The sequence below is a fragment of the Triticum aestivum genome, chromosome 5B, assembly GCF_018294505.1.
Source record: "Triticum aestivum cultivar Chinese Spring chromosome 5B, IWGSC CS RefSeq v2.1, whole genome shotgun sequence".
NCBI classification, from domain to species: domain Eukaryota; kingdom Viridiplantae; phylum Streptophyta; class Magnoliopsida; order Poales; family Poaceae; genus Triticum; species Triticum aestivum.
The window spans coordinates 92,347,085-92,419,173 of record NC_057807.1 but is presented as its reverse complement, the minus strand read 5'-3'; the positions used below and the strand labels follow the sequence as shown (position 1 = coordinate 92,419,173).

Below are 72,089 nucleotides of genomic sequence, written 5' to 3'. Positions count from 1 at the left end.
CCACGTACAGTCCACGTTCGATGGAAGTCATTCCTTGACCACGTTGACAACGCCGCGCCGAGAGCACTAGGGCGGTGGACAACGGCGAGGCCTGGGAAGGGGACGACGCGGAGCCGGGGAAGTCGCGACAGTGGATGCCCACGCGTAGAGGAGTATGAGGGTTCACTTGTTCGGCTGTGGTGTGAGGCTGTCGTCGCCGCAGAATAACAGGGGGTGTGGGTGCGTAGAGGGATGGCCTGGCCAGCGATGGGAGTAGTAGGGGGCGGTGAGGCCTCCGCGGCATCACAGCCGGCCACGGGCGGCAGGAGCAGGCGGCACGATCGGCGCTGCTTTGGGCGGCTGGAGCAAGAAGACCAGAGGTTGAAGAAGCACTACGGACGTTGGATGGACATCGTACGGTCACTGGAGCTAGAATCGTTCATATATTGACTAAAGTTGACAAAGGCCTCCGTCCCAGTCAACTTAGTAGGCCCACAAGTCAGCCTCCCACCAAGGTTGGTCCCAGCTAGCAGGGGGTATTCATTTTTTTGTGCATAATAAGGAGGCACTTCTGGTGGGTCCGAGCTGACAGCGGGGGAACGTTTTTTTCGTGAAATACGGTGGCCCGGCCTGTGGGTCCCAGCAGTCAGGGGGAAACGTTTTTTTCGCGAAATACTGGTGGTCCGTCCACTGGATCCCAGATGTCAGGTGGAGGAATAATTATTTTCCGCGTAATAAGGAGAAACTTCCTTGCGGCTACCGTGGACCCAGCTGTCAGCCTCTCCACATACAGTACTCTTCCAATGGAAGTCGGTCGTTGACCACATTGACCATGCTGCGCCGAGAGCACCACGGCGGTGGACGATGGCGAGGCCTAGGAAGGGGACGACGCGGAGCCGGGGAAGACGCGGCAGTGGAAGACCGTGCGGAGAGGAGTACGAGGGTTCACCGGTTCGGCTGCGGTGTGAGGCTGTGGTCGCCGCAGAATAACAGGGGGTGTGGGTGAGTAGAGGGATGCCCTGGCCAGCGGTGGGAGTAGTAGGGGGCGCTGAGGCCTGCGCGGCAGCACAGCCAGCCACGGGAGGTGGGAGCAGGCGGTCCCGCCGGCACTACTTTGGCGGCTGGAGCAAGAAGATCAGAGATTGAAGAAACACGACGACCGTTGGATTGACATCCAATGGTTACGTCTGCTAGAATCATTTGTTGACGTAGTATATAATAACTAAAAAAATCTTGCATACGCGTCAACTAAACAGGCCCACAAGTCAGACCACTCCCTCTTTTTTCAATAATTTATATATAGCTCATGGCAACTTCTTTTGCAATTTATTGCAGTCGTTTTTTTTTGGTTGGCCAGGGCCAATTTCGCATATTTCTGTGGGTTCCAAACTATTTTTCATACCGAAATGTCGAGCCAGATTTAAAGTACTTTGAAGATATATTTGAATTAGGTTAATGCCTAGTGAAATAGGAATCTGAAAATGTGAAAAAAAATTCAGAAATTATAAAGTAATTGCCAATTTGTCATCTGTTTTTATATTTACAACCCATTTCATATTACTTCAATTGCAGCCTTGAAAGTGCAGCCATCAGGGCTAAAAATAAGTAGGCCTGGATTGGGTATTCTTTAGAAAAAATAAACTGGGCTCATTTGCACAAAGAAAAAATAGCTGGGCTGGTCACATGGTGAACATAAAATATAAGCCTGGGCTAGACGGGCCACAGCCCAGTTCAAACCCTGCTCCGTCTCAACAATACCAAACAAAAAAATATTGCTCGAGTAGCTACGTCCTAGGTGTCAGCCGATCTTGTGATGTTCTCTTGTCTATTGACTATATACGCTCACAATGTCGTGGGTCCCAAATGTCAGGAAAACACTAGGAGGAAGCATTTTATTTTTCCATACGCTGACGTGGTGGGCCCCTACTGTCATCCTCTCCACGTACTTCTGCCTATTCCTGTTGTTTGTTGACCATGTTGACAACGCGAGAGGGCGGCACCGCGGCGAGCGCACCAAAGCACTCAGAGGACGTCGGCGTTAACGATTTAGGAGACGGTGGGGCGGCGATGCATGCACTGAGGCGCAGCCAGCCGTGGGAGGCGTAAGCAGGCGGCCCCGCCGGCGCTGGTTTGGTTTTGGCGGCTGGAGGAAGACAGGACTGAAGAAACACGACAGACTGTAAAAGCAGCAGGAGTACTTAACAACCTTAACTGAAACTAGCAGGGGCACTTAACAACCAAAGCTGAAAGCAGTATGAGTACTTATACAGGTTCAACCTTACAAAGCACGCCTGGAACAGTGCTATTTTGCCTACAGTTAACCAAGGGTGAGCCCGCCAAGCCCCAGGACAAGGCCCAGGCGCCACCCCGCGCATCCACAACCTTCTAAAAGCGGCTTCATCTCGCAGCGTGGTCAATAAATAGGATATTCGCTTTAGAGCCATGGAAAAGCATGAACATAATCTTCTGTCCTATTCTCCAAGATGGACGGCCCTTCATTATCTTAGACCACCCACGAATAAGTATCTTTTCGCCTCCAAGGGGAATTGAGTAGGTCGACATAAACATCATGTTGTGACCAAGCGCAAGTCTGACCCGACCATGGTCAGGCATCTGTATAGGAACAATAGAACTCGACAGTTCCTGTTTCAAGAAGATCACAGCTGTAAAACTGTGTATAAGCAATGGTTTATGAACAACATATATAACAAAAAACAGCTCGTACCATAAGTTTCTCGACACAGTTGGACCTGTTCAACGAGTGCAGCAGTGGCACACATATCCCACGTGGCCTTCCACCATTGAAACGCCCCACAAGGACCTCAAGACGATCAATAAAGTGTAGGAACATGTGGATGTCGATCCAGCCAACTTCAGTGCCATTAGTAACAGCCGAGTTATTACAGAGTAACAAACGAGCAGACTGCTTAACTCTGAAAAAACCTACACGTGCCACCAATTATAAGACAATATTAGTTAGAAGTAGCATCTTCGTGAGAGACTCGTTGCTACTTCTAAAGTTAAATTGTGATTAGTTAGACAGAATAGGTGGATTAAGAAGTAATCGAGGCAACAAGCAAGAACCAGATACAAAACTAACATGGATGAATAATTGGACCAACGTCGGGGTGGAAGATCGCAGTGAAGATGATACCAGGTTCTGCTATTTCCATCAACAATCGTGCGCCAGCTTTCAGTCCGTAACACTTGAGAAAGTTTATCCTAGTTCGGCCATAAAAAAAGCAGCGATCTTCTTGGTTCATAAACCCAACTCGGAAGCAATATCCATGGATTGTCTTCACTGTGACCATTAAACTAGTGTATTCAGTTATGGCAAGGCCGAGCATCTTGAGTACATGTGTTCTGGCAGAGCAAATAATACACTGCAAGAAAAATAATATGAGAACACAGCATGTTAAAAAAATCCACCCTCCCGGATAGAGAAGAGGATTCGAGGAACATACTGTGCGCGTTTCAAAATGCTGTGGTAGGATGAGAAGGAACAAGTGTGGCGTCTCGCCGTGGGCGCAGAAATCTATAGGGTACTCGCACTTTGGGCAATGTAACTGAAACACACTAGATTCAGTACGAAGAAAAATGCATCAACGGCGGCGGCTGCCATCCAAGGATTACCTGCGACCAAGGGACTTGGATTTATCGGGGATGGATGAAGAATTCATACCTGGTTCCTCATGAGAAAACCCTATGCAATCACCGAGCGGGGGTTTTCTCTGAACAAGCGGACAAGGGAGAAGGAGATTCAGGCCCAGTGAAATATTGCCACTTCGTCCGTCTAGCTTACTGCTAAAGCTGGAAAGGGGGTTGTGATTTGACGGCTCATTGGGCATTACTGCGGCGCTACGACCGGGGTGTGTCTACCGTGAAGTTGTGCACTCTAATTTGTGCATATGGCACGTGGACCCCGTTGCCGGTTGCCCCACATATCAGCGAAAGGAAGTAGAAAGACAGGAGTAACTAGTTACACATAAATATATTTTTTGACAGAGAGATACTCCCTCTGTAAAGAAATATACAAATCTTTTATATCACAGGCTCACCTTGCCACGAAATATACTCCCTCTGCAACGCACGGGCATTATGGGGGTTCAGCTTTTTTTATGGGGGTTCAGCTGAGAATATAATAGTCAGATAGGCTCACGGTTCTGGACTTTGGGCCGCAGGCTGACCCTGCATGTTTGGGGGCCCATGTGTTCTACCTCAGCGCTTTTCATATTGCAAGCGATCGGTACTGTGCTGGTTTTAGATGTTGTCGCAAGGCGAATACACAAAATTGAATAAAGCACGACAGCTGTTGGAATGAAATCGAATGACAGTTCCTAACCAGCAATCAGAGTTGCAATTCTATCAACGATATACCATGTGATAAATAATACTATCGTACTACTTATACACACAGGACACTTGTTTCACCATGTCAGATTATTACATCAAAATCTCTCGGAGGATAGATCAGTTCGGCAGTTGCGTGCTGCTACTGAAGAATTTCAAAGTTGATTTGGACCAACTCTCCTTGCCGAGAAAGTTCGATTTTGACATCATCCCCTACCGCAAGATATGATTTAGATTTGAACCTTGACCATCCTTTAGCATCAATCATCATGCGACCATCCTTTGTACTTACGGTATATTGAGCAGGTTCATTCACACCAAGGCTGCGCATGGTAAGAGAAACTTGGCCGCGGTCGCCCGGATTGTTGAACGACTCCCTCGTTGCTCTAGGAATTCTCTGTTTGGAAACAAGAAGACATACCCAAACAGTTAGATCAACACAGTGAATCATGTGAAACAACATGGAAAGAAAAAAGAACGAAGCACTTGGGCGGCCAATGCTTACCAAGAAGGTGGACATGTCGGTTTTTGTAAGGACTTTGGTATATGAAGTGCGAACTGCAGCCCAGTCTATTGCCGGTGCAACTGCACGGGCCGGACCAAATGCAAGTGCAAGTGTTGGTGCAGGTGCCGAAGCCGCTGATACGTCTCCAATGTATCTATAAATTTTTATTGCTCCATGCTACTTTATCTACTGTTTATGACTATATTGGGCTTTATTTTCCACTTTTATATTACTTTTGGGACTAACCTACTAACCGGAGGCCCAACCCAGAATTGCTGTTTTTTTGCCTTTTTCAATATTTCGAAGAAACATAATATCAAACGGAGTCCAAACGGAATGAAACCTTCGGGATCGTTATTTTCCAACCGAACATGATCCAGGAGACTTGGACCCTACTCCAAGTAGTGCCCGAGGAGGTCACGAGGGTGGAGGGCGCCCCCCTAGGTGTGCCCCCCTACCTCGTGGGTCCCTCGGAGCTCCACAGACATACTCCTTCCTCCTATATATACCTACGTATCCCCGAACGATCAGAACAGGAGCCAAAAACCTAATTCCACCGCCGCAACCTTCTGTATCCATGAGATCCCATCTTGGGGCCTGTTCCGGAGCTCCGCCGGAGGGGGCATCCACCATGGAGGGCTTCTACATCATCACCATAGCCCCTCCGATGAAGTGTGAGTTGTTTACTTCAGACCTTCGGGTCCATAGCTAGTAGCTAGATGGCTTCTTCTCTCTTTTTGGATCTCAATACAATGTTATCCCCCTCTCTCGTGGAGATCTATTCGATGTAATCTTCTCTTTGCGGTGTGTTTGTTGAGATCGATGAATTGTGGGTTTATGATCCAGTATTATCTATGGAAAATATTTGATTCTTCTCTGAATTCTTTTATGTATGATTGAGTTATCTTTGCAAGTCTCTTCGAATTATCCTTTTTGGTTTGGCCAACTAGATTGGTAGTTCTTGCAATGGGAGAAGTGATTAGCTTTGGGTTCAATCTTGCGGTGTCCTTACCCAGTGACAGAAGGGGCAGCAAGGCACGTATTGTATTGTTGCCATCGAGGATAACAAGATGGGGTTTTTATCATATTGCATGAATTTATCCCTCTACATCATGTCATCTTGCTTAAGGTGTTACTCTGTTTTTACTTAGTACTCTAGATGCATGCTGGATAGCGGTCGATGAGTGGAGTAATAGTAGTAGATGCAGAATCCTTTCGATCTACTTGTTTTGGACGTGATGCCTATATACATGATCATTGCCTAGATATACTCATAACTATGCTCAATTCTGTCAATTGCTCGACAGTAATTTGTTCACCCACCGTAGAATACTTATGCTCTTGAGAGAAGCCACTAGTGAAAGCTGGCTGCTGCTGCCATAGATGGTGCCGGTGTCGATGCCCGATCCTCCGGTAGATCAGACTGATCCGCTGACGCGGTCGTGCTCAATCCTCAGCTGGATCATACTGAGCTGTTGCCGCTGTCAGTGCTAGAGCAACTGCCGGTGCTCGATCTGTGCGAGACAGCGGCGATCGTGTCTGGTCTGCTATGGTCAGCTTTCTAACTTGACTAGGATCCGTGACCGTGATCCAGTTTTTTTCTTCATTTCTTTTAAACGTGAGAAGGACTAATTGTGGAGTTTTTGTTAAACCAAACTGCAGTTCATCATAGGGATTCAGCTTGTACTCACACAATAGACTGATCCAATTTTTTCCAGTAATATAAGTGATGGACAGTGCCTTCGTTACTGACACGACATAAGAAGTGAAACTTGCAAAAATAGCCATCATAGAGCAAACCAAATGGTTTATTCTGTGATGAATGTCACATGGCAAAACCTGCATCGTAAAATTGCAGGAAAAGAAAGAAAACATGACATTAAATCAATAAGATTTAGACAGTAAATCAATAAGATTTACTTGATGTGACATGAGTGAATCCTTACCAGGAAATCACTATGTTGAAGTACTAAACAGAAGATTGATCGTCCAACTACGCATGGCATGCAGGGGCCCTGCCTACTCCCACAAGCAGGACAGTCCAAAGGTCGTGACAAATCGTATGGACCGAACATCCATGGGACTGGAAATCCTGGTGGGTGCGATAAACCCTGCAATGCATACAGATATTGGAGTGTAACCATAATTGATAAACCGTCCTCACAAAAAATATGATCTGGATACTTCAAAATGTACAGACTGAATTAAGTGGACATACATTAACATAGACCGTTCTCAGGACTGACCACACACCAAAAGCGGCAATACTAATAAACAATATAGGGTTCACAAACACAAATCAAGTACTGAACAATAGTACTTACTACAGACAAGCAAAGTTGCACTAACTAAACTCTGCAGACTATTTCTTGCCACCGACCTACGGGATGAACCCCGCATAACTGACTAGGCCATGGACTTCGTGTGAGATGTCTACATGCACCATCACCATCTTGTCAACCTTGGAGAACCTAACAGAGTGGTCTTTCCACTCATAAACATGATTATGAAGACATGCCGCATCAGATTTGTTGGGAAGCTTTACAAGAACCACACCTTTCGTAATCGAAGGCACAACCAGAAAATTGTTGTGGTCAAGTACAGCCTCGAGAACACGCCTGACAACAATGCTACAGGAAAACACTAGTTCAGGACACGTGGCGACAAGGACACAGCAGCTGGATAGTTCAGCAGTAGAACTCATCATCAGGTCTTCCAGTTCACACAGCATGACTTTGAGAACTTCATCTCCACCGTGGACCTGGTTCTAATTCAAACAGAAACCATATTTCATTACTACCTCCATTCAGAAATATAAGATGATTTTCGATATTATACTCCATATATGACTACATATACGCACAGAAATGAGTGAACAAAGACACTAGAACATGTCTTCAAAGGCATGAGAGCAGAGGGATTACATGCAATATCCATAACACAAGTTACTGAGGCAAATATACCCTCTTAAAAGGTAGCATTGATGTTCATAAAGTACTCCCTCCGTCCCAAAATTCTTGTCTTAGATTTGTCTAGATACGGATGTATCAAGTCACATTTTAGTATTAGATACATCCGTATCTAGACAAATCTAAGACAAGAAATTAGGGACAGAGGGAGTAGTTGAAAGTAATCTATAGGAAACCAGTGTCAACCTCTCGCATGTTTTGGTCAAAAGAGGAATTTAGAACCGTCATTTGGCACACTAAAATCACATGCAAGATCACCTAGAAAGTTGTACTACCAGTACTAGTACTGCGTGTTAGATGAAAAAACACGATCAAGATCGAGGAAAAGATCGTCAACAAGAGACATTACCTGGACTTGCTTAATGAGGGATCCCGGAGAGGGGGGCTTGGACAGGGCGATGGCTTTGAGCTTGTGTCCGATAGTCTCGGCGGGGTGCTTGCGCTTCTTCATACCATGAGCCACGACGGTTTTGGCCAGAGCCATAGACATCACGTCGGCCGGTGCTCCGACGTCCATCCAAGAGAGGAAGCTGGGAGAGAAGAGTGAAAGGAGGAATGAGATGAGGGAGAAGCGAAGCAGGTGGGGGTTTTCTTCAAGAGAGGAAGCTGAGAGAGAAGAGTGAAATGATGGTTGCTTTGTCCGTCCAACTTACTGCTGGAAAGGAGGGGGCTTTGTGATTTGACGGCTCATTGGGCATTACTGCGGCGGTTCGATCGGGGCAGTCTACCGTCACTCTACTACCGAGTAATTTAGTGCATGGCTGGTGGACCCAGGTGCTGGCTGTCCTACACGCCGGTGAAAGTGAGTAATTTAGTGCATGGCTGGAGGAGGATCCACACGGTAGAGCGTGTCCACTGTTTTTCATTCTAAAGAAAAAATGATTATAACAAGTGTTTCCACTCTTACGACGGAGGAGTGCGAAACACGGCAGCCACTTGAACATACACAGTGCTCCTACTACTAGGCATGTGCAGTGGTTCATACGTTAGTACTACACAATCTTGTTGTTGTGTTGTGCGCATGTCAACTACTCCTATATGTAACATAGTACCGCTTTTTCGACTGTTCGGTCGAGAATGAACGGTGAGATTGATGTTAACAGAACTAGGTCCACAACGCACGGAGAGTACGGTGCTACAGTACTCCACGAAACATGAACCATATGAAGCACATCCTATAGTGTTAGACAGGGTGTATGAAGGGTGCACGGGATGGGAGCAAAAGTTCCCTTCTCGACCCACTTTTGGGTGTTTGGCAGAGTGCACGAAGGGTGCATGAGTCCATACTATTAGGTTGAAAAAAATACACGAAGAGGAAACAACTATATTGAGATGAGAATGCAACCAAACACACCCACACGCTTTGTGCTACAGTGACGGATCTGCATCGTCTGAGTTTGATCCAACGGTCATGTTGCACCGAGACATGGACATGCCCATGCAGAGGGCGCCTAAACACCACTGAAGTCCCTCTGCTTCTCGAGGTGCACGACGTTGGTGATGCAGGGTGCAACCGCCCGCAGAGCCCGCTCCCGGTTGACGGGAGCCAGCTCGTCAAAGACGGCGTCCAATGGCACGAATGGATTCCGGTGACGGAGCCCTGAAAGGATCCGCCCGGCAACGGCGACGGCAGCGCGCAACCCCTCCTTGTCCAGCTTAGCCCCCACCATCGCGCGGAGACGGCTCAGCTCCTCGGAGATATAGGTGAAGAAGGAGACCAGGTCAGGAAGTCGCAGCTCGTTGAAGTCGACCTGGTGGTCGAACGGGTTTAGCCCGACGGCCAGCATCGTCGCGCTGGCACGACGGTAGGCATCGCGCAGCCGCAACACGTGTGTGGCAACTTGGTTCACCAAGTGGCTGAGGCGATCCTGGACCTTGTCACGATCGGCCCGCTCGCGCTCCAGCTGGCTCCCCTGACGGCCTATCGTATCTCCCGCTTTCTGCAGCAACGCCACCGACGCCTCGAGCATCTTTGTGGTGGATGACTGCTGCTTTTGAAGCTCCATGAACTCCCGCACATAACAAAGGCGCATGGCACTCCTCTCCTCCTTGAGCTCACGGAGCTCCATGTCCTCGGCCCTGAGCTCCGCATCCTTGGCATGGAGCTCCTGTGTCAGGCGCCTGACCTCGGACTCCATGATCTGCTGCGCCGCCATGGCACTAGGTAGAAGCAATGGGGAGAGGAAGCAAAGGGGGTGAAACGGCTGAAAGGCAATGCAATCTACGGGAAGGCGGAGGGAGCCAGCTGAGGAGCGGGGAATCTTTTGGTTTTCACCACGGTAAAACACTAGTCAATGACTTCTCACATCAGGGAGCAGTGGGTTTTTACAAGCGGAGTCATCATGACTAATTGCTACCACGCCTGCTCCCGACAATCAAAAAAATTTAAAATCCTGTCGCGCCTGCTCCCGTCAATCAAAAAATTTAAAATCCTGCCACACCCAAACACCAGAGCAACACCGCGGTGGATATTTAAATTTACCTGCCGGCAAGTAGATAAAAAAGGGGTGAAAAAACAAATGTGGCGGCGGCCTAGCTAATCGGTCGAACTAGCCCAACTAGCTAGCCACCGTGCTTCACTGATGTACTCGGCGGGAAAGGTGGTCTTTCGTGATTTGATGACTCATTTACTTGCTTCGGCGCTACGACCGAGGAGGACCCAGAAAACGCGAGGTAGGGCGTCCCACGTCAGGAAGAATATATGCGTGCACCACCCGGGAGGACCCCGAAACCGCGCGGTAGGGTGTGCCACGTCTCGGCATGGAGGAAAAATGTGCGTGTAAAAATATACTATGTCAGACATAGTACCTATGGTTCGACCTCGGGACCCAGCCAGTCGGTCGAAAACACCTCACTAGCCACACAGCTTCATCATGCAAACATGGCATGGTTAGCTCCGTCTCGACCAGCCACAACGTCTCTTGTTCTAGGCGATTCTTCTATTTTCCAAGCTTTTTTAGTTGTAATAACACCACGGCAAGCTAGCGCCGCTCTTCGTGTGTGCTCGTGCAAAGGTTAGACGATGGAGAGAAGAGAGATTGAGATCGCAGACCTGGGACCACCCGTAAGTGAGACAACAGTCATGCACGTGTTGACGAGGCACTCCCTCTACTCTACTCAACGCAAGTATTGTATAAAATCAAGTTATGGGACAAAGCCAACAACCGTTCGTTTTTTCAGGCTATCGACTTACGCTTTGTAGTCCAGGTTGCCAGTTCGAATCTCGTCTTTCAGATTTGTTAGTTTTAGGTCCAAATTTGATTAATGACAAGTGGGACCCCCGTGTGTTGTTCCGATATTTCAGTGTAGGATGTTTTTTTGAACAAACACTTTGCGTGGTTAGACAAGTAACGGCACGAGTTACACGTATTTTGCAAGTTTACGAACAAAAATGACAGCGGCATAGAATATCACATCCACCCCACAGCTTAGATACTATGGTGATACGAGTTTTTACACCATTGGAAGTGAGATCCAATGGCTTGGGAGTAGTCTTTGTAATTATGCGCAATTTCCAAACTCTCCAAAGTTTTTTTTTTGCAAATAAAACATTCAGGCCTCGTGTGGGCCACTGCATCTTCGATCCAACGGCTCCCCGGTGCTAATATTAGGTGCTCCCCGTAGCTTAATTACCCGCTACGGTGATATGAGCATCTAGGTCATATGATCAGTGATCAGATGGCACATGCATAGTACTAGTACTTTCTGCGCATTTCCCAAACTCTATCAGCCGTATATTGCAAAAACATTCAAACGTCCTACTGTGAGCCGTTAGATCTCAGTGAACTCGTATCATCATAGAATCTACAGTGCGGGAGCACCTCATACTCTCCCGTGCGAGAAAACATAAGGTGCTATCGCAGCTTGGATGCTATGGTGATACGAGCTTGGAGGTCGTTTGATCTGAGATCCAATGGCATCTGAGCAGTCTTTGTGCTTGTAAGCAGTGGCCGAACTCTTTTGGGGCTTTTCTGCAAAAAACCATTCGAACCACCGAGGAGGTGTTGGGTCACAAATCCAACGCCTCCGAAGAGCTTCTATCACCAAAGCATCTAAGGTGTGGTGGCACATGATATTCTTACATACAGGAGAATATGATGTCCTCCTTCATCTTAGATGCTACGGTGATACAAGCTTCGAGGTCGTTGGATATGGGATCAAAGGGCATCTAAGTAGTTTTTGTACAAATTGTGTGCAATTCTCAAACTCATCAAGGTTTCCGGCAAAAAAATTAAGACACATCATGTGAGCTGCTATATCTCAGATCTACAAGATCCAAGCAACTCGTATCGGCATATAGCATGTAAGGTATGGGGGCACATGATATTCTCCCGGGGAGGAGGGGTGGGGGTGCACAACCAATTGGTGGTTGGGAGGGTGGGAACAAATATAATCTAAAAAACCCTAAACAGAGCTCCACAGTTTTATCTAAGGTCGTGGGGTTGACCCCCGACAATCATAGCTCCGCCTAAACACAACATTTGCATGTACTGTAGTACTAGACTTAATATTCATGTTTCAGTTTCATGTTCATTTTAAATATTGAACTGAGGACCATGGATGTCTTACATTTTACTCCCTTCGTTCCTAAATATTAGTCTTTTTAGAGGCTTCAAATGGACTGGCACATACGGATATATATAGACATATTTTAGAGTCTAGATTCACTCATTTTGCTCCGTATGTAGTCACTTGTTGAACTCTCTAAAAGACTAATATTTAGGAATAGAAGGAGTATTTTTGAACTCATGTCATACATGCATGGGTTGGAAAAATAGATGCACTATACTTATTGGATTGTTGTCGTGTTTGTGCGTGTGTGTTTGTGTGTGTGTGTGTGTGTGTGTCTGGTCATATGCTTGATACATACAAAGTTTTCTCACCTCCATATTGTTCATCTTTTAAATTTGAATTTGCATTGAAAAACTTACTAGGGATACCATGAAATGTGAAATCCACATTAAGATCATTATATCACAAATTCACTCTAATTCAACGACTCGTCATAAATCAATTACCACGTTGAGATTATTATTTGCAAGGAAAATACGGGTATTGTAATACACATAGATTCATTCGGCAATTTAAAAGGTTCCTTTCGTATTCTCAAATGGTAGGACCCAACGGCGTACCAGCCAGACCTTGGCTCGTGTTGATCCTAAAAAAACGGCCTCGTGTCCTTCGGTGGCGTCCGTGGTACACACATTAGGCAACCCCAACCAGTCAAGCCTCAGCGTTTCAAGTCGAAATATCTGGCGGCCAGAATTCCAGCCCTAGGAAATTCCCCTCATGTGCCCGGTCCATAATGACTTCCGATGAACAACGGAGGGATGCTTTAGTAACTAGACAACATTACCTACCATGCCGAGCACGGTTCAATTCCCTCGGTCGCCGCTCGTCAATGTCACCCGTCAACTGCATTGCCTAGTACTACTACTACTACACCAGGATGAGCACAGAATTGAGCCCATTTGTTCGTGCCTAGTACTTTTTTTGTTCGTGCCTAGTACTTGAGTTAATATATCAGGCAATGCACTGGTACGGAGGGATTATCCTTTCCGGTTTATAGGGCTTATCTCAAAATTTTAGTTTTCCGATTTTATAAGTCTCAATTTGGTTGTTCCCCATCACATGTTCAGATTTCAAGGTGCAATAAATCATTACATGCAAGTATTAAGAGAAAATTGACCAATGCATGTACTTTATGCATGCATGCATTGCAATTAATGCATTCGTAAACACAATATTTTGAGGAAAACAAGCACATTAATTGAGTGGTTTTACAAACTACAACAATTGTTCCACCACTCACCATCTACCTTGGTTGGTGAGATTTTTGAATTGAGCCCTATAAACCGGAAAGGAGGTTTAACTAATCCAAAAGGGAGCATAAATTCTTGAAACTGAGCATGGTCACGTGATATGGCACAAATATTACTTCGTAAGTTTTTTCTTCAATTCGAGACAAGCTGCTTATGACAAGTTGCACAAATGAAGAGCCAAGGTATTTTGGAACAAAGACCTGTCACGTTTTTTTTAGGGAAAAGACCTGTCACGTTAAGGCGAACGTTTTCACTATTGAAACCGTGGGCGTTTACGGGCCGCCACGAGTCCCCTCTTCTCATCGGCAGGTGTCGTCCCAGCAAGCGTGTGAGTCGACGGGAGGCGTGCGAGCATACCGCTGCGCCGGCTATCAAGGAAGCATGCGAGCAGACCGCTCTGCAGACTCACCGGGAGGCGAGCCCTTTGACCAGGCTCCGCCGCCCACCGTCGTCCCAACTACTCCCACTTTTAATGTCGCCGGCGCCGCAGTTTAAAATCAACCCCGCACTACCCGGTATCGCTACAATCCTCTCTCTTCCTCTCTGATTCTCCTGTCGTCTTCCTCCAACTAGCCTGACCTAAACGTACGCCATGCCGCATCACGATGGTCTGCCCTTAGTGTTCCAGTTTCATGAGGAAGACACCCAGCCGGAGTCTCAAGAACATAAGGCGCTTTGGGACGAGCTTGAACTGGCCTTGCGGGAAGACGCCGCGCCTGTCCCCGCTCTTGTTCCGGCTCCCGTCGCCCCGACTGCGCCAGCGCCCATCCCCGTGGCATTGATGGGCTGGGAGCCGCACATTGTCGCCGAGCTTGATGCCACGGGGTTCCACGAGGTCCCCGCCGACTTTCACGCGCCCGTGCACCTGCCAGCGCATGCGCCTGCGCATGCCCTGACGTGCACGCCCGTGCCGGTGCCCGTGCACCTGCCAGCGCATGTGCCTGCGCATGCACTGACCTGCGCGCCCGTGCCGGTGCCCATGCACACGAACGTCTCCGCCGCGCCGTTGATAGCGCCTGTCCCCGCGCAGGTGCCAGTGCCCCCCTCAGCGGCATGGATGGCCTCCGTCCACCGCTTCCTTGCACCAACGCCAGTCGCCTCCTCCCGCCAGTTGACTCGCTCCGAAGTCCAGAACATTTTGGCCTTCCTTGAAGCTAGGCCAACGTCCAGGAGTACGCCAACAACGGCGCAAGACGCCGCCATCTCCGTCGGTCAGTGGCCCTACGACACACAGAGCACGGCAGAGGAGCCGCTTCCAACCGCGAGACGTCCCCGCCGCCGCCGCGTAATCTAAATTTGCCATGAAAAACGTTCGGATTGCCATGCTTAAAATCTGAACCTTTATCATTTCCTTTTATTTTATATCGATCGTCGTATAATTTAAAGTCGGAGTCAGACTGAACGAAATGTATGGTTTGATCGATTGAATGTTCTGCTAGAGCCGTATCAAATTAAATATAAAACGTCACCAGGCCACATGTATTCCTTGTCATCCAACGACCTAGACTGCTTCAATATCGAGCGCTCAACACGTTTAGCGTGCAGTTAATTTCATGCCAAAAATAGTGCTAATCACATGACAACACGCAAATAATATCCTAGTAGTTAATATCCGCATGCACTTAATATACTTCCAAATTAACGTGCATTGCACGTACACACTGACTAGTGCTGCTAGTACGTGAAACTGGTGACGTGACTTGTGAGTTGTGAACGCGTCCAGATATGGTCAACGGCAACATCGCCCATGAGTTCTTCTTGTTTGTCCGTGCGTCTAAACGCAGAAGGGGAGGGGAGAGAGAGAGCACACATGGAACCCACCAGTAAGTGAAGGCGAATAGTACTAAAAATAATATTAGATGTTATCCATTAATTAGGCTGTGGTAATATAAAAATATTATGTGAACAAAGGGGGTACAACAAACATTGCTATTCTACGTATGTTGCCTATTGACGTGCGGCTTGAAGGCCCGGTCGCATGTTTGATCCTCGTCCTTTATTTTTTAATTTGTATATGGGTTCAAATTTGTTTCATGACATGTGGGCCCCTTGGTGTGTAGTTTGTAGCACTTTAATTTGTGGGTCGAAATTTGTTCCATTCCAAGTGGACTATTGGTGTGTAGTTTTGTATCTTATTTATAATAATTAAAGGGAACAACATAGTTTTTTCAATAATACCATGGTGCGACGTTGAAGATGAGAAAGGACGTGCGAGAGAGCGATGACCGAGCCAGAGGGAAATCAACTAGGGGAGTTGCGTGGGTTGCAATGGCGTTTGGAGTAGTTGTGAGCCGAATGCTACGAAAATATAATCTAAACCGACCGGAATAAATGCCTACACAAATTAATCCAGGGTTGAAGTGCCCCTCGCAATGTAAATAGCTCCGGCTTTGCGAGGGATGGAGAGGTAGTAGCTTCAACGCATGGAAAGGTACGGTATGATAAAGCGAGGTCAATCAAGAGACATAGATAGAGAGACAAAGTGAGTGTGGTCCGACATTCATTGAACAAATATATATGCTCCGGAGAGATATTGTCTGATTGAGCTTTTGGTAAGGGTGAGGGCTGTAAGATAGAGCTTGAGAGATGATCCAGTCACAGACGTGTAGATATATTTGTGTGTGGGAGGAAGCAAGGTCAACCGATCACATAGGGTCGCCGTGCGATCGAAAGAGTGAGACGGGTTGGAGAGAGTGACCTAGATAGAAGATGTGCGTGAGAGAGTATACAATGTGAATGGTTGAATTGGGCTCAAACATGGTGATATATCGTTTTTGTCTGAGAAAGAGCAAGCTAAATCGAGACATACACACACACACACACAGAGAGAGAGAGAGGGAGAGAGAGAGAGATTGAGTGAGCGTGGCCCACCATGAGGTCGAAAGAGTGGCGGCGGCTTGGATGGACCGACCTAGATAGACAATCTATGTGAGAGAGTATAGAGTGTGTCGATCGAGGCCCAAATAGGGAGATATATCATTTGTGTGTGAAAGAAAATGAGGTTAAACGAGACTCAGATAAAGAGAGTGAGATGGAGAGAGTGTGGCCCGCCGTGCAGAAGAAAGAGTGAGACAGTCTCGAGGGAGTGACCTAGATATACAACATGCGTTCGTGCGCACGAGAGGTTGGGGGGCTAGATAGGCAATGCATGTATTTAGCGCGAGAGGGTGAGAGGGAGAGGGGGAGAGAGAGAGCTCGGCATGGGGTGCAATGGCGGGTGTGTGAGGTAAATACATTTGGTAACAGGAGTGGAAAAAGGGGTTGTGTAGTTGAGAGACTTAGAGATCGAAACATGGAGAGAAAGAATGAACGTGTGTTGGAAACCGATAGCTTGCTAAGGTGGTTAGGAGAGGAAGATTGACCGATACAGGAAGTATGCAGCGTTTGTGCGCGGGGGGGGGGGGACTAAAAACAACATTTGAATGTACATAGTACATAGTACGAGACTTAATATCGATGTTTCAATTCGGTGTACATTGTAAGATTTGAACCAAGGACCAGGCATACGGGTAATTATTTCGAATTCGTGCCATACTAAGTTTCGAAAAGTTGACATTGGCTCAATTTGTTGTGCTATTTTATAGGTCATATGTTTGAATCCATCCAAAAGTTTTCTCACTACCATGGTGTTCATCATATACATATGAATTTGTATTAAAAAAGTAGCATTGATACAGTGAAATGCGAAATCCACGTTAGAATTGGAGATCGCTACGTGACACACACTCTAATTCAAATAACTAACTACGTGACACACACTCTAATTCAAATAACTAATTATGTGACACACTCTAATCCACGTTAGCGTGGGTACCGTTTCGATTTTTTTCAAATAATTCCTCATTAATTAATTTATAGTACTCCCTATGTTCACTTTTATAAGACCTTGAAGACATTTCAGACAATGTGCAAAACAGTTCATTTTAAGTTGTCTGAAACGACTTACAAAAGTGAACAGATGGAGTATCTCGTTTCGAATGACTAATTATTGCAATTAAAACACGGGCATGGTAATACATACAGATTCGTTTGCAAATGAAAGAAGATTCGTTTGCATTCACAAATGTAGGCGCACCAGGCAAACCAGGGTCGTGTCGGGGTGGACACTGCTTCGGTGCCTTAAAGGCAACAGCCCTTGGGTGACTGACATGTGGGCCAGCCACCTGTTGGGCCCACATGTCATGGACACAAAGGCAGGTGCCTTAAGGCACCAAAGGGTAGTCCTGTCGGGGTGGTCGCGTGTGTCGGATGGACGCGTAGCACCCAGCCACCCACCCCCCTCCCCCCAAAAAAAGGACGACGACAATATAAGTTCGTGCTTCCACGTTTCGGATTGAAATATCTGGCGGCCCCAATTCCAGCCCTGCAAAATCTCTCTTCTCCACCGTCCCCTTCCGCACCCAGATTGCTCAAATCCCTAATTCACCGCCATCCCTCGAATCGCCCCTCGTCTCGTCTCTTTCCCCACTGTTCCCCACCTCTGTGCTGGACGACGACGACGAAGACGACGGTCATGCTTCACCATCGCACCGGAGCTACCTCATCTACGTCCTCGTCCGCCGCACCGGGTGGTCCACCGACAACATCGGCCGCCGCAACCGACGTGCCTCACAGACACCGAGTTCCACCGCATTAGGTGCACTTCACCGATGTCGTCTCCCAGCTCACCGGGGCTACTTCACCGAGCACATCGTCGCACCTCCGCCCCCTGAGGTCGTTGGGGCTTCACCAACGGTCTTGTCCACCGCATCGTAGCGGTCCGCTGCCACTCAAGATCTGCATCCGTGCGTGGCCAGCCAATGCCAGTGCATCACCCTCAACGGCTCTGAAGTGACCCGCACACTAGCTAGGCGAGCATGCCAAAATGCCGGCCCGAACTAGGTATCCACACATCACTCCCTTGTGCACTGTTCCGACGATGTTTGGATATCCTTTCACTGCTCTCTTAGCTTACACGCCTATGCAACTCTGACTTTAACTCTTATTTCTTCTGGAGATATCATCTGAAACAAGCAAATCCATTTTTTAGCGAAGCATGACGGGGCTACGGGATCTGGTACACATCCTGCACACCTGTATAACCTTGTAAGTATATGTCCTCCGGTACAACATCAAGGTCGATTCCTCTTATTTGATCAACCATTCGTCGTGTCAAAAATGCAGAGGAGGAGGCAAGGAGCACAAGGCCTGCACATCCAAGCAAGTGGTAACATGGACTTGTACATGGAACATCCCAAGCGCAAGCAGAGCTACAGCGAGCCTGTACAACGAGCTACCGTAAGTCCCTGCATTTCATTTAATTCATACTGTCATTCGTGTATTATTTGTGTGCAGTGGCTGATCCATGAATTCAAGTTACCAGGGGCGAACATTTAACTTAAAAAATACGAAGGCACTTGCACTCCGAAAATCAACATAACTTGAGAAATGTGAAGCTACATGCACTTTGAAAACCAGCTAATGATCCAAAGTAGTTCAGATTATAAACACTAAATGATGCAAGCACCAAAAAAACACAAAATGCAACATGGTGTACAAGGACTACAAACATGGTCTGTACCTGCCTGAATTATTCGTTCTCTGGCTGAAAATATTGAAGTGTAATTGCACGTATAACCAGTGCGCAAACTGCATATCAATATATCTACCCTGCACAAGTATGCCAATAGTTTCAAACAACAGATTAGAAAAGTATTTATGCTATGTTGTCATGATACGGGGACTTTCTGGTAGATGGCCTCGACGTTTCCTCAAGCTATGAAAATGCACTATAATTTGCTTGTCATCAATGTCTGCAAATCTCTGTCTCTCTCAACATAGTAGATCATCATTAGACACTAAATCCTTCAATGAGCTTGCAAAATGCTTGCATTAGATCCCTCATTAGACACTATATGTTCATCACCAGGAGCATGTAAAATGTTTGCATCAAATCATTCCTTAGCAGTCTGTTCATTAGACACTTCAGGCTCAAAAACAACATAAGCTTGTATGTTTGCACCGGAAACTTGATTAGATACATCAGATTCAGTCAGTTCAGTATTGATTGGGGGAGTTATAAAATAAGTAGAAATTGGTTTCATTTTCTCATAGATTCCCTACATACAAGCAGTTTTACAACACCATCAGGTTTAACTATTGGCCAGAAATTAAAGAGTTGAATTAGATATAATCAGGGATGTGATGTACCTGCTCGTTGCGCATGCTACTCTTGCAAGCTGCAAATGTCCGTTTGTGCAAGCTCGATGCCATGCCCGTGCTGCCGCCGCTGCCTCCCACGCAGGCTACACCCAGGGTTGGATCTTCATCTCCTTGTCCTTTTGTTCGCTTGAAGCCCGGCGACCGCCCTCCAACGAGGGCGCGAGGAAGTGTTGTGTCGGTCTGTCCAACGACGGCTAGGTTAGGAGCGAACCAGACTGGAGGCTGGAGCGAATGAATTGGGATTTTTCCTGATGTCGATCGATATGGGAGGCGCTCGTTTGGGCCGCGAGCCTGCTATAGGGCCTGCCTTGCACTTATGTTATTGGCCCATCCAAATTGAAACATTTTTCTTCATTTTTTGCATTGCCTTCTCGTGCGTTGGGACGAACAAAACTAGCGTGGGCCAACCTGGACGGCTCAAACTAGGTGCACACTTTCCAGCCACCTGAGGCAGCCGCTCATACCAGCCCCTATGGTGGCGTCGCTCCTTTTTGTGTGTATGATTGGATAGTGAAAAATATTCCAGTGGCGTTTTTGATTTACATACAGAATGGTTGAATTGCTTGTTTCTATGAACTGAGTTCGCCAATAATGTGAAGGATGCCAATCTTTTCATCCTATTGTAGATTACTTAGATCTCGATATGCCAAAAGTAATTGCATGAAATATACAGTAAAAGCCAGTGTGATGTGTTTGGCTACAACTAGTCTGACTACACGTCCTCATATAACATATCAAGGACGCACCATCTTATCAGATTAACCATTCGACTTACCCATGCAGTGTGGGAAGAAAGAAGTATTGGGACTGCGTATCCAAGCAATTGATGCCATGGAATCCTTTGTACAACCTTGTAAGCGAAAAAGAAGTTGTAGTGTGCCTGTACAAAGAACTAGCGTAAGTTTTTTGAACTAGCATAAGTTCAGTTACCTGCTTCTCGGAATTTTAGTTAGCCACTTATTGCAAAATTGTTCAATTACGTTGCTTGGCTTAATTTAGTTTGCTACTGATTACATAATGGCACAGCCTGTTAATCATATTGTAGACTGTGCCTATCTATGTGTTTGATACTTACTGTTAAGAATTACCTGTTTGCCTTAACTTAAATATCTACTTGTTTATTTAACTGCTTTGCTGCTGCAACATCGGGTTACAATGATGTTAATAACTACTCCCTCCGTCCCATAATATAGGACGTTTTTTGACACTAGCATAGTGTTAAAAAAACATCTTACATTATGGGACGGAGGGAGTACTTTTCAGCATCCAATTGAAACTCTTTAATTCCTTGTTTGTTTAACTGGTTTGCTGTTATAACTCCCAGTTGAGATGTTTTGCTAACTTCAACTTTTCTGAATCCAATCGGAACTTTAATGGCAAAACAGGTTAGCCCAAGATCAAAGAGCGAGGTCCCCATGGATGTTGCATCATCCCACAGCAGTGGCACCGGCCCAATCGTGCATTATGAATTGCCAACTGCTGATGCTCTAGAGGCTAAACTAGTGGTAGAAAGAGATTCTGCTTCTGCACTTAGAGATGAAGTTGACATGTTGAGGAAGCAAATAGCACAATTACAAGCAATACTCAAGACAACCATTAAATATTTGGTGGATTTCAAAACGAAGCAAGCTGAGACTGACCAGATTGTTAAGATCCTGAAGGAAAAAAGGAAATTAAATTCCTACTTGGTAAATCATAGGTGAAATGTTCTTTCCATAGTTGAATAACCTTTGTGTTGTCTGTTCATGTAATCAATCAAACCATTTGTTTTAGAGATCATGTAATAATTTTGTTTTGTTTTTTGGTTTGTAATTTTATTTGAGCACAAGTCTATATTAATTGATAAGACTCGGAGACATTTCATTTGGATTGCTGTGCCAGACCTACAAATATGCCAATCGGGCTGAATGTGCATTCAGCAATAGTAGTAGTATAGATGGGCCGTGGCACGCATCGGAAAGGGCCAAGATGCTGGCTAAAAAAAAGATGTTGTTGTAGCCAAAAAAAGTACAGTGGCCTGGCTTATGTATGTTAGTTGATATTATTGATCCATATACTCTATAAGTGTTTATATGTCTGTTAGTTCTGTACATTCTTGGTTGATTGACTCGGTATTTGAATCTTGATACATCGCTTGTGTACATATCTAAATGGGAGTACACATTATGCTGTGTGTGACATTTGAGTTGGGCATGAAGTGTTCCAAATATTCGAATTCACCTTAAACTAGATATTAGTTTCTGAATTTGAGTATCGGCATTTGTAAACCATATTCATATATGACAGTGGAATACATCTTTGTCGTCCTTTTGAAGATATATAAAAACACATAGAACAATTTATAAAGATTCATATAGGAATACAAAATGGATTCGAATTTAGTTGCCAGGGTAAACGTGGATGCTTATTGTCCCAAAATTCGAAAGAAGCTGCAAAATGTCCACTCCCACGTCGGCTGCCCGAAGCCAAGTGTTTGGGAGATGGAAATTACTGTCTACCCATTACACGGACAATCCATCGGCCCAATTTCCACTGCTCTAAATAGGGGTAGGTTAGTAACTTCAATTAGACGTGACACGACTGCCTCTGAGCCCATTCCGAGACGGTGGGCGTCAAACATGGACGGCAAAACACATTTGATTCAAGCTCATCCGAAAGACCTCTGTTTCTCCCTCCATTCCCCATTCATACACGGTGGGCGGCAAAACAAACTCGACTCGGCCGAAATCGATGTAGGCAAATATTTTCAATAGGGGCAGGTTTGTAACTTCACTCAGACGTGACACAACCGACCTACCTGTCAGCCCCGTTCATACACCATGGGCGCCAACCACCCTCTCCTCGCCCGAAATCGCTCTGGGCAAATATTGGCGAGATGCGAGATTATCGTCCTATCCCCAACCGACGAGACGTCCAAATTTTAAACGGGGGCTAAGTTCGTAACTTTCCCATATTTCAGACAGGCGCGTCCCAAAAACATGGTTTCCCGTACCTCTCCCTCCATTTTCCCATTCATACACCGTCCGTGCTAGAACACCCCATCCCCACACCAGCCTCCGTCCGCCACCCCATCCATCGCTGCCGTCCTCCACCACATCCATCGCCACCGTCCTCCACCATGCCGGAGCGCCTACCAAGACCACGTCGTCCACTGCTAGAGATGGACGTTTCTCATCCACGGCGACGGACCAATAGCCTTGCATCGCGTCCTCTCACTTCGTTGGCGTCGTCGTCCTCTTTGCCAGGGCCGCTCACACGACCTTCTCTTCCACCGCAACGGGACTTATCCCCTGATGCACCCGTCTACCGTCGCAGATCTGCTTCAACGCCACCGGCAGCCATCGCACCCCCGATGCCTACACGGTGCCGCAAGAGAGGTGGTACTTCATATCTCCTCAACTTTTTGATCTCAACCAAAAAATAGATCTTAACTTGGTTACTCTACTTTCTTTTCAGCTCTTAGAATTTAGTTCTTAGTTCGAAGCAAACAATGGATGCTAAATATCATTTCTCCGGTTTGCAGCTTCAAATCTACCATGGCACAGCCATAATACGGTTTAATTAATCATGCTTAGGGTTTAATTGATCATGTTGGTTCCGTGGTGGTTTCTTTAATAGAAATCGGAGGGAAAACCCTCTTTTACTAAAAAAAATATGCTTAGAGTTTCCCCCTTTTATGATCACTATACGATCAGAATACGTGCTTCGTGTCATAATAACACTGCTCCACGCATCAAGCTAAACAAGCTTAGATGTTCAAATACGAATCTAATATTATTAAAACAGAGTTGTTTAATTGGTCAGCTAAATGTTCCTAAATTAGTTTCGAAAATGCATGTTCGCCGCTCGGGTGTGTATCTCTACAGGGTGCCCACGGTGGGCCGGCCCACCCTGGGATTTTGGGTCGTCCCAGGCCCCGATTCCCCTCTGTTCTGCTGTGCGCTTCCGATCTCTACTCGCCCCCAGCCGCCTGCCTCGCCGGCGACTTGCCTTCCCCGGACAACATGACTCTAGGAGGAGACGCCGGACTAACAGGAGCCCAGGAGCCGCTCGTCCAACAACGTCACCGCTGCTCGGGCGCGCCGCCGTGCCTACCTTCCCAGTCCGTTCAGGGCTCAGGAGTGCAGCACCCACCAAGCCAACCCGATTTATCCTGAGATACGTCCTCAACACTCAGCAGCCACTCCTCATCACCCATTTTCTAATTGATTCATTACTCATTAGGCAGGACTGTCATTAGGGTTTGTTGTGTGCTCAGTGCTACCTACACTTAATGGTTCAGATGTATTTCGGTAATCTTTAGTACCTCTAAAGTTCACAGGGTTTTCAAAATTCCGGCCCTCGGAACAGAAACTAGTCATTTTGGATTGTTGGTCGTAGTGACATTGACCCAGATTACTACTGCAAGCCAGGTTTGTTGACAATTTTACTTGTCTTTATTACTTATTCGATATAATATCCAATTATTCACGTCGATTAGTTGCAAACAATAAGTGCTAGACAAACTTCTTCATTCAGATTTTGGATGGTCTCTTACTGCAGTTACAATTCTGCATACTTGTCCTAATAAGCTCACAAGTAAATGATTGATTCACTACATCTATGCTTGCCTTGTCATATTTGTTGTCAATATTCTTTTAGGGTGGACCACCCTGTTTCTAAATACTGGAACCGTAGACCTGAGTGAATAGTATTTCTCTATGTGATCTCTTCCATCATGTGTGGGTAACGAACACTGCATTATATAGAAAGAAAGTGTCATTTCCAGCTTTTACATAGGTTTCGATCTTTTACATGGAATACAATCTGCCTACTTGCTTTGTGTCGCACTACCAACACTCCACCCTTGAAGCTAACCATTCGCCACTCATAATTGCTTAGTTTATTTGTTCAAATACGAATTTCATATGATTCTAATGTTCCTACTTCAGTTTTGAAATGTGTGCCTGCCTGTTATAGAGACACAAGGGGTTTGTATTTCTGTGTGTGGTCTGGTCAGCATGGTTGGGGAGGTGAACTTTTCATATGCAGGGGGTTTATAGGGAGACACTCTCCGAGTTGAATCCGCAATGCATTCCATAGATAATCTGATTACTTTTTATGTTTTCATGAATCTTAGATTCTGAACAGCATCATAATGATTATGAGCTTGCGCGCATGAAAAGAATAAAGCAGAACAATGCCATGGCTGTCAAACTTGGCATTAAGGGACTGAAATCAAGTTTGGATGCAATGCAATGCAAACGCTCTCCACCTACAGATTCATGCTCAGAATATGATCCTAACAGTGATTCTGAGCTAGAGGGAGACCTAAGTCAATGTATCTCCCTAGTGGAGGAGTCAGAGGAAGATGCCCTATCTTATTCACCCATCAAGGTACTTGCTCTAACTTTCCAAGGTTACATTGCTTGCACATATCTTGCAACTGATGCTTTGCATTGCTTCTACTTTGTTGAACTGCCATTAGCTTAGTTTACACATTGTGTATGTGAATACGCCCTGCCTATCCATTTTCAGTACATATTCCATCTGTCATCATACCATATTTATCCATTCAAATGTTGTTCTTGTGTATCAGACGTTCAAAAGGAAGAGGGCGATTGCTGATCGTGGAGGAGCACAAGCAAAGTATTTGGAAAAGGTAGTGGCACCTGATAAATCAAATAGCCCATTAGGTGTAGTTGCAATATCACCTGACCCACAAAATACCCCAACTCTAGCAGACTCTAGCCCTACTACACTGGTCATTTCTGATGCCCCAACTCAGCAGACCCCAACTACAGCAAACAGTATGATTATGCCAGTTGACATAGCACCAGCTGTACGACACAAAACCCCCATTCCAACAAAGAGTACACCAAATCCAGTTGCCAAATCCCTTTTCGAACCAGAGAGAGCCCCAATTGCAACAAATAGGACCCCTGTTCCATTTCTTCCCAGTTTAGAGGATGAAGCTTATGTTGTTGTCAGGAACTTTGTGCGCATCTTTCCTTCATGGAAAGATTATACCGCAGACACAGAACAATTTCCAATCTTCCTCCGCAACTTACGCGTAAGTAATGTACTAATGTTATTCATGTTCATTACTGCATATGTTTCTGCTGACAGAAGACACAAGATTTCATTCTTTTAAATAGACGAGGAGCAAACTGGATTGTGATGACGAGCAAGAGTTGGTTGCGCTTTTCAAGCACTCGTTGATGAAGTATCGTTCCTACCTAAGGCAAGCGCACTTCGATGGCAAGTCTCTGAACGAAATTTCTGTAAAGTCTCCGGTGCTACATTTATCCGACGGTGACTGGAATAATCTTGTTACACATTGGTCTCGGCTGCAGCGTAAGGTACTGTCTATGATATCACATCACAATTTGAACTACATTTCTGCATTTGCCTTAATGTGTTACTTGTACGAAAACTGTTAGCAGAAGAACATTCGTTCTCAAGGGACCACAGAATCTCGCAACTACACTGCACACTGCATTGCTCTCGTGAGTACCTCTTGCCTTGTATGACCATACTTACTTTCATAGTTGTTTGATTATGTAGCATCACTGCACATGTTAGCCTCGTAATCGCCCATTTGGTGGACATAATAAGATCTGTATGGACTCCTACACAAATTTAGAATCAACCCAATGCTTTTGAAGAGGTTTAGCTCTGCAGTCCTCTTGTAAGGACTGAACGTGGTCTATCACTGTACTTACATTAACAGCTACTCCCTCCGTCCCATAATATAAGAACTTTTTGTATAGTACACCAGTGTTCAAAACACTCTTGTATTATGGGAAGAGGGATTGGTTCATTTTGTAGCATTCTGCATCTTATCTCCCTCGCCCACCATTTACTAAAAAAGATCAGATCTATATTTAATCTTACCAACAAGTAGAATACACAGACAATGCTAGTGCAGAAGTGTAGCCCATTGCTCTTGTCAGTACATTTTGTCCTGTAACGCTTGTACTTCCAGGGATTGGTAGTTGATTATGTAGCATCAATCTACATCTTATCTTCATTATCCTTTATCCCTTCCAGTATTATCATATCTATAATTACTCTCTATAAAATGTAGAGTACAGGCAATGCTTATGAAGAAGATTTTGTGCTGAAATTCTTGAGTTATCCTTCCCTTGACATGGAGAAGGGCATTATAAAGCCGGTGTTAACTGTTAATGTAAGTCAGTCCTTCTAAAGCCTTTATCCTCAACTGTTGTTTAATTTGCTCATACTCCCTATCGTTTACTGCTCTTTAGTTTGCTGCTTCTACCAAAATGCATGTTCGTAACAACCATAAGTTCTAAGTTTTTCTTGTAAAACCAAATTTCTTATTCATACCATGCACATTACTTAATACTCCCTATATGTATGCTTGGTTTTGTGGATCTATAATCTAGTGTGTGGTGAAGCAGCCCACGTTTGCACCTTGTCATCTCCTGTTTTATCTTACTGATGTGGCTGATGATATGAATAACATGCCATGCACATTATCCAAAATAGATACAATGATTTTCTTTGCCCTTCATTTATGCTTGTTATGTTGACATGGTAATCCAGTAGTGTGGTGAAGCTCCCTGCATTATGAACAATGCCAAATTATGCTATTGATATTTTGAACTTACTCTTTATTTTCTAATTTGAAATTGGATAGAATTGACAGAACGGTTATCATCTTTGTTTATACATGTGCAAAACATGTCATCTCTCTGCTTTATTTCAGGGTGATATGCCTGATGGCATGCACAAGTCTGCTGAAGGCTGTGAGACAAACCCAACATATATTGCAGCAAAGAAGGCAAAACATCTTGAAGATAGCGAGACAACCCCAAAGTCTTGTCTTGATGAAGTGTTCAAGTTACTTGAGACTAACAGTCAGACAAGCTCACAGAATTCATTGTCTGAATCAGTTCGACTTCTTCAGTCCCAAGTTCTAGCAGAAGGCATTCTGCAACTCAACTTCGACTTGAAGTCCTATCTCTAAGAAAGATTGCGGAGAACACCAATGAGAACCTCATCGCTAAACAGCTACACCTGGAAGCTATGACCGACATGCTAGGCCGGTCTCACAGCCTTGCTCAGCAGCTTGCGCAGCAGTTCCCCCGCAAGGCTAACCTTTCTTGAACTGTCTTGAAAGTGGTCTCGGTTCAGTATTATTTTGTTACGCTGCAATGGTGCCTAGTTTTTGTAATCTGCTTCTTCGTTGTGCTTTATGATCACTAGTGGCGAACTTCGATGCCCAGTGGATGTAATACACCTTAAATACTTTATTGTATAGTGTAGGTTTATTCTTAGTTACTATGCCGTAATTTCTTTATTGTGTAGAGTAGGTTTGTTCTTAATTCCTACTAGTTACTGCCATCATTCGCGATTTGAAAAAAATCAGATGTAGTCGACCGAGCCGAAACATTCGATAACGGACCAAGTTTTTAGCGGGCCACAATTGGGCCGGCCTACGTCTTTCTTGGGCCCGAATGATTGGGGCTTTCACACATTGCGCCAGGCCCAAACTTACACCGACCTATATTTTAGTTGGGCCTTTTGTCGACCCAATGCTTAGTTCGGCCCAGGTAGTGTTGGGCCATTAACAGGCTGAATATTTTACTGGCCTGTTACGGCCGAGATGAAACCACGGGCCTTTAGCAGGCAAAAATGCATGTTGGGCCTCAGTTTTCACTAGTCGTCGACGGGCCTTCAGTAGGCCAAAATGTAGACCGGGCCGTTATGGGCCCAGTTAGCTCACGGGCCGTTAGCAGGCCGAAACATATCTTGGGCCTTAGTTGGCCCACTGATGTCATGGGCCTTTAAGAGGCCGAAAGCTTAGTACAGGCATCAACGGGCCGAATTATGCGACAGGCCTTTAACAGGCCCAAAGTCACGTTGGGCTTAACTGTTGCCACCTTTAGCACGGGCCGTTAGTGGGCCCGATGTCCCGTCGGACCATACATGGCCATGGGCAGCACGGGCCATTCCCAGGCCGAAAGTCACACCGGGCTGAAATGGGCCCATGTCTATATCAGGCCTCTAACAGGCCGAAAGTCACTGGGCTGTAGTTGGGCCCGAATATTCGGCGAACAATTAACGGGCCAGATCTGGCTTCGGGCTGCAAATGGGCCCAAATATTGGTGAACAATTAATGGGCCAGATCTGGCTTCGGGCCGTAAATGGGCCCAAATATTGGGCGAACAATTAACGGGCCAGATCTGGTTTCGGGCTGTAAATAGGCCTTTATTAAGCAGGACGTTATTGGGCTGGCCCACTAGTACCTGATTAAGTTCTACGGGCCTTTGACTGGGCTGACCTTTTTAACCTATATGGGCTGTTGGGCCCAGCCACGTGTCAACGTACCATAGGCATGTCTCCCCCAATGGACGGGCGACATCTGGCCCACTAACGAGCTGACAGGTGTTCCCTTCGGCCAATCAGAATTTTACACGTGGAAATTTCCCATTGGTTGGGGCTGTTAACGGGTTATCGGATCCAAAACCCGACCCGATAGCTTAACGACATTCCGTTACGGTGGATGCCACGTGTCGGTCACCCTTGACGAAAGCACTTATGTGACGCGCGATTTATCGTCATGGAAGTGGACACTTCCGTGATGATAATTTTGGTAATGTCATGGAACACTTCTACGACAGCACAGGTATGACTATCTTGATTCTGTCATAAATTTGTCATGGATGTACATGCATGAAAAAAAACACGACCTACTGTGACAAGCACGTATCATCACGGAAGTGTATTTTTTTGTAGTGTTGTAATTGTAGTTGACTTTCTTAGATCATTCCAAGACATTTTATAGTCAATGTATATTGGGTCTAGGAGTCTGCATTCATTCGGTATTATTATTCAATAAAATTTGCTAAACTCTGATCATGACAAAAGAACAATGTGAAAATTTATTATACGGATATCTAAATTCCATGGGGTTAATCGCGCGCACACAATGTGTAACAAAGTATTTGTGGGATGAATCCCAAGCTACCCGAAAGCACTACCATTAGCTCCTGGATTGAACTAGTGAACCTATATGCAATGTCATTTGTACATGAGTGGTGGCAATTTTTATTAATTTGCAGAGAGGCCCAGAATTCTTCGACTGATTTGATCCCAACTTTCGCTCACTTCATAGTTCAAGTCCGAGTTATACCCAAAGGCATCTGCCATTTAACTCCTACTTTAGTGTGGAAATTTGGAAGTTGAGTTGAATAGATGACTAGAACATTTATGACTTCAATTCAATGGATATATAGTTTTTTTTGAAACTATGATGATTTTTATAGCAAATTCGGAAACTATACACCCTAATGCATAAAAATCAAAAGTATCACCCCGTCGGCCTCCTGTTGGCCGAAAAGGGACTTTTTGGCCTAAGGTTGGCCGAAGAGGGACTTTTCGGCCAACCATTGGCCAAAAAGGACTTTTCGGCCACCCGTGGGCCAAAAAGTCCCTCTTTGGCCAATGGTAGGCCGAAAAGTGGTCTTTAGCCAACACCTGCTTTCCTGGTTTACAAAATTCATATCAATTAGGATTTTTAGTATTTTAATTTGATTCTTTTTGTATTAGATTAGAAATTTTATGAAGTTTCTGTAGGTATCAAGTTTGACTAGATTTGAAAGTTTGAATTTGAATTTTCATGAATTTTCTCAAATCACTAGATTGACTATAATTTGAGCTAGGAGTATTTTTTTAGATGATTCTTTTTGCTACTGGTTCTTTGTGACTTTGTTTATCTGTAGTAATTAATGGGTGAGTTTAAGGATTATTTACAATTAGGTTTAAAAAAAACAGCTCTGTTTTAGTGTTTTATAGGTTTTGTGCTATTTCTTTAAATTTTAATTGCTTTAAATTTTTTTCTTTATGATTTTGACATATTATTTTAGTTTCTGTTAAGTTATCAGTAGCTATTTTATTTGTAGCATTTTTTGGTATTTTATTTCTTTTATCCTACTAGAAAACTTGTTTTGAGCTTCATAGGAGTTCATATTTAAAAGTGCCTTATAAATCCTGTACAGCCATTGCCATTTTATACATGAAAAAAAATACTTTCCCGCAATCTTTTCCCGTCCATTTTCTTATTCGCCATTTTCTCCTGCCATTCTCTCCCGCCATTTTCTTTCCCGCCATTCTCTTCGGCCATGTTATCTACGGTCGTGGACACCATGAGGCTCATTTTATAAGTTGAGAAGAGAAGATGGCGAGAAAGAAGATGGCAGGCAAGAAGATGGCGGGAGAGAATGGCGGGAAAGAAAATGGCGAGAAAGAAAATGTCGGGAGAGAATGATGGGAAAGAAAATGGAGGGAGAGAATGGCGGTAAATAAAATGACGGGAAAGAAAATGTCAGGAGAAAATGGCGGCAAAGAATGGCGGGAGAAAGTGGCGGCAAAGAAAATAGCGGGAGAAAATGGAGGAAAAGAACGGCGGGAAAGAAAATGAAGGATAAAAAAATAAATACAAAACATACTACAAATAAAATATCTACTGATAGCTTAACAGAAACTAAAAGAATATGTCAAAATCATAAAGAAAACAATTTAAAGCAATTAAAATTAAAAAAAATAGCACAAAACCTATAAAATAATAAAACATAACTGTTTTCGTAAAAACCTAATTTTAAGTAATCATTAAATTCACCAATTAATTACTACAGATAAACAAAGTCACAAAGAACCAGTGGCAAAAAGAATCATCTAAAAAAATACTCCTAGCTCAAATTATAGGCAATCTAGTGATTTGAGAAAATTTATGAAAATTCAAATTCAAACTTTCAAATCTAGTCAAACTTGATATCTACAGAAACTTCATAAAATTTCTAATCTAATGCAAAAAGAATCAAATTAAAATGCTAAAAATCCTAATTGATATGAATTTTCTAAAACAGGAGAGCAGGTGTTGGCCGAAGACCACTTTTCGGCCTACCATTGGCCGAAGAGGGACTCTTTGGCCAACGGTTGGCCGAAAAGTCCTTTTTGGCCAACGATTGGCCGAAAACTCACTCTTCGGCTAACCTTAGGCCGAAAAGTCCCTTTTTGGCCAACAGGAGGCCGACGGGATGATACTTTTGATTTTTATGCATTTGGGTGTATAGTTTCCGAATTTTCTATAAAAATCATCATAGTTTCAAAAAAAATCGGATATATACATGGTCATTTTGTGGTAAGTTTCACATTAAATTGGACTGCCGTGAAAAATAATTGCATGTGACCAAAGAGTACATCCTCACCCCATAAAAGAGCAGGTGAAGCATTCAAAAGAGATGCAAGCTGAGAGATGAACAATTCATGGAGGGCACCCTGGTGCCTTTGGTACGGTAGGCTTGTAAAGCATCGGTAGCTCTTTTGGTGCAGCAAGTACATTTTGAACATTTTTTTGATATTTAAACTTTTGAAATTTCTGATGAAAGTTGTTTCAAGCACTATGGACATATTGTAATGGCTGTTGCATCTTTGACCAATGACAAGACCACATAAACTAATTTGGGCAAACATAGGAAACATACACCAAGCTAGATCTTCAGTTAAGTGTAGCTTTAGTTCTGCTCATAAATATTCTCGATCATTGGACTGGCTAGTTTATACCGAGCTTAATCTGTGCAACATTTAATGGATTGAGGGTTTCGTTTTGATAGGACATGGGGGTTTCTTTCCCAGAGAATTTAAATGAAGTATTGCCTTCTATCTCACCACTATGTGCGAGACCGATGGATATGACTTAAGGGGAGATTTTCCTACTCCAAAGATTTTGAAAGGTCATGTATCTTGTGGTAATCATCCAAACGGATTGTTAAGCACTTTTATATACATTCGTAATAGAATTTCAATATTTTCGGATAAACCAAAACTTGTGGTTTTTCTCTGATGTCTTCGTATACCTAACTTTTGTGATGGTTAACCTTTTAAGAACTTCTGTTAATTGATAATAGGCAGAAATCCTTAACAATGAAGTTCTTCCAACACTAAGGTCTAGTAAATTCTAAACTTCATAGACCTCATGACGTGACAAACTGGTAGTAGTACATAAGGCGATGACAAATGTGAAGCCTAATTTTAGATGCTCATCTTAACATGGTGATCTCTAGAAGCCAATATCCATGGGTGAGGAGGGGGTCCATGGCCATCAACATCAGGAGTGTAACATATTAATTAACACACCATCATTTCAAATAGTAGTCCAAATAAGAGACATCAACATGATTGACAAAAAATGCACTTTCCTTGAAAATGATCTCGTCACATTTAATTTAACTACACTTGAATACAGAGCATTACCACAAGGCATATATGAACCGAGTTAGTAGTGAGGGTGACGAAGATGTCGATCACTGAAGCCGAAACTTATAGTGTGCAGGTCAAAGATATAATTTTGTCCAAATTTAACCATAGAACTTGTGTGCATTATGTTGCAAAGGGGCCAAAAGGAATTCCTTAGAATGGAACTAAGATTGGCGACTTTTTATGGTTTCTGAGGTGCCCAAAAACATGATGATCTAGCCAGATTTGAACAAATGAACCTAGCATTTAACTAAAAATATAATAATATCCAATGACATTTGCCATCCAACTCCTACCCCGTGTTTTCTGAGCTGAACTAAGGAATCAACTACAACATTTATGGCTGCAATTGAATGGTATAAACATGCATGTCATGGTGTTGGTTTGTGCTTAATAATTGCATGAGAACGGTAGGACATCCTCACTCGATACAAAGATCTATATAAGTCCATCAAAGAGCATATGAAGGATCCATAAATTCTTCAAGCTGGGAGAAATGGACAATTCATTGAGGGAAATCCATTGCCATTGTTGTAGTGGGCTTGGAAGGCAGCGGGAGCTCTTGTATTGCAATTTTGACCTTGCCTATTTCTATTTTGTTGTTTTGACTTTTGAATTCTCTGGTAGAAGTCGTCTTGAACACTGTGCACGTACCTATCGTGCCCTCACCCTCATCTTCATTGGTAACCAACACATTTGGATTTGAGAATTTTGTTCCATTATCATTGGTAATGGAATCCGGCTGGAAGCGTTTGCCAAAAGAAGTACGTCGCAATGGTTGTGACGGACTTAGAGAGGGCAGATAAGATAGATGGGTGTGCCAAGCTCATCTGGTTTGGCTAGACTGTCATGTGTTCCCGTTGTGTGTGAGAGCATGAGATGTACCTACCAAGTGTGAGCCAGGTATAAACACCAATGTAACAAATATGCTCAAGATTATCTGTGAAATTTAATAGACTCTTAAGAATTCTCTTCCTTTCTTTGTTCCATATCCCCAACTTTGTTACCTTCTCATTCACCTTTCTGCAATCCTTCGATCCTATTCGTGAAGCACCACTTCGGGCGTTAAAGTATCACAACGACCTTTACATCTTTGAGTTTGATCCAAGGCAACATGATGGTGAATGAAGATAATCCATGGAGATGAAGGGAACAAACGACAAGGCCAAATCTTTAGTTTAGTGTAACTTTAGTGATTTTCTTGAATATTTTGGTTCACTCGACCTTGTTTTGTATTCTTTACGGTATTGTTTCAGTGAAATGGAACCTAGGTGGTCTTCATCCTTGAAAATCAGAATCAAATGTTGCCTTGAATCTCACAATTGGGAATATATTGTTTGGGGAGTCAGACTGGATTTTTTTTCATATTTCAAAAAAGGTTATAGCTGCATAATATGTTATCATACTTCCAAATAATTTGGAAATTGATGTATTTTTTCCTGGTCATCCAAACAGGTTCTCAAGTGATTTATATATGTATAAATTTCGCAATAAAATATGTTGTCTTCCAACAAACCAAAATGTTTTCCCTGGTTTATTTGTACACCTAAATTTTCTTATGATTATCATTTAAGAGTCTATATAGGCCAAAACACATCCTTGTAGATGAATTTGTGTGAACATTGATAAGCACCCAAAAAACTACAAAAAAACATAAAATCCACACACACACACACACACACACACACAGACACAATGAATACTGGTAGTGGAATACAAATATTGTGAGATGCCGAGCAAGGTACCCCAAAGCACAACCATTAACTCCTGGGTTAAACTAGTGAACCCCACGGTATATATGTAGTGTCATTTATGAGGAGTTGTGGCAATTAGTTGTGTAGTTTGTGGAGCTGAGAGACCCAGACTTTGATGACTGATTTGATTCCAACTTTTTCTCAATTGATAGTTAGACTTAATGATATCCAATGGCATGTGCCATCTGCCCTCCTACTTTCGTGTAGAAATTTGGAAGGTGAATTGAATAATTGACGTACTCATCCTTTGAATAATCGAAGGTGAATTGAATAATTGGAGTAGAACATAACATTTACATTTTCAATGGACCAGATATATACATGGCTATGATGTGACCCTCGATGCAGAGGTTGGGGGTACTCCTCCTTTCCGATTTTTGTTGTTGTTGTGGTATGTTCCACATTGAATTGCACTACAGACGTCGAATAGTTGCACGAGATCAACTAGTACATCCGCAGTCAAGCTTATTTATTTATTTTTAGGACAGCAAAACTGCACCTAAATCGAGCTCTCACGCGTCATTAGGCTTTGTGGTTGTCCGTTTTACTGATTTATAACCATTCCTGTCCGTTAGATCTGTTTCATTAGCGTCCTCTAGCCTAATTCATGTAGTGTCCTGCTGCCTAAGGGGTTGCTGCTATGGAAGAAAAAACCGAGGTCTCTGATTAATTGAGCCGCTTGGGACAACCCATTCAATCGATCGAAGTCTGATTTCCAACCTGTCACTAGCTCGCTACTGCTCGGGAGCTCCTAGTTAGCGCTACAAGCGCCTGTTACAGCTGCTGGTGCTTCCAGGAGACGCATAGCGGGCCGACCCAGGAAACCGCTGAAACAGCAAACACGAAAAATGTTAGTGCCCAAACAACAAAAGGGAGTACCAGGATTCGAATTCAGGAGACCAAAGATCTACGGCGCGCAGCGACAACCACTGCGCTGACATCCCTAATCTGTTTAGGAAACAATTTTATTTTTCTAATTACGAGTTATTTTATATAAAAACGTATATTTCAACAAAAAAACTCCTCATAGCCCGGGCATCAGTCGATTCTCAAAACAAAGAAAACTCGGACATCAGTTGAACATTGAACCTTTGACCTATCATAGTTGACAACGTTGACTTTTCAAAATCTGAAAAAAGTTCATCGTATTTCGGAAAAAGTTCATTGATTTTCAGAAACTTTCATCGATTTTTAGAAAAGTTCATCGAAAAATGGAGAAAAAGTTCATCAAATTTGAAAAAACATCGATTTTGAATTTTTTTCAATGAATTTGAAAAAAGTTCATCAATTTTGATAAAAAATCATCCATTTAAAAAAAAATTAGTGAATAAGACTTCATCAATTTTGAAAAAGGTCCAATGATTTTGAAAAAAGTTCATCGAATTTGGAAAAATTTCATCGCATTTGAAAAGAGTTCAACGATTTTAAAAGAGTTCATTGAATTTGAAAATAGTTCAACGATTTTGAAAAGAGTTCATCAAATGAAAAATGTTCATCAATTTTGATAAAAAGTTCATCCATTTTGAAAAAGTTCAGCAAACTTGAAAAGAGTTCGTTACTTTTGAAAAAAAGTTCATCGATTTTGGAAAGAAGTTCATCGAATTTGGAAAAATTTCAACGATTTTAAAAAAAGTTCATTGAATTTGAAAATAGTTCAACGATTTTTAAAAAACTTCATCGAATTTGAAAAAAAAATCATCAATTTTGAAAAAAGTTCATCGATTTTGAAAAAATCATTGGTTTTTCTAAAAGGCACAGAATAAAAAATTTGTTTTTGAAAAACACGCATTTAATTTAAAAATAGAAAAAAGAACAAAAGAAGAAAAAGAAAATGAAAACCCGAATAAAACCTCACAAGAAAATGACCAACGAAATGAAAGAAGCTTCCTAAAACCGGAGGATTTCCCGCGACTGAAGAGCTCAATAAAAACATACTCCCTCCGTCCAATAATATAAGACTTTTTTAACATTACACTAGTATCAAAATGCGTCTTATATCATAGAACGGAGGAAGTAGAAAGAATCTAGAGAACACAACTTGTTGCATGGCTTAGTGGTTCCGGTCGTTGGAGCTGAAGCTTGTAAACAGAAAAAAGGAAGATACATGGGCCGGTTAGCAGAAAACACTAGTAACCGGCCCTGCAGCGCTACCTGCTGCTCTCTATCTGAAATGAAAAGTTCGGTCGAGACTCGAGAGAGAGGATGCGCTCGAGGGAGCCCAGATTGCCGCCGCCGCTACCTGGGCCAACCCTAAGATGCCGCCGCCGCTACCTGGGCCAACCCTAAGATGCCGCCGCCGCTACCTGGGCCAACCCTAAGATGCCGCCGCCGCTACCTGGGCCAACCCTAAGATGCCGCCGCCACCGCTGCTGCCATGTTCCCCGACTCACAACCCCGCTCGCCGTCGTCTTCTCCCCTCCCACTGCAAATCCGTGCGCCCAAGATCCCCTACCGCTGCGTAGATGCCCCACCTCCACACCGCCGGATCAACGCTGCCGATCCCGTCCAAACCCACCAGCCCCCATGTCGTCCACCGTGACCTACAGCAGTCGCGGGGACTCCCTATTCCTCTCCCTCCGCGCCCTGGAGTCTCTGCTTGGTCTGTGTTCATTTCAAACAAGGTGGTCAGGACGTACGTCCTGTGCCTCTCTTTGTTGCTGCACCTCGTTTGAGACGAACACTGACCAACCGGAGTCTCCTGGCATAGCATCATCAGGAATTGTATAATCTCTTCTTGCCTCAGGAGATGGGATGCAGGGTCCGTCTCCAATTGCAAGCTTCGGAGTAGTATCGGTCAGGGCCAGGCCGTCAGATGTGCCAGTTTCTATTGATCAATAAATTCAATCAATTTCTGTTGTTGTAATTCATGTAGCTTTTGGCTAAGATGTGTCAAATCGTTTGTTTTAAGGACATGTACGTGGTGCCGCAAACTCATGTTGTCCAAACCTGTTCTGTTGTGAACCAATGTATGTGCAAGACCTATATGTGCTATGATGCCCTAACTATATTGTGAGTGCTTAAGAAATCATGACTTGTGGTAAATGGTGATGAAACTACCTCCATGCATTCACTCGTGATCATATAGCTTTTGCCCACGTATCTTAGAATATTACATCCTTTGCTACTTTGCAGCATGTTTACTGAAGTTACTCAATGTACAGTGCCACCCACGGATGGAAACCTACATCACGAAGAGTCATCTCCAGCTGCTGATGCCCGTAGGGTTTCCTTGGGTAGCTGTCCTATGAAAGGTATGCCCAAAGAATTAACATACTTTGTAGATTTCTCTTAATTGTGTTTGTGTGATGGAAGCTCTACTGCCGTCTTCTCAAAATCTTATCATTGTCTGCACAAGAAATTAGCATAATGTCAAATGATCCATACCATCTTATAGTCGCCTATGTGGAAGTTGATATTACAAAGCATACTATATAATCTAAGTTGTCCCATTGCACAAATTTACTAGATGAATCTGTATTATGTGGCATAAATAAAAGCAATGTTCAATAAACTTTTACTCATAACGAGAGCGCTTTCTATAGGAAGAATAACCGAACCTGAAAATTCCCTACCCATGAATTTTAATAGTTGGCCCATCTGAGTTGTTCCATTATTTTCCGCACTATCTTCTATTGCTAGGAACAATGCCTCGAGTAATTTTTGAACCATCATGTATAATCTACACTCCCAAATATGAAGCATACTTTCCTCTTAATATTTTAGTTATGTACCATTTCATTTGTCGACTGTCCTCACACATACCAACCTCACACCAACTAAAGCCCATTAGACCGAAGAAAAAACCATGTCCTGCCATACTATCCCTATAATTCCTTGCAAATCAATTAGATTTCATATCTCTTCTATTACTAACAAATATATAGGTCATAGATGCAAATTTAATTAAGGTCCATGAGTCATGTATTCTATATTTAATAAAATTCCAAATAGTCAGGCGCGGCAACATGCACCGCCAATGATCGCCACGTGGGCTAGGGGGTCAGACCTCGTTGATGCATGCGGCAACACTTGATTTTGCAGGGAATTGATGAAACAGTGGACTGAAGCTCATCCGCTTAGGTCCAAGGAATTGATGAATTGTTAGTTCCTGGAAGACAGCTGATGTGCGCCACTCACCGGAGGGGATTAATGAAGGTATATATGTTACTTTTTTCCCAACCTGCTGCTGCTTGAGTTCATGCACCTGTATATGTATGCTTCGTCACTTAATTCTCTCGAGTCATCTTACTCTGGCAGCAGAAATTCGAGCAGCTACATTTCTCGGATATGTTGCCCTCTATCATCATTTTTTTACGCCTACAATCCCCCCTTCCATCCAACAATTTTGTGTTCTAATGTTATTCAAATCTCAGCTTTTATAGGTGGTGTCATCCTTTTTTGGGTCAACTGACTGATTCGGGCAAGTCTTGGAGGTTGGTGCTCATACTTTTGTTTGTGGGGAGTTCTTCACTTGACAAATCCGTAATGGCTGCTGGTCAGGTAATTAGTTCAGATGTGGGACTGTCTTACCTCATCTCTTGATGCAAATATAATCCAAACATTGTCTATTTATATCATGGTGTTTCCATCAAGATGTTAACTGAACTTCAAAATAAATCAGTTTGTTGTGATCACCTAATTGCCTTTTAAGTTATTTGAGACCTGAAAAGCTGGGCCTGTTTAGAATTGGCTTGCTATGATGCCACAGTACTAACAAGTCACAAGTGGTCAAGAGACCTTTAAATAGATCCGTTGAGTTTATAATTTATTTATCATGGTGTCATGTAGCATTGTGATACATTCTACCACACTGGCTAGATGTTTGATTTGACAGTGTCATTTGATATTCTTAGGAGGTCTCATTCTTTGAGGAAGGAGAGCCTGAACTTGAGGGAAACCTAGAGACTTTGAAGGTTTGCTTTGCCCCTTGGTTGAGATTTAGAATGGCATTGATGTGACTAACTTTTGTTTATGTGTGCTGTGACTAACTCCGTCTTAAAAGAGTAACTTATTGAGCAGTTAATAATTAGGACATCACCACATGATCGCTTCAGAAGTGAAGTCACCAATCTGCATGCAAAAAATACAATCTCCCTGGTATATTTCTAGAGCTTGAGCCCAATTCTTCAGTTCTTTGAAAGATGGTTTCTAATCACCTGAGTAAATTTCACTTATTATTTCTTAATTCACTTTTCAGTCGTACTAAATAATACGCTGATTAGAATTTATCACTTGATAAGCTACTGCTCTTATGTTTGTGTACATGTAATAAAAAGCACTTTACAGGCATAAACACATGCTACAGTAATGCATTCACGTAAGCTTATACTCCAAACTTTAGTGTGCGAAGGTGGTGCTACTTGAATTCTGCACTAACTAATAATAACCTTTGCTGTGAGTTTCCTGTAATTTAAAATTGAAATGTGTTGCAGTGTGCATTTGTATATGACCATTGTTTGCTGTATGATTCATGATCTATAATTAATCAGTATGATCTCCATTTTTCTGATAAGAGAAGAGTACTATTCTGTTCTCATTCAGTTTCTTTCCTACTGATGGAACAGAAATACTACACATTCCTAGGTTTTGTCTTTTCCACTCTTAATAGTTCTGATATGTACCGATCGTATATTTGTTTCTTGGTCTCATACTAACCGGAGAGAACAATCACTATACTTGATTGGCTCCTACCCTATGAAGATAAAATATTATCTGCGTCATGCTAAATAATTACCATTACTAGCATATTTGCCCATTTTAAAAATATATCATATGTATTGCTCACTGTCCAACTATCAGCTTGAAAATATATCTGCAAATAAACTGATGGCTTCAGTAGATCCAAAGTTCAAGGAAGCTATCCTTAAATATGTACAACTCCATCTGTGTATACATCTTCAAAAATATCTATGTACTAGACCATATATACTTCATATCCTAATTAAGTCCTAAGATAGCAACATGTATACGATGATTATCTAAACCTGTATTGTTTTGCCATCTCGTTTCAAATGGACATTCCCACCTGTTTGCCCACTGTTCATAAGAGCAGCACACGGGAGAACATTTATTATATGGCCTGTTCACTGTTGTGCCTTCGTAGAAGTATGTGTGATTCATATTTCCACAAGTTTTTTGAATATGGCTGATGTTCATTTTGCATATGGTTCATAATAAAAAATGATGTTTGCTCCATGTAAGATATATTAAGTGATACTCTACTGTGAAAACCCTGGTAACTTCTCTATGGCCTTTGGCAAATTATAGGCCCTACTGTTGCACAATCAATTCTACCAGTTACTTTCCATGTATATAGTTTTATCTACTGATAAAACACGACGCCAGTTTTTTTTTTACCAGAAGTACAATATATTTCTCCTCTTTCCATATGTAAGATCTTTATTGCTCTTTGTGCATAATTTTACCATATCTATACCCTTCTAATAGATTCATGCCGCACTTCTGTTTTCTCTGTATACACCACTGCCACCATATTGAGCATAAAGGAGTTAAAAAAATTGTTTCTCTAATAACCATCTAGTTTTGAGGTCAAAACCAAAAACACCAAAAGAAGGTTCTCAACTCTTAAATTACTAACAAATCACTTCAACAAGGAAAAGGTGGAGCGGAGTTTGGCCATTGTCCAAGGTAGCCCAGAGTTTAGCTAGGTTGTGCTTTGATATTGATCATAACATTTTTTGTAACTTTGTCTATGAACCCCTTAATTTTTTTGTTGGCTAAACTCGTGGATGATATAAGAAGAAAAGGTTTCTAGGGATAAATAAAAGGAATGATGATTAATAAAGCTAGCCATGATGCCTTACAAATTCGTGTCATTTTAACTTGCAATCAAATGTCTCGTTATATTTATTTTAATCCCAGATAGTATCTTATGGAGACGGGCGTTGCAACGCATCCCATCAATGATCTAGTAGTAAACAAAAGCACTACAGGTCGGCGATATTGGCCAGCTTCTGGTTAATTAATTAGGCAAACGTTTGCTAGCTTCTGGTTAATACTTTCTTCACGATTTAAAATTTGAAGAGATCAGCTTGATCTTGGCCGCTGGTAGGTGCTACCCTTTGCGGACTTTAGCTTAGTAATAATGCTGCTAGTGGAACAGCTAGACACAACACATGACCGGTGGCGGCGGGGTTGGATGGCGTGCTCAGCCAGGTCTTGATTAGCATAATAACATTTCAGGGCATAGATATTTGGCCAGGACGTCGACCGGCACTTGAGAATAATTGAAAAGCGCACACTGTTTATGCCAGTAAAGATATTTTGCTGCCGACCATCACTTAGATGTGCTTCCCTTATGACATCAATTGATTCCGGCGGCTGCTCCTCGTGGTCATATGTGGGTACTCGTGCCTTCACTGCCGGTGCCGTGAACGCCGGAATTGGAGCCGTGCAACGCCCGCTGTGAGAGGTAGCAGGCTAGGGAGAGGATGGCGGCGTCAGAGACGGCCACATCTTCCTCCTGCCGCCGACGCTGATTGCCTAAGCCCGACGCGGAGGAGCAGCTCCTCGCGGCTATTCTTCGCCGCCTGCTCATGATGGCAGAGACGGACGCCCGTCGGCTTCGTGGGAAGAACACCAAGGCGCTCCCGCTCAGTATCGAGCAATTGAAGCGCGAAGTGGCAGAGGAAGCCGCCAAGCTGGCGAAGGCACGGAACCGTGCCATCTGGAGGAGGGCCGGCTACATTGACTCCTTGTCCCGCGCACGCAGGAGGAGGGGGGGTGGGGGGGGGGGGGGGTGGTTAGATCTCTGTCTGTTCGCCGGTTGAGCTATGATGTTTAAACTGTGTCTTTTGGTCCGGGTTAACTTCATGTTTATATTGTTTGTTCTATGTTCGTTCGTCTATGTTCAGGAATTTCGTTGTCATCTACATTGTACAACATATGAGGTACACGACTGTAGACGCAGTGATTTGAGGATTGACCTGTCCATGACGCGTGCGCGGACTTATAAGATGTTGGATTTGATATATCCGACTGTAGATGCTCTAGGAAAAAGTAGGTGAGGCAAGAGAGCATGAGGGTGAAAAGTTGTTTTGGCGGACGATCACCTTAAATTCACTCTTTTTTTCTAGAGAAAACCGTAGAGCCTGACTTTTATAAATAAAGCCATCAGGCAGAGTAGCACATCATCATATAGGAAGTTTTAGATCCACTCTCAGCGCAACATTGCTAGGTAAGAGATGAGTAGTCAATGAAAGGTACTCTGGTAGCTTTGTCGTGGTAGGATCAGGAGGCATCGGGATTCCATGCGATACAGTTTGTCCACAAGGTCGTAAGATCTTAGCTTACCATTTCGTGCTGAAAACTTCAAATAAGGCTTAGGTTGTAGCTGAAACTGCCGTGGAGTTGAGGTAATTAACCAAGTGCATCAAATCCTGCAGCTTTGTCTGCGCGTTCCACACGGAAAGCCAGCTATATTTGTGGAACTTTGGGTTACTGTCTTTGTGAATGCCCCTCCTGTTGCTTAGCAGTGTTTGTAATTGAGAGAAGGCTCCAAGAAAACGCGCTCTCTTTAGCAACAGTAACGGCTGATCTTCTAACTTGTATTTGATTCTCTCTAATCATTCAAACATATTCTTGAGTCTGTCTAATACTTTGCATCTTGGTGAACGCTTGTTATGTTACCCTATGATGACCACCTCATGGCCAATAAGGCAACATCTAGGATACTAAATTTTACAAGGGGGTTGAATTTTGGCACTAAAATCGATTTAGATCACGGGGCAATACTCAGTAAAATTCTTGGTGGATGGCTTCCAAGGTGCCCAAAATCATGAAGAACAATACTCCCAAGTTTGAACTAGTGAACCTAGAGATTTGTTGACAATGTAAGGCATTTTGGTTCCGGGGGTTCATGCTCTTGGGTGAACAGTAACACAAAAAGATAGTATTTTTTTTCAAAAAATTCTGAAATCTTTTGCGGATGTTTGTGTTAGTGTCGCAAGCATGCTTGATAATTTTCATGCGAAATGGAGCAGCAGTGTTTTGTCAATGAAAAAAACAAATGTGGGGGTGATATTTGGGGTAACATTTGGTGTTCATTTTTCTTTTGCGCGGGCCAAAATGCTTAACCTTGTTGCCTCAAAATTTGCAGGTATCATTTGGATGTGACTAACAACACATAATTTTTTTGTCTTGAGTATTTTGACATTTCAATAATTATTTTTGGGCCCGGGAGCCGAATTGAATTTCCGCATATGTACAAATGTTACGGCAATTAGTTACTTAATTCATGAAGAGACTCAGTTTGATCCAATTTCATGCTCGCGATAACCAGCTTCACTAATACGCAAAGTCAGTGGCCATCAATGCCATCATCCTCCTAATTTCGTCTCCAAACTTGGAACATCATAAGTAAACTGAATAATTCCTCAAATATTTATACCTTCAATTGACTTTAATATGGAGACGTGCATATACATGTGGTGGTAAGTTTAGTGATGAATAGACGGTACATGCCGAATAATTGCACGATATCAACTAGTACAACATCATCATTCGATATCTCGATTTATCTTGGTTCATAAAAGAGCAAGAAAAATGTTGGTTCTTAAAAGAGCAGAAAAGGATTTAGAAGTGCCACAATCTGAGAGATGAAATCTTCATGGGGGCACTGTAGTGGATTTGCTATCATTGGCTTGGAAGGCATGTTGAGCTCTCCTATTGCAGAATCTTGTACTCTCGTAGTCTCACATTGCAAGAGATGTTCTCATGGATCCGGTCGATGTCATGCCCACCTATTGGCATGGTGCATAGTCTGGTGGCAATGAAATTGCCACTCTGTTTGTGCCTCGATCTGGAAGGGTACACCCTTGACAATACTGTTGGTGGCATGGTGCATCTTGAAGCATAGCAACACAATTATCTTCAATAGTTCTCACCTCATCTTGGCTCTCCTACTTGATACAATCAAAATGGAAGCTAGACATTGGACGATGGCGGGTGCGAGGGTTCAGGCTACTTTTCTTCTTGCAGTGACAGTGTGTAGCAATTAGAGGCATCTTGTTGTAATCCCCATGTGTTGTCCTTCTTAGGGCTTCTACAAGCTCTATTTTTATTAATGCATCAAGAATAAAGATTTATACATTTTCTCAAAAAAAAAACATAAAAGTAGTCTTGGAATTGTAGATGGGTTGTAACCAACGCATGCAGCGCCATGTTGAACATATCTTCCAGCAGAGTTTGCATATACTGGTGCGCATTCAATGTCTCTGTCAGATCAATCCAAACTGAAATGTAAGGCATACAAACATGTTCCGCTGAGATAACATTGGCAAGAGTACATGAATGGATGACGTTGCACAATACATTTTCTTACTCCAAATAATTTGGCAATTTCTATGTTTCTTAAATCATCCAGACTGATCGTTAAGTAATGTTTGTATATCTGAAATAAAAATTCAATGTCGTTCATAAACCATTATGTATGGTCCCTTTCTTGCGGTAATCCATCAGTACATCTATCATTATCATCGGCTAATTAATATGCTTAAAGAAATATTTAATTAGCGACAAAATACTGAGGACATTGGTTGGTACAAAATGTAAAGGCATACGGTTTACATGAATGTCTGCACGCGCACAAGGCATTTAGTGTCGCTCTGCTTTCTCATACTTCATAGAATTTGAAACTTTAGTGACCTAATGAATGGCCATTTCTACATAAGGCGGGGACAAATGTGCTGCATACTTTCAAATGCCCATCTCGGTGATTCATCAGGTTATAAACTCGCTCCAAGAATGCCCACTCTTTTAAGACCAGTTAAAACTAACGGTGATGCCTAGTTATCTGAACTTGATGCCAACCTTAGATCGCCAGAAGTGCAAACTTGAGCTGGAGCTCAAGGAAAATTGTGCTCTCTTTAGCCCAAATAACAATGCATATTTTTTAACTGTACTTGACTTTCTTAGATGGTTCCAACGCATTGTAGAGTTAATGTACCTTGAGTCTAAAAGGCTGCATTCGGTATTATTCAATAAAATTGGTGAACTCTGGTCAGGACAAAAGAAAATTGTGAAAATTTATTATACGGATGTCTAAATTCCACATGGTTAATCGCATGCACACAATGTGTAACAAAGTCTTTGTGGGGTGAATCCTAAGCCACCCAATAGCACTACCATTAGCTCCTGGCTTGAAGAACTAGTGAACCTATATGCAGTTGTCGTTCGTACATGAGTGGTGGCAATTTTTCTTAATTTGTAGAGAGGCTATAATTCTTCAACTGATTCGATCCCAACTTTCATTCACTTCATAGTTAAAGTCGGAGTTATACCCAAAGGCATATGCCATTTCCCTCCTACTTTAGTGTGGAAATTTGGAAGTTGAGCTATAGATGACTAGAATATTTATGACTTTAGTTGAATGGATACATACATGGTCATTTTGGGGTAAGTTTCACATTGAATTGGACTGCCAGCGCAAAATAATTGCATGTGATCAAATAGTACATCCTCATTCCATAAAAGAGCAGGTGAAGCAATCAAAATAGATGCAAGCTAAGAGATGAACAGTTCATGGAGGGCTCTCCAGTGCCTTTGGTACGGTAGGCTTGGAAGGCATCAGTATGTGTTATGGTGCAGCAAGTATATTTTGGGCATTTTTTCCCCTATTTTAACTTTGAAATTTCTGATGAAAGTTCTTTTAAGCACTATTGACATATTGTAATGACTGTTGCACCTTTGACCCATGACAAGACCGCATAAACTAATTCGAGAAGATATAGGAAACATGCACCAAGGCCAGATCTTTAGTTAAGTGTAGCTTCAGTTCTGCTCATGAATATTCTCGGTCATTGGAGTGCCAGTTTGTACTGAGCTTAACTGTGCAACTTCGGATGGATTGATGGTTTCGTTTTGATGTAATAGGGCAAAGGACTGTCTTCCTCGCTGTGAATTTAAATGTAGTATCGCCTTCCATCTCATCACAATGTGCGAAATAGATGAATATGACTTGAGGGGAGATATTGTTCAAAGTGTAAATTGGAATTAATATAGTTATATTTATCAGGGCGAAGTGAATTTAGCTGCATAATATGCTTTCCTACTCCAAAAGATTTTGAAAGTTATCTTGTTGTAATCATCCAACCAGATTGTTCGGCACTTTTTATATACACGTTCTGTAATAGAAGTTCAATGTTTTCCAGCAAACCAAAATTTGTGGGTTTTCTCTAATGTCTTCATATACCTAAATTTTGTGACAGTTAAGCTTTTAAGAATTTCTTGTTAGTTGATAATAGGCAGAGATGCTTAACAATGAAGCTCTTCCAACATTAAGGTCCAGAAAATTCCGAACCTTATAGACCTCATGACGTGGCAGACTGGTAGTAGTACATAAGGCGATGACAAATGTGAAGCCTAATTTTAGATGCTCATCTTAACGTGGAGATCTCTAGAAGCCAATATCCATCGTCGGTGAGGAGGAGGTCCATGGCCATCAACATCAGGAGTGTAACATATTAATTAACACACTGATATTTCAAATAGTAGGTCAAATGAGAGACATCAACATTTTTTTTAGCCGAGAGAGAGACATCAACATTTTTTTTGAGCCGAGAGAGAGACATCAACATGACTCACAAAAATTGCACTTTCCTTGAAAACGATCTTCGTCACATTTAATTTAGGTACACTCGAACACAGACTATTACCACCAGGCACATAAGAACCCAGTGTGGTGAGGGTGACGAAGATCTCAATCACCGAAGCTGGAACTTATAGTTTGCAAGTCAAAGAAAGAATTTTTCCCAAATTTAACCATAAAACTTGTGTGTATTAGGTTGCAAAATAGGCCAAAAGGAATTCCTTAGCAACGGAAACGAAATTGTCATTTTTTTATGGTTTCCTTTTGGACCAAAAACTCTCGATGAACTTAGCGTTTAACTAAAAATACTGTAATATACAAAGACGTTTGCTATCCAACTACTACATTGTGTTGAAATTTGAGAGCTGGCCTAAGGAATCGACTAGAACATTTATGGCTTCAATTGAATGGTATAAACATGCATGTCATGGTGTGGTTAGTTCCACATTAAATTTGATACATGTGCTTAATAATTGCATGGGATCGGTAGGAGATCCTCACTCGATATTTTATCTATACTAGTAAGACGCCCGTGCTACGCTACGGATCAAATAAGATTAGGTGGATTTAAGTTATAGTCAGGAAGCAATATGTTGTTATAGACAATAACAAATGTATTGAGACATTGACAAAGCGATGTTAGACAATAACAACGTATTGAGACATTGACTGAAGCGATGTTATATTGTTGACATGTACTCCCTCTGTTCCTAAATACAACTCTTTTTAGAAATTTCAATATGGACTATATACGGATGTGCATAGACATATTTTAAAATGTAGATTCACTCATTTTGCTCTGTATGTTGTCTATATTGGAATCTCTTAAAGAACTTATATTTAGGAGCGGAAGTACATATCAAGCATGATCAATCATATGGTTTCCAATCAATAAATCCTTTGGTCGAAGCCAAACATTTTCTTCTCCGACTTCGCCTAGCGAGAAGATTTGTTGTTTTCCCTACTCACCTTTCGCATTGCTCACTCTATCCTGTATCAAGAAAAACCAACCCACACGCATGTGGCAACTTGCGATGGCTACTAACTTCATATTTGGGCCCTAGTCCAATGGATTAAACCTGCCACCTACCAATGTCGTGCATATGTCATACTATCATTATATGATGCAGCATGCCGACCATCACCAAAAGGAGAAAATCGGTTATTTGCCACTTTGAACATCTGGCTTCGCAAAAATGCCACCATCAAGACGAGCTCCCCAAAATTGCCACCCAGATCGTGGACACTTTGATTACCATGCCATTATCCCTCTTTTACTAATTTTTATTTTCATTTTCCTTTTAGAAGCAACGAACAGGACTGTAGCGCCCCTGAAGCTAGCTGATTATGTATCGGGTTGGACCTAACAGGAACAGAGCGCTACCCTGCTCGCGCTGCTAGCCTGGTCGCCGTCGCTCACCACTCAGGCCGTGCGCCGTCGTCGCTGGCCCCACCCGCCCACTTGCTGGTCCGCCGTCGCCCACTCATGAAGACCAGAATCAGTATGAGCTATTGGGAAGACTACGTTCCTTCTGAATCAAAACGTTCATGCTGCTGAATCTGAAGGAGCTAAGGATACATAGTTGAGTGTTGAAACCTTGTGGTGGATTCTGAACTTGCGAAACAACTCTGGCCTGAGCAACAGAAAATTATTCATGAACATACAGACTTCTTGATCTGTAGTCCTCACTGAAGCCTGCTCCAGGATTTATTTTAGCAACAGAAAATTGTTCATGAACATACGGCCAATTCTAGATCAATAGTCTTAACTGAAGCGGCTCCAGGACTTATTTCTCTGCAGAGACATATACTGAGAGAAATTAGTGTGATCTCTTTGAAACAAACGAACACAAGAATAGACGCAGTGGCCTCATCTTGCTCGTCAGTGACCCCTCTGCGAAGCTGCCTTCTATATTCTGAAATCCGCAGGAAAAATCAAAATCAGAGACATGTTAGAACGAGATTACCTCGCTAAATATGCACCTAATCGACGGCAGCTAAGATGGCACCGATAGAGAAAGGGACCTCATTCCCCTTATTAGCAATTTCAGGTCTAGATCTTCACTTAGCCAAGGTACGTCTCGTCTTCTCTTTCAGTACCATCCTCATTATCTACTCCTTTCTTTCATTATCCTAATGTCTGCTTCTTCTTCTCTTCCATTATCCTCATGTTTTATTTCCTGTCCTTCAAGTTCAGAGTTCAGACATCCTCTTGATAACTGAATCATCTTTTTCTTCTTTTTTCATCCTACAGAATTACTGTTCCTGTTAGTACTTGCAGGTTTCAGAACTTGCACGAATTTATACCACAGTCCGCACTCAGGAAACCTTTAAATTTTTACATGCTGCCATAATAAAGGGATTTTTACTAAATGCACAGCTATGGAAAGATCCATTTTCACTTGGTCAGGTAATATCAGAAGAAAAGTCAGCAGCTTAGGAAAATAAATCAAAAGTGTGTGCATTTGCTGGTATAAATGCTTGAACAAAATATCATATTGATTACAATACAATGTAGGCTAAAATCACCCCGACGGCAACATCCTACAGACCTGAGATTTCGAGACTGGGGCTTCCGTATGCAGCACGATAGGGAAAGACGACACCTACCCTCAGTGCACCGTAGGCATCGGGACGAGCAGGTCGCCACTGGCAGATATCCTCGGTGGCCTACTCATGGAGGAAAAACCCGTGCTAAACTCCATTGCTGGCAGCACAAAAAAGGGACGTCGTTGGAGCTTGGAGGTTGAGAACCAGAGACAGCAAGGGATGAAGGGAATCAACGCCATCAGAGAAAACAAAGTAACTTACAGCCTAGCTCATCTTCCTTCTTCACTGAAGCACGCCGATCTGTGCACCCGCCGGTGAGAGGAAGAGTCGTCGTCCACGAGACGATGGTCATGAGGAGCACTATCGCCAATCCATGGCTTTGTGAGCCGCATATAAGTCCCGAAGCAAAAGACGGAACCAGGGGCGGGTTCGGTGCATCAGCCGGGGGTACCCCGTGCTCCCCTTCCTTGAAGCTGCCACCAGCACCAGCCTACGCCGGAGTGAAGGAGCAGCTCCAACAACTTCGTCCAATACAGTCCGCAGCTGCCGGTCGTCCGTGGTGACCGGATCTGGGAATCCCTCTCCACAAATCCCAACTCCTGTACTGTACACCCCTTCACCGATCAAACCTCTCCGGATGCCTGGATCAGAGAGAGACCAACCTCCCTAGCGCCGCAGCGCCATCAGAGGGAGCACCGCCACGACGGGGAAGGAGCCGGAGGAACCTCATTCCACTACGTCGAAGTCGCCCCGCCTGCCCGCCAACGCCAGAATTATGTCCTAAAACACCATTATCTACAACCGCGGCGCGGCCGTCCGCAGTCTCGCCCACCTCCCAGAGCCCGACGGCGGCCCGCCGGAAAGACCCCTCTCGCGTCGCCTGCCCTTTTTTCACTGTATAGTCGGGAGAGACCGAGAGACTTCCACCCTGCAGTGACGTTGATGTTTAGTTTAGGAGCGTACTCCGTACTCGAAGCTTCCGTTTCTTCCGCGAGAGAAATAGAAACAGGTAGTCCGTCCGACATGCGGGGGCTCGGGGACAACTCTTCTGGATCTCAGCCTTACGTTTTGAATCGGACGATAGAGATGCCACAAAGGCAGGCACACCATCATCACGAACTCTCTTTTTTATAGGAGTAGAGATATATTGATCCATCAAAGAGCAGATGAAAGATTCAGAAATGCTTCAAGCTGAGAGATGGACAGTTCATGGAGGGCAATCCAATTCCATTGCCGCGGTGGGCTTGGAAGGCATCGGGAGCTCTTCTATTCCAATTTCGAGCTTTCCTACTTTAATATTGTTGTTTTGACTTTTGAATTCTCTGGTAGAAGTTTGACTAAACACTGCCTGTTGCAATACAAAAGGGCATACGTTTAATTGTAAGTAAGGTGGCTGGATGCTTAGGAGTTTGTAACGGAATCCGGATGGACGCATTTGCAAAAAGAAGTATGCCGCAATGTTTGTGACGGACTTGGAGGGCGGTTCAGGTAGAGTGTTTGTGCGCCAAGCTGATCTGGTTTGGCTGGATTGTCGCGTGTGCAGTAGTGCCTATGTGGCCGTTGTGTGTGAGAGGCTGAGTTGTAGCTACGGAGTGAATATATTTTGGTTCACTGGACCTGCTTCTGTATTCTTTTACAGAAATTAGGTGGCCTTCCTCCTTGAATCTCAAATGTGATAGATGGACACATAACTCTTGAGGGAACATATTGTTTGGAGTGGGAGATTGGAATTTATAATTTTTTTTTTTGCAAAATAAAGGTTATAGCTGCATAACATGTTGTTCTACTTCCAAATAATTTTGAAACTGATCTAAGTTTTCCTGGTCATCCAAACATGTGCTTAGGCGGTACAAAGAACAACAAATTAAAGGTAATAAAAATTACAACTATGTATGTGGACCATGTAGCGACGACTACAAGCACTAGAGTGAGCCGAAAGCGCGCCGCTGTCATCGCCCCTCACTCACCGGAGCCGGACAAACATTGTTGTAGTAGACAGTCGGGAAGTCGTCGTGGTAAGAACCCATAGAACCAGCACACCAGAGTAGCAATCATCGCCGATGAAGAAAGTCGTAGATCAGAAGGATCAAACGTGTAAACACCTAAACGAAGACGAACAGAGACCGGATCCAAATAGATCCACCGAAGACCAGCACCGACCGAATCCCGCAAGATCCGATGGAGACAAACCTCCACACGCCCTCCGACGATGCTAAACGCACTATCGAGACGAGGATAGAACATGGGAGACATTATTCCTACTGAGGGACATCACCGTCGCCACACAGCCCAAACCAAGACGCGAACTCTAACAAGAACGAGAACGGGGTCCCTCCCGCCAGCGGGGGGCCGAGATCCTCCGCACCTCCATGGCTTAGAGGCCATCGGAGATGGGATTGACCGTCGGCGGTGCCGACGGGAGGAGAATAACTTTTCTTGTGAAAAAGGAAAGAGATAAATTGTGATTTACAGACGGATAATAACCTATGATTAATATTTAGGAGTATGTAGTCCAAAAAACATCCTTATAAATGAATTTGTATGAACAAGGATAGGCACCCGAAAATTTACAAAAAAGGGTATAAATCCGCACGAACACAATGAATACTGGTAGTGGCAGAAAAATATTGTGAGATGTCGACCAAGGTACCAAAAGACGGTCATTAACTCATGGCTTAAACTAGTGAACCCCGCAGTTTAGTACTACCTCCGTCCGGGATTTTTAGTCCCCTAAGCAGCTTAGGCGCGTCCGGAATTAAAAGGCCGCATGCAAAGCATCGCATGCTTTCAGTTGGCTTGTACCTGGAGTAATTATTGCAAACACATCGATGCAACAAGGTGAGCGAATACTAGTGTGCCTGCAGCCAATGCAAGCGTTTCGTTTAGTCAGCCGACCCAGCACATAGCAGACAACGAATTAATGAGGCACAAAGGCAGAGGAGTTTTGCTCACTATGGTTGGTCACTCTTGTGCAGATTACTACGAGCTGACACGTCTTGGTACCAGCGTTTCGGTTTGCTGGCTTTTTAAACCCGGACGGAGGTAGTAGTATATATGCAGTTTCATTTATGATGAGTTGTGGCAATTAGTTGTGCAGATTGTAAAGGGACCCAGACTTTATCGACTGATTTGAACCCAACTTTTTCTTAGTTTATAGTTGGATTCAATGAAATCCAACGGCATGTGCAATCTACCTCCTACTTTAGTGTAGGGATTTGGAAGGTGAACTGAATAATTGACATATAATTAACATTTACGGTTTGAATGGAACGAATATATACACGGCCATGATGTGGTAAGTTCCACATTGAATTGGACTGCAGGTGCCGAATAGTGGCATGAGATCAACTAGTACATCCACACTCCATATATCAATCTATTTAAGTCCATAAAAAGGGCAGTTGAAACATTCAGAGGTGCTGCAAGAGAGATGAACAGTCATGGAGGGCACTCAGTCCAGTGCCTTCTCTACATTAGGCTTGGAAGGCATTGGTAACTATTGTGTTGCATGAAAATGAACCTTTCTGATGAAAGTTGCTCTAAACACTATGGACTTATTGTAATGGTTGTTGCATCTTTGAACCGAGAGAAGACAGCATAACCTAATCGGGACAGACGTAGGGAACATGCGCCACGGCAGGATCTTAACGTGACAATGAAGTTTTGTGGACATCAGAGACCTTGTGAGGTGGTGGACGGGTAGTGGTACATAAGGTGGTGGCAGTGCAGGCTAATGTTAGATGTGTATCTTAACGTGGTGATCTCTTGAAGCTTCTATCCATCATCTATGAGGAGGGGGTCCAACAAATTAATTAGCACACTGGTATTTCAAATATGACTGACAAGAACATGACTCCCAAAAATTGCACGCCAAGAGTTTCTTTGATTCAAAGCCATCTTTGTCGCATTTAATTTGTTTTCATTTGAACACGAGACCATTACCACCGCCACACATGGACCCACTTGCTGGCGAGGGTGACAAAAATAACAAATATCTAGCGATGGAACATACTGTGTGCAGGGTCAGAGAAAATAATTGTAACAAAACCACAAAACATGTATTAGGTTGCAAAATAGGCTAAAAGGAATTCCATGGCAAGGGGACCAAAATTACGAACTAAAATCGACAAGAGGACAAGTAAAATTTCGAACTTGAAAAGGGAACTAAAATAGGAACTTAAATCGTTTTGATCAATGTAGTGACCATGGTCATGTACAACCAACCGTATATTTCAGTGCAGTTGGGCGTATGTGTTGTGGATACCTACCAATAATCTAGTACACTATAAAGGCATCTTCAATAGACGGTCCATATGTAAAAATAACCAACTTTTGAAGCTTCAGAACAAAAAACGCTGCTCCAACAGATGGTCCATATGTAAAAAAAATCACATCACCACCTCCTAGAGATGTAAAATACAACATTTCGTGATCCAATTTGAAGATTGGAATTTTTTTTTTAAAATGCAAAAAAAGGTTAGCTGCATAACTCTTGAAGGAACATATTGTTTGGAGTCGGAGATTGGAATTTATATTTTCTAATTCTTTTTTTTTTTGCAAAATAAAGGTTATAGCTGCATAACATGTTGTTCTACTTCCAAATAATTTTGAAACTGATCTAAGTTTTCCTGGTCATCCAAACATGTGCTTAGGCGGTACAAAGAACAACAAATTAAAGGTAATAAAAATTACAACCATGTATGTGGACCACCTAGCAACGACTACAAGCACTAGAGTGAGCCGAAGACGCACCGCTGTCATCGCCCCTCCCTCATCGGAGCCAGGCAAACCTTGTTGTAGTAGACAGTCGGGAAGTCGTCGTGCTAAGACCCCACGGGTCGCCCTGATAGTTGATGAAAATATTCAAATTACCGGATCGATAAATGTTTAGATTTTTGTGATTATTTTTTACGCGGAGTTGTTATATATCAACAACTTATTACACAGAATTCAATTTTTTAGAGCGAGTTGAAGGATTAGGTTTTATTAGCGGAGAAGAAGCAGTAAATTGGGGCTTATCGGGACCGATGTTACGAGCTTCTGGAATACAATGGGATCTTCGTAAAGTAGATCCTTATGAGTCGTGCAACCAATTTAATTGGAAAGTCCAATGTCAAAAAGAAAGGGATTCATTAGCTCGCTATTTAGTATGAGTTGGTGAAATGAGGGAATCCATCAAAGCAGACCGGTTGGGAAAAAATTGTGATCGACTTGTTCATTGAAAAGACACAGTTTTTGGGCAATAACAAACTCACAACTTAAAATATTAAATCATGGGACGCTTAAGGCACTTTTGCCCTCCTTACACGTCCAGTATACATACATACTATCGTTCAACGATAGATTAATGAGATAGACACACGTTCAAATCATACAACAACAATAAGACCTTTCAAGTGCTCCTCCACTTATTTAGCCGTATTAATGTTGATGCATATCTAGACCGATCGACACGTACACATTCATGGATAGTGCATCCGATCATCACGAGCAGTTGCTGGGCACAATGAGGCCGCACTTGCCGGGCAGCGCCATAGCACGGTCCGCATCGATGTGGTACATCCTCAGCCATATGCCGGCGATGCCTTTGTAGCGGCAAATGCACGATAGGTTGGCCTTCCCAAGCGCGGCACAACACTCAGCCGACGGACTGTCTATTGGGTTTTCCACTGCAGCCGCAGGCTGGCAAAACTTGAATTCATCATTTGACATGCCACAGATGCCATGAACACCCTCTATCGCGGTGAGGGACACCACCAGGACAAGCAGCAGTGCTGGAACCAATGCCTGTGACTTAGCCATGGATGCTGGTATTTGTTTTCTAGTGGATTGCTATTGGAGATTTTGGTCTTAGCTAGGTTTTGCCTTCGTGATGTGTGAGAGAATGTTTGTGTAGGGCTCTATTTATAGAGAAAGGAAGTTATGTTCATGAAATGTATTCTACAGCAAGCAAGCAATTAGACACACCAAGTGCTCCTCGCATGTAGAAGCACTATCGTCTGATCATGCAAAAAAATCTGTATGAAGTCGGTATTGAGCGATAATGACTACCATAAAGCAAATCTACTGGTTTCAACATAGGCGCAAACATCTCCATAATGCAACATCATGACTCAGGAGTATGCCCCAAAGACCAATTCGTCGCAGTGATAGAAAGTGACTCTTCAATTTGCCCGGCTATAAACTTTTTGCACTGAAAATTAAGAAAGAGAAGCTCAAGATAACATTTCGAAGATTGAATTGTTTAACTGACCAAATAGTTTAAGACAGCCACTGAAAACTCAGTGTTGTGTGTTTTGCTGCCAAACTGTAGGAATGGCTTCATTAGCTATCGCAGACCAATTTGCTAAACAAGTGTTTTGCCTTGTATCATGTGTTTACAGTTCAATAAAATCCACCCTTTGTCAAAAATCATGTGTTTACAGTTATTTTGTTTTCGAGAAAGAGGGTCATGTTTTCTATCTATAACAAAAAAATACCAATCTTGGCCTATGGTCGCATATTATATGTTTTAGATTCTGGAAATCTTCAGAAGTCATATATTTGATAGTACTACAGTTCCGCGATATTGGCCTGCTTCTGGTTAATTAAATAGGCAACAACGTTTGCTAACTTGGAGCCTTCCACATTTGACGCATGCACCCACTATAGTTTGATATACTTTCTTCAGAATTCAGACTATAGAAAGATCAGCTTGATCTTGGCCGCTGGTTGGTGCTAGCTTTTGCGGGCTTTAGCTCAGTACTGCTGCTAGGGGAACAGCTAGACACAACGCGTGACCAGTGGCGGCGGCGGTGGAAGACGAGCTCAGCCAGGTCGTGATTAGCATGATAACATTTTGGGGCATGGATATTTGGCCGGGATGTCGACCGGCACTTGAGAATTATTGAAAAGCGCACATTGTTTATGCCAGTAAAGATATTTTGCTGCCGACCATCACTGAGATGTGCTTACTGTATGACATCAATTGATTCACAGTGTATATTTTTAGAGAAATGGGACTTTGAACTAACGAATCCATCAACCGGCCAGGATTACAACCATACCAAACTAACATAGAAAAAGAACAACACGCCAAGATACAGAGGTGCAGGAAAGCAGCTAACAAAGAGCAGCTAACAAAGCCTCGCATGCTTCAAGCAAGAAAGATGCACAAAAAACATGAAGCTGAAGACGTTGAGGCCCTCTTCTACAAATGAAGCACCAGGGACTAGGAACATGCCGGCTCTGGAGGAGAAAGCACGACCGGTACAAACAGGGTATGCCATCTCCAAACAACTAAGGACACCAACATGACACAACCATCCAAATTCCATCTACGAAGAAGGCGCCCGTGCCTCCTCGCCTAGCTCAAAAGGCGCCATGTCATCGGAAGATGGAGATGTTCCCCCTAGAACAGGAAAACATTACTAGAAAAAAAAGAAAAAGAAAATCTGAAATTTTGGGGCCGGTATCAAACTTGGTCGACTGGTCTACCGACATGTGGATTTTCGTGAAGAAATAACATCCGTGGTATTCTAGGCAAAAAGGTCAAAACCGAAGCTACAAAAAACACGTTTGAAGTAATAGTAAGATCCGACTTTGTTTTCTTCGCTAAGAATACCATGGGTGTCATTTCTTCGCAAAAATTCATGTGTGAGTAGACCAGTCGACCAGTTTGATACCCCAAAATTTCAAAATTCTTTTATATATCCTAGTATATTTTTCTGATTTTACTATTCACGTGGGTGCACGTGGAACCATGTTCACCTTGGTATTTTTGCTAATTATGTTGGTTAATTGTTTTCGCGATTACAAGGTAGAGCACAACAGCACTCGCGCATCCACACCACCATGCACACATACCTTTGGAAATTAGATTGTTTCATCCGTAGAACACCTTTCTTGTATTTGTAAGGTGATCTGGCTAATCATGAGATGCATATTTCTATGATGATATGTATCGCTAAATGCCTTGCTCTTCCTATGAAGCTCCAGCTTGTGCCGTTGCTACCTAAGCTTCATCTTGTTTTCTTTAGAACCTCGAAAGGGCAGGGGTGTTCCTGCATTTCATTAAGAATAACTGAGCATTATATAGCTTCAATTTGGTCATAACTCACAAAACATAATTTTCACTACTGGACCTATGCCTTAAAATCCTCTAACTTTAACAACTTCGGCCTGTGGTAAGAGTGGTAGGGAATACCCCGCATAAGGCAACAAGATAAGAGACGTCCCCCGCAAAAATAAACAAGGTAAGAGATGCCTACTGTATATTGCTTTTTTTTTTTGTAAAAGCAACCAGCAACCATGTATGTGCAATGCACCTTTCTTGCAATATACTCCCTCTGTCTCAAAATATAAGACTTTTATCATCTTATATTTTGAGACAGAGGGAGTATATTGCAGATAAAATAGAACTAACATAATACATATGTTAGAAAATTATATCTAAAATTTAAATGTACCCATCATTAAATTTGGTGTTTTCCCTCACAAACCATCAACCATCATTAAGCATGGTTAAATCACGAGCCAAAAGCTAGCAATCAGGACGTGATCAGTAGGTGTTGATTCTGAATTAATAATAATATAAGTGTGCAACTAAGAGGTTATCCCATCCAACTACAAGGATTTGATTTAAATCATGAGCCGCTGATGAGAGAATTATGGATGGCTAAGATCTATAGTATCCCATCCAACTAAGCTTACTTTAGCATGAAGTAGATTGTGCTTTCTTATAAAAACAAGTACTAGATCAGTAGATCTTATACTTATTCGAGCATGAGTTTCATCTCCAGTCCAGTAGATCTTATACTTATTCGAGCATGAGCTTCATCTCCAGTCCAGTGTTTGTGTTGAGAAACAAGATGAAGATGATTGACTACAGTTATTCAGTAATTTACATTTTCACAGACAAAAAGGGAACTGAGATATGAAAGAAAATAAACAAATAAACAATGGTGATCCTTCCATTATATACTTTAAAAAAAAAGCAGATAAAACATACCTAGCCAAGCCTTCTTCATCAGACATGTCTCATCCTACATAATTTCATATCTGGCATCTCATCCTCACCTACAGCCTACAGCTAAGGCCTCCAAGATCCAATAGTATCTTTATCAAGCTGTTTTTTGGTGGACAACAGAAATCCAAAGATCAGATGCAGAGCAAGAGACACAAGTGATCTGCAGATGCATGGAGTGTTTGTAGTCATTACTTACTGCACGTTAGATGCTGACCCAATGTGATCTAGGGCCGGTACATCAGCAAGTACAGTTGATCAACACAGCATTTGTGTAAGATGGTGCCAAACCTATGAGTGGAATCGTGTAGCTTAAGCATATAAGAAACATATAGTAGGTACAGACAGAGCCGATATGCAACTGTAAGAAACATGTATATATAGGTAAACAAGGGAATAATTTGGGCAGGAAACTTGAGAAGCACATTACCTTCTTCAGATTATTAAGCAAGGATTGCTTTTCTTCATCTGATTCACACTATTTCTTTCTCGTCCAGGAAATACTCACACCACTGTTTCAGTTCAGGGTTATGCCTGATCTGTAGCTCCCTCAGAGCGCTATGATGTTGCATGCATCGTGGTAAAGACTTGACTAGTTGGCATCCCGAGATCTCAAGTCTTTGGAGAGAGATGAGATTGCCGAACCACTCCGGCAGTGATGAGATGTTGTCGCAGTGACCCAAGTGCAGCAATCGGAGTGATGTAAGGTGCTGCATGCTCTCCTGCAAGGACTTGAGCTTAGGACAGTAGTTGATTTCCAATTCTTGAGTGCGGTGAGATTGCCAAACCATTTCGGCAGTTCCACCAAATTGTGGCATGCAAACACAAGTAGCGACCGAAGGGAGGCAAGGACTTCAATGCTTCCTGGTAAGCTACTTAACTCATTGCACATGCGGAGCTTTAACTTGCGAAGGGTGGGAAGATGATAGAGCAGCCTCCAACCATTAGGCTTGACATGGCAATCTGATATTTCCAAACAAGTCATCGAATTGGACAGAATTTCTGCATGTCTTTTAACCTCCCATGATGATACTATAATATCATTAACCTCTATGACTCACTCCGCAGCTATAGGCGGGCATGGTTTCACCATCAACTTGTTGCATCCATGTATCAGCAACTTGTGAAGGTTAGGGAACATGACTTCTTCCCTTTTATCATCGCCCTCTATTGATACTCTCGTATACCAGACTTCCAGATTATCCATGTCCTGCATAACAAATTTTGTCAACTTTGTGAATGCATGATTACCACCACAGAAATTCTTATCCAGTTTCTTGATGTTTGGCAATGCACGCAGAGACAACTCTTGCAAATTAGGTAACTGACCAAGTGATGGTAGCTGGGTGCATCCCTGCAAATTATGCAGCTCTATTCTGGAAAGGTTTACAAGATATGTAGCAGAGCATATCCAACTTGGGAAAGTGATGCCCATGTAACCTTGGAGAATAAACTGTTCCAAGGTGGTTGGGGGTAGGAGCTCCACAAGCAAAGACTCATCATCCACAAGATGGTCGACGACATTGCCAGTCCAAGAGAGGAACAACATGGAAAGCCTTGATTTACATGCCAGGTTGACTTTCTTAGCTTCTTCCAAACTCACCACATCTTCAAGAAATTTTATCTCAAGCTCTTTAGCATCTACACCCTCAAGCTGCACAATATTGCTGGACACACCACCAGGCATGTTATACACAAAAAACTTTGGCAATGACATCAAACCATTGGCCAGTGAGGATCGCTTGATTTGATCTTCGATAGGTGGGAAACAATTCTTCACAACTAAAGATTTAAGGTTTGGCAATTCAAGAATTTTTTGTGGCAATTTTCTTAGGGAAATGCAACATGAGATATTCAATGTGTGAAGCATTTTGAGGTTGGCAAGAGATTCAGGAAGAACAGAAACAGGGCACGCTGAGAAGTTTAGGTATTGCAGGTTGAGTAGGTTACATAGGACTCAAAATAACATGTCGAAGTAGTAGCGTAGCTCACTGTGGTGCAAGGGCATGTAATGCATGAAAGCTTCTAAGTTTAAATGTTGCAATTTGTTCAGATTACCAAATGAATCAGGCAATCTAGAAAGATTGGAACAGTGTGATAAATCCAAAAGGCTTAGTTCTTGAAGGTTACCAAAGAAATTTGGTAGTTCTTGCAAACTAGAACAATAAGATAGGTCTAGCTTTTCTAGGGAGACAAGGTTACAGAGGGAATCAGGTAAATCACGAAGCCTAGAACACCTAGATAGGTTCAGCAGCCTTAGCTTCTTAAGATTTCCCAGAAATTTAGGTAGTTCTTCCAGTTTACAACCTAAGAGGTTTAAGTTCTCTAGATTCAAAAGGTCACAGATGGAATTGGGCAATGCAGAAAGGCTGGAACAATCTGCCAGGTTCAATAGCAAGAGACTTGTAAGGTTGGAAAAAAAAACTCCGGCAAGTGCACAAGGTTTCCACAACATGATAAATCCAGATGTGCCAAATCTTTAAGGTTCCCGGTTGACTTCGGCAGCTCTGATATTTTGGTAGAGCCATGTATGCTCAAATAATGTAATTTCAAGAGGCTTGTAATCCACATAGGAAAATCTTTATCACATAATAGTGAAGCATCAAGGTACCTCAAATGAGCTAATTGACGAGTTGGATCCGTCAACTTCCTCACAACACATCCAGTTAAATCCAAGATGCGTAAGTTTTTTGTCAATGAGAATGTATCGCCAGGAAGTTGTTTTCCACCACAATCCCTGAAATGTAGTGACCTAACCTTAACAGACAATGACTTGCAAAGCCTTTTATCATAGCTAACCACAACTAAATGATGACAGTTGTCACTGGGTGAACTACTTTGGCTTATAGCATGCAGATAAAATGCTTCATCACCAGCAACTGATTGTGCCAAGTCATGCACCAAATCATGCATGCTCAGTTCATGTGAATCTTTGGCGTGCTCATGAGTAACCTAAAAAATATATAAGGTGTGTAAGAGCAAGTAATTACTAATTACTCCCTCCGTCCGGGTTTATTAGGCCTAAAGACAACTTCTCTTAGACCAAGACACATAGTAATTTGCTCACATTAATTCTTTCATTCCACTCCCAATGCACTCTCTCACATGCATGCAGCCAATGAAAAATCACGCATGAAGTGTATTAGTTTTCCAGCCATGGCACCAACAACAATGGCTGTCAATGCAACCAATGAAATGGTTGCGTGCATGCACATTTCCAAAGCGGAGCCTTATAAAAGGGGACATGCTTGTGATGCTGAGAGGCCTAATAAACCCGGACGGAGGGAGTAGTAATATTTCAATAAACAAGCTCTTATATCAGGTGAAGGTTGAACCAAATTTGTTTATACTGGATGAAACAAATTAAATAGTACAAACTCCACCACCCATTATTAGAAATAGAAACTCATCTGTAGTGGGGTATGACTTATGAGATATTATAAATGGTTGAAAGTACGTAAAAGCGTGCAAAACTGTCAAGTACACACACGAGCATGGATGCTTTCATACTCACCATGGAAGATACCGAGTTTTGAAGAAGAGATGTTGCCAAGAGCTCTCTTAGATATTCCTCTGCTTGTGCTTTGGGAGACAAGGTTGGTAGGGATGGTTTAACGAAGTCAAGAGCCATCCACTGTTGAATTAGTTTGTCCTTATCTATGGTGGAACCTTTTTGGAAGATGGCACAGTAGGCAAAGCATGGTTTCAAATAAGATGGCATATGTTCATAACTCAACCTCAACGACGGCAAGACATCAATGTGAGATGAACATTGATCCCAAGTGTTACTATCTCTGGCAGCTTTCCAGAAGTCAACATTTTTATTACGAAGCATGGATCCAACAGCATGAGCTGCCAAGGGTAAACCTTTGCACTTCATAGCAATGTCTCTTCCAATAGCTTCTAGCACATCCAGATCTTCTTCATTTGTCCACTGAAAAGCAATTTGTTTGAACACAGTCCAGCAGTCATCATCCGATAAAGGCCTCAATTTATAAGGACTAACTGTAGACAATTCCTGTGCAATTGCTTCAATACGAGTTGTTACAATTATCCTAACCATGCTCCTCTCTTTTCCACAGTTCACCATTAATTTCAGTTTGCGCAACAGTTCAATGTCACTCTCCCACAAGTCATCCAGCACAATTAAGCACTTCTTGCCACTAGAAATTTTCTCTAGCTGATTGTACAGAGACTGCAGATCATCAAAGCCATCAGCAGTCCCTTCAAATTGAGATATAACAGCTTTTACTATTCTTAGCAGATTAAACTTTTGGGAAACATGTACCCATGCCATCCTCTCAAAATCTTGCATTCTGCTATCACTGAAGACCAGTTTTGCCAAAGTGGTCTTACCCATTCCACCAAGACCAAGGACGGGAAGAATGGCCGTTTTACTTTCGGACTGCAATAGAGTCCTTACTATCTCCTCTTTCTCTCTTGATCGACCAACACTTGTAAATTCATCATCAATACATGCTATTGTTTCCCTTTTGGCATATGTATCCTCAATAGTTGAGCTGTTATGGAAGGTGAAACCAAATATATGGCATTTCTCTTCCACCGCCTTCAGTTTCTCCTTTAGCTTTTCTATCTTCTTAACCAAATTAAGTTTTGCAAAAACCTGTTGAAGGTTCAGGTTATCACTGTCAGCACATGCGTGTTGTAAAAATGTTTTACTTAACTTGAGAGAGAACAGATATGATGGTAGGATGGAAAGAATTTAGCTTGATACTGAATTAATTTTCCACAATCAATAATAAGTGACACTGACATGTTCACAGACCCACAGGGTTCTCAACTTCGAAGAAATATATAACTTGAAATAACAGTGTACATAGTAAAGTAGCTAGTAGCAATTGGTACTTTGGTGGTAGTAGCATGGGATTGCAGTTGCATAAATTTGGAATAGCTAGTTAAATATACAGTTAAATAAGGTTTCCTGCCAATTTCTTATTTCTATCAGTTTGCAGTTCATCCTAGAGAGCCACTCATTCTGCAATAATTAAATATGTACTCCTAGATCCGGCACAACCCTTTTTGTGAAGATTTGGTACTACTTCATTGGCATGGTTAAGCTATGAAAAGGGGAAAGGGCGAGAGGGCTCGTGTCTCTGCAGACTGCATGCCGCGTACCTTCCACGACGGCGGCGACGACTGTTCGAGAGCGCCGGAGATGTCGCGAGCGACGGCCTTGAGCTACTGCAGCCACAGAAGCACCGCCTCCTTGTTCCCGGACCGGCCCTCGGCGTCTCTCAAGCCGGCCTCCAGCAGGACAAGGGTGCTCCGCATCTCCTCGAGGTCGGGTTTGCAGTTCCTCCACAGCCTGGCCATCGGGCTGCCTGCGGCCGCCGCAACACTCCGGATGGCCTCCTTAACAACCACTGACGTGACCATTGCCTCCATGACCGACAACCACGACCCAGGGACAAGGCGCGCGCTCTCTCTGCGCAGTAACAATGGCGGATGCAGACTTCCCTTTGAACTTTCTGGTGTTGATTTTCTTGGATAAATTGGATCTTTTGCCACACTTTACTTCTCCATTTGATAATTTGCCCCCCGAAAGGCTGCCGGATGGAACCGATGCCACTTGCCATTGAGACAATGATGGGGCAAATCATCAAACCCCATGTAAACTAAGGCAAAAGATCCAACCCCGGACTTTTTTGTGCGTGTGCGCGTGATGCAGTAGAACTGAAACAATAATACAACTGCATGAAAGCCATCGAAAAAGGTTATGATTCTCAACAACAAAACATCACCATTTTTTGCGAATATAAAGAACAAAACATCACAAAAGGTGTAAATAATTTATTCACTTATGTCGCGCAAGTCGCATTATTTATTCTCATCGAGGTCTTCCGAGCGGATGCCGAGATGTGAAAGTATTCCCTCAAAAAATCATTCTCAAGGAAAGCTCAAGAATTGTCATGCTAAAACAAATATATTTGTCATGTTATTATTTTATAAAAAAATCATGTTGTAAAGAAAAGATTATCATGCTAGTAGAAAGATTGCCAGAAATTTGACATTATGCAGCAAAGTAATTGTCACATGTATTCAAGGGCATTTCACATGTTTAAATTGCTCTTTCACAAGTTATGCAACAGAGTAATTGTTTAAATTGGTCATTCGAAAAATTTAAATTTCACATGTATAAATTGCTCTTTCAGAAAGCTTAAATTTAACATTATGCAGCAGAGTAATTGTCAATCGTTTTCAATTGCCAACAACTATGGTAGTCATTATCTTTCACATGTTTAAGTTGGCTTATCACGAGTTTGGCATGATAACATTTCATGGCATGGATATTTGGTTCGGACACCGACCGACATTTCAGGATGGTTAAAAAGTGCACATTGTTTATGCTAGTAAAGATATTGTTGTCGACCATCACTTTGAAAGAAATATGCCCTAGAGGCAATAATAAAGTTATTATTTACTCCTTAATTCATGATAATGTTTATTATTCATGCTAGAATTGTATTAACCGGAAACTTAGTACATGTGTGAATACATAGACAAACAGAGTGTCACTAGTATGCCTCTACTTGACTAGCTTGTTGAATCAAAGATGGTTAAGTTTCCTAGCCATAGACATGAGTTGGCATTTGATTAACGGGATCACATCATTGGAGAATGATGTGATTGACTTGACTCATTCCGTTAGCTTAGCACTTGATCATTTTAGTTTACTGCTATTGCTTTCTTCATGACTTATACATGTTCCTATGACTATGAGATTATGCAACTCCCGATTACCGGAGGAACACTTTGTGTGCTGCCAAACGTCACAACGTAACTGGGTGATTATAAAGGTGCTCTACAGGTGTCTCCAATGGTACTTGTTGAGTTGGCATAGATCAAGATTAGGATTTGTCACTCCGATTGTCGGAGAGCTATCTCTGGGCCCTCTCGGTAATGCACATCACTATAAGCCTTGCAAGCAATGTGACTAATGAGTTAGTTGCGGGATGATGTATTACGGAACGAGTAAAGAGACTTGCCGGTAACGAGATTGAGCTAGGTATTGAGATACCGACGATCGAATCTCGGGCAAGTAACATACCGATGACAAAAGGAACAACGTATGTTGTTATGCGGTTCGACCGATAAAGATCTTCGTAGAATATGTAGGAGCCAATATGGGCATCCAAGTTCCGCTATTGGTTATTGATCAGAGAGGTGTCCCGGTCATGTCTACATAGTTCTCAAACCTGTAGGGTCCGCACGCTTAACGTTCGTTGACGATATAGTATTATATGAGTTATGTATGTTGGTGACCGAATGTTGTTCGGAGTCCCGGATATGATCACAAACATGATGAGGAACTCCGAAATGGTCTGGAGATAAAGATTGATATATGGGATAATAGTGTTTGGTCTCCGGAAGGGTTCCGGAATTCACCGGAAGGGGTTCCGGATGTTTCCCGGAATGTTTGGGTACGAGAACACTTTATTTGGGCCAAAGGGGAAAGCCCACAAGGTTTTTGGAAAAGCACAAAAGGAAGTTTTGCAGGGTCCAGGGGCTAGATGCCAGGTCCCTGGCCTCTGGGTCCAGACACCGGGAACCCTAGCGTCTGGCCCTGGAGTCCGAGAAGGACTCTTGCCTTTCGGGTGAAACCGACTTTGTGGAGGCTTTTACTCCAAGTTTCGACCCCAAGGCTAAACATATAAATATAGGGGCAGGGCTAGCACCAAAGACACATCAAGAAACACCAAGCCGTGTGCCGGCAACCCCGTCCCCTCTAGTTTATCCTCCGTCATAGTTTCCATAGTGCTTAAGCAAAGCCCTGCGGAGATTGTTCTTCACCAACACCGTCACCATGCCATCATGCTGCCGGAACTCATCTACTACTTCGCCCATCTTGCTGGATCAAGAAGGCGAGTACGTCATCGAGCTGAACGTGTGTTGAACGTGGAGGTGCCGTACGTTCGGTACTTGATCGGGGCAGATGCTACGTCTTGAGCTTGCGTTGGTTTTCTTTGAAGAGGAAAGGGTGATGCAGCATAGTAGCGTAAGTATTTCCCTCAGTTTTTGAGAACCAAGGTATCAATCCAGTAGGAGGCTTCTCAAAAGTCCCACGCACCTACACAAACAAACAAAGAACTAACAACCAATGCAATAAAGGGGTTGTCAATCCCTTCACGGCCACTTGCGAAAGTGAGATCTAATAGATATAGTATGATAAGATAAATATATTTTTGATATTTTATAATATAGATGCAAAAAGTAAAGATGCCAATAAAAGTAAATTGGAAGCAAATATGATAAGAGGTAGACCAGGGGGCCATAGGTTTCACTAGAGGCTTCTCTCAAGATAGCATAAGTATTACGGTGGGTGAACAAATTACTGTCGAGCAATTGATAGAAAAGCGAATACTTATGAGATTATCTAGGCATGATCATGTATATAGGCATCACGTCCGCAACAAGTAGACCGACTCCTGCCTGCATCTACTACTATTACTCCACACATCGACCGACTCCTGCCTGCATCTAGAGTATTAAGTTCATAAGAACAGAGTAACGCATTAAGCAAGATGACATGATGTAGATGGAGAAACTCATGCAATATGATATAAACCCCATCTTTTTATCCTCGATGGCAACAATACAATACGTGCCTTGCAACCCTTTCTGTCACCGGGTAAGGACACTGCAAGATTGAACCCAAAGCTAAGCACTTCTCCCATGGCAAGAAAGATCAACCTAGTAGGCCAAACCAAACTGATAATTCAAAGAGACTTGCAAAGATAACTCAATCATACATAAAAGAATTCAGAGGAGATTCAAATATTTCTCATAGATAAACTTGATCATAAACCCACAATTCATCGGATCTTGACAAACACACCTCAAAAAGAGTTTACATCGAATAGATCTCCACAAGAGAGGGGTGGAACATTGTATTGAGATCCAAAAAGAGAGAAGAAGCCATCTAGCTAATAACTATGGACCCGAAGGTCTGTGGTAAACTACTCACAACTCATCGGAGGGGTTATGGTGTTGATGTAGAAGCTCTTCGTGGTCGATTCCCCCTCCGGCAGAGCGCCGGCGAAGGCTCCAAGATGGAATCTCGCAGATACAGAAGCTTACGGTGGTGGAAATTGTGTTTCGTTGGCTCCCTGGATGTTTTCGGGGTACGTAGGCTTATATAGGAGGAAAAAGTATGTCGGTGGCCGCCCGAGGGGCCCACAAGACAGGGGGTGCGCCCTATAGGGGGCGCGCGCCCTACCCTCTCGTGGCCGCCTAGACTGCTTCTTGACTTGCACTCCAAGTCCTCTGGATCACGTTTGTTCCAAAAATCACGCTCCCGAAGGTTTCATTCTGTTTGGACTCCGTTTGATATTCCTTTTCTTCAAAATACTGAAATAGGTAAAAAAAACAGCAATACGGGCTGGGCCTCCAGTTAGTAGGTTAGTCCCAAAAATGATATAAATGTGTAAAATAAAGATCATAAACATTCAAAAGGGGTAATATAATAGCATGGAACAATCAAAAATTATAGATACGTTGGAGACGTATCAGCAGATCGTGAAGGTGTACAACTACATCAACCATGGTTATAAACGCTTCCGCTTAGCGATCTTCAAGGGTATGAAGATACATTCCCCCTCTCGTTGCTATGCATCACATAGATAGATCTTGCATGATCGTAGGATTTTTTTTGAAATTACTACGTTCCCCAACAGTGGTATCAGAGCCAGGTTTATGCGTAGATGTTATATGCACGAGTAGAACACAAGTGAGTTGTGGGCGATACAAGTCATACTGCTTACCAGCATGTCATACTTTGATTCGGTGGTATTGTTGGATGAAGCGGCCCGGACCGACATTACGCGTACGCTTACGCGAGACTGGTTCTACCGATGTACTTTGCACATAGGTGGCTGGCGGGTGTCAGTTTCTCCAACTTTAGTTGAATCGAGTGTGACTACGCCCGGTCCTTGTTGAAGGTTAAAACAACACTAACTTGACGAAATATCATTGTGGTTTTGATGCGTAGGTAAGAACGATTCTTGCTCAGCCCGTAGCAGCCACGCAAAACTTGCAACTACAAAGTAGAGGATGTCTAACTTGTTTTTACAGGACATGTTGTGATGTGATATGGTCAAGACATGATGCTAAATTTTATTGTATGACATGATCATGTTTTGTAACAGAGTTATCGGCAGCTGGTAGGAGCCATATGGTTGTCATTTTATTATATGCAATGCAATCGCCCTGTAATTGCTTTACTTTATCACTAAGCGGTAGCGATAGTTGTAGAAGCAATAGCTGGCGAGACGACAACGATGCTACGATGGAGATCAAGGTGTCGCGCCGGTGACGATGGTGATCATGACGGTGCTTTGGAGATGGAGATCAAAGGCACAAGATGATGATGTCCATATCATATCATTTATATTGATTACATGTGATGTTTATCCTTTATGCATCTTATTTTGCTTTGATTGACGGTAGCATTATAAGATGATCTCTCACTAAATTTCAAGATATAAGTGTTCTCCCTGAGTATGCACCGTTTCCAAAGTTCGTCGTGCCGAGACACCATGTGATGATCGGGTGTGATAAGCTCAACGTTCACCTAAAACGGGTGCAAGCCAGTTTTGCACACGCAGAAATACTCGGGTTAAACTTGACAAGCCTAGCATATGCATATTTGGCCTCGGAACACTGTGACCGAAAGGTCGAGCGTAAATCATATAGTAGATATGATCAACATAGTGATGTTCACCATTGAAAACTACTCCATCTCACATGATGATCGGACATGGTTTAGTTGATTTGGATCACGTGATCACTTAGATGATTAGAGGGATGTCTATCTAAGTGGGAGTTCTTAAGTAATATGATTAATTGAACTTTAATTTATCATGAACTTAGTACTAATAGTATTTTGCAAATAATGTTGTAGATCAATAGCTCGCGTTGTTGCTTCCCTATGTTTTATATATGTTCCTAGAGAAAACTAAGTTGAAAGATGATAGTAGCAATGATGCGGACTGGGTCCGTGATCTGAGGTTTATCCTCATTGTTGCATAGAAGAATTATGTCCCTGATGCACCGCTAGGTGACAGACCTATTGCAGGAGCAGATGCAGACGTTATGAATGTTTGGCTATCTCAATATGATGACTACTTGATAGTTTAGTGCACCATGCTTAACGACTTAGAATCGGGACTTCAAAGATGTTTTGAACGTCATGGACCATATGAGATGTTCCAGGAGCTGAATTTAATATTTCAAGAAAATACCCGAGTTGAGAGATATGAAGTCTCCAACAAGTTCTATAGCTAAAAGATGGAGGAGAATAGCTCAAGCAGTGAGCATGTGCTCAGATTGTCTGGGTACTACAATCGCTTGAATCAAGTGGGAGTTAATCTTCCAGATAAAATAGTGATTGACAAAGTTCTCTGGTCACCATCACCAAGTTAGTAGAACTTCGTGATGAACTATAGTATGCAAGGGATGACGAAAACGATTCCCGAGCTTTTCATGATGATGAAATCGATGAAGGTAGAAATCAAGAAAGAACATCAAGTGTTGATGATTAACAAGACCACTAGTTTCAAGAAAAGGGCAAAGGGAAAGAAAGGGAACTTCATGTGGAATGGCAAGCAAGTTGTCACTTCCGTGAAGAAGCCCAAAGCTAGACTAAAGCCTAAAACTGAGTGCTTCTACTGCAAAGGAAATGGTCACTGGAAGCGGAAATGCCCTGAGTATTTGGTGGATAAGAAGGATGGCAAAGTGAACAAGGGTATATTTGATATACAGGTTATTGATGTGTACCTTACTAGTGTTTATAGTAGCCCCTAGGTATTTGATACTTATTCGGTTTCTAAAAATTAGTAACTTGAAACAGGAGTTACACAATAAACAGAGACTAGTTGAGGGTGAAGTGACGATGTGTGTTGGAAGTGGTTCCAAGATTGATATGATAATCATCGCACACTCCCTATACTTTCGGGATTAGTATTAAACCTAAATAAAAGTTATTTTGCATTTGCGTTGAGCATGAATATGATTTGATCATGTTTATTGCAATATGGTTATTCATTTAAAGTAAGGGAATAATTGTTGTTCTGTTTGCATGAATAAAACCTTCGATGGTCATACACCCAATGAAAATAGTTTGTTGGATCTCGATCGTAGTGATACACATATTCATAATATTGATGCCAAAAGATGCAAAGTTGATACTGATAGTGCAACTTATTTGTGGCACTGCCGTTTGGGTCATATCGGTGTAAAGCGCATGAAGAAACTCCATAAAGATGGATTTTTGGAATCACTTGATTATGAATCATTTGATGCTTGCGAACCTTGCCTTTTGGGAAAGATGACTAAAACTCTGTTCTCCGAAACAATGGAACGAGCTACTAACTTGTTGGAAATAATACATACCGATGTATGCGGTCCAATGAGTGTTGATGCTCGTGGCGGGTATCGTTATTTTATGACCTTCACAGATGATTTGAGCATATATGAGTATATCTACTTAATGAAGCACAAGTCTGAAATATTTGAAAAGTTTAAATAATTTCGGAGTGAAGTGGAAAATCATCATAACAAGAAAATAAAGTTTCTACGATCTGATCGTGGAGGAGAATATTTGAGTTACGAGTTTGGTCTACATTTGAAACAATGCGGAATAGTTTCGCAACTCACGCCACCCGGAACACCACAGCGTAATGGTGTGTCCGAACATCGTAACCGCACTTTATTGGATATGGTGCGATCTATGATGTATCTTACCGATTTACCACTATCGTTTTGGGGTTATGCATTTGAGACAGTTGCATTCACTTTAAATAGGGCACCATCAAAATTTGTTGAGACGATGCCTTATGAACTGTGGTTTGGCAGGAAACCAAAGTTGTCATTTCTTAAAGTTTGGGGCTGCGATGCTTATGTGAAAAAATTTCAACCTGATAATCTCGAACCCAAATCGGAGAAGTGCGTCGTCATAGAATACCCAAAGGAAACTGTTGGGTACACCTTCTATCACAGATCCGAAGGCAAAATATTCGTTGCTAAGATGGATCCTTTCTAGAGAAGGAGTTTCTCTCAAAAGA

At 42.8% G+C, this 72,089-nt stretch overlaps 1 protein-coding gene and 2 long non-coding RNA genes across 4 annotated transcripts; 1 reads left to right on the top strand and 2 right to left on the bottom strand.

Annotated features, from left to right (window-relative positions):
- The first annotated feature begins 37,239 nt into the window (after positions 1-37,239).
- LOC123115763 (uncharacterized) lies at positions 37,240-42,564 on the top strand. Its single transcript, XR_006456719.1, has 3 exons — positions 37,240-38,097; positions 38,888-39,346; positions 39,700-42,564. It is a non-coding gene; the product is annotated as an uncharacterized lncRNA (long non-coding RNA).
- Positions 42,565-49,608: 7,044 nt separating this feature from the next.
- LOC123115762 (uncharacterized) lies at positions 49,609-50,952 on the bottom strand. 2 transcript variants are annotated; one of them, XR_006456718.1, is made up of 3 exons: positions 50,265-50,952; positions 50,006-50,160; positions 49,609-49,701 (listed from the first exon to the last, which is right to left on the bottom strand). It is a non-coding gene; the product is annotated as an uncharacterized lncRNA (long non-coding RNA). The 2 variants fall into 2 exon arrangements; XR_006456717.1 differs by having other exon boundaries at positions 50,064-50,160.
- Positions 50,953-55,235: 4,283 nt separating this feature from the next.
- Positions 55,236-55,867, bottom strand: LOC123115761 (putative lipid-transfer protein DIR1). The gene has a single exon (XM_044536853.1). It carries the CDS (start codon positions 55,803-55,805, stop codon positions 55,488-55,490), a length of 318 nt encoding a protein of 105 aa, XP_044392788.1. The 5' UTR covers positions 55,806-55,867; the 3' UTR covers positions 55,236-55,487.
- Positions 55,868-72,089: the final 16,222 nt, after the last annotated feature.

Bases quoted from the DNA above. Each gene is read 5' to 3' on its own strand.
- LOC123115761 (XM_044536853.1), bottom strand. From the start codon at position 55,805: ATGGCTAAGTCACAGGCATTGGTTCCAGCACTGCTGCTTGTCCTGGTG.